The sequence below is a fragment of the Medicago sativa genome, chromosome 7 (assembly GCF_051527215.1).
Source record: "Medicago sativa cultivar Bolivia chromosome 7, Bolivia_mono, whole genome shotgun sequence".
NCBI classification, from domain to species: Eukaryota; Viridiplantae; Streptophyta; class Magnoliopsida; order Fabales; family Fabaceae; genus Medicago; species Medicago sativa.
The window spans coordinates 31,958,121-32,015,284 of NC_140755.1; the positions used below are offsets into that span (position 1 = coordinate 31,958,121).

General features: G+C 36.4%; 2 protein-coding genes and 3 long non-coding RNA genes across 5 annotated transcripts; all 5 read left to right on the forward strand.

Annotated features, from left to right (window-relative positions):
* The first annotated feature begins 11,828 nt into the window (after positions 1 to 11,828).
* On the forward strand, positions 11,829 to 13,922 carry LOC146905651 (uncharacterized). The gene is made up of 2 exons (XR_015018643.1): positions 11,829 to 12,338; positions 13,686 to 13,922. It is a non-coding gene; the product is annotated as an uncharacterized LOC146905651 (long non-coding RNA).
* A 3,266-nt stretch (positions 13,923 to 17,188) lies between these two features.
* LOC146905652 (uncharacterized) lies at positions 17,189 to 20,085 on the forward strand. Its single transcript, XR_015018779.1, has 2 exons — positions 17,189 to 17,992; positions 19,762 to 20,085. It is a non-coding gene; the product is annotated as an uncharacterized LOC146905652 (long non-coding RNA).
* Positions 20,086 to 23,687: 3,602 nt separating this feature from the next.
* On the forward strand, positions 23,688 to 25,346 carry LOC146905653 (uncharacterized). The gene is made up of 4 exons (XM_085728597.1): positions 23,688 to 24,216; positions 24,354 to 24,457; positions 24,559 to 24,842; positions 24,926 to 25,346. The coding sequence occupies exons 1-4, from the start codon at positions 23,688 to 23,690 to the stop codon at positions 25,344 to 25,346; spliced, it is 1,338 nt and encodes a 445-aa protein (XP_085584723.1).
* A 1,182-nt stretch (positions 25,347 to 26,528) lies between these two features.
* On the forward strand, positions 26,529 to 26,903 carry LOC146905654 (uncharacterized). Its single transcript, XM_085728598.1, has one exon. The coding sequence runs from the start codon at positions 26,529 to 26,531 to the stop codon at positions 26,901 to 26,903; it is 375 nt and encodes a 124-aa protein (XP_085584724.1).
* Positions 26,904 to 37,338: 10,435 nt separating this feature from the next.
* Positions 37,339 to 39,689, forward strand: LOC146905655 (uncharacterized). The gene is made up of 3 exons (XR_015018781.1): positions 37,339 to 37,672; positions 37,835 to 37,921; positions 39,381 to 39,689. It is a non-coding gene; the product is annotated as an uncharacterized LOC146905655 (long non-coding RNA).
* Positions 39,690 to 57,164: the final 17,475 nt, after the last annotated feature.

Genomic DNA, 57,164 nt, shown 5'->3' on the forward strand with positions numbered 1-57,164 from the left:
GATTTATGATTGAACTTCAAAATCTCTCTCCGTTAAAAAAGCATCCTTTCCAGGATGACATCCCCACTCTTCCACAAATTAAACTGTGAATTTGTGACCATCGAGGACAATTGCAGAAGTTGTATTCAGAAATTCCGAAGATGATGTTGAAACAAGAATACGGGCATTGTCAAGCCTACCTTTGTCTATCGTACATTCATCAGCCTTGATAAATCTGCCACATTACGATACACATAACTCAAAGAATTTATTATTCCAAGCATGAATCTGCATGCCATATAAATGTAGCCATGCACCCTATTCATATCTGATGTCCCGCGACGACCATTTATGTAAATTTGAAAATAACATGTGATGCAGTAAATCTGCAAGTGCACGGTTTATCGATGTAATAATAAAAAGATATCATTCCGACAGGGAGTTATGAATTCAATTAACTCTTAACAATGATTAGAAGAGAATTCAAAGTTAAAGTTGGGATTTTATTTTAAGAAAGTAACAATAATAATAAAAGCGCCTTGGGATTATTGGTTCGTCATGGTGACAAATCCTTCACAAACCAAACCCTAAACCTAGAACCTTATGTTGGACCTATTTTCTAAAGATAAGTTTCTCTTTAGCCTATCACATTTGCTTTCGGTCTCAATGAATGTGTTTCTTTAGCAACCACGCCTATTCTCATGGTTGATTACTATTGAAATCCTTGAAGCACGAAACTTTATTGTCTAAAGGTTTGCTAGACTATTCTCATGTTTCGCAATCCTTGTCTAATTTCACTTGTTCCAATATCAAAACATCATCTTTAGATCCTTCGCTTGATATTTGTGATTATGAATTAACAACTATTAAACTTCGCCTTTCAGTCCATCAATTAATACTTGTTAATTCATTATAAAAACGGTGAAATAGATTAGAAAATAAATTTACATAAAATTAGGGTTTGAGGCTTGGTTTGATAGGGATTAGGTCATTAGACTCATCCAACAATCCCAAGACAAAGAAGTCTACTCACTCATGTTCATTGTAGACATAGAAGAGAAGAAAAAAAAGAAAATAAAATAAAGGATGAACTTTTATTCAAAGAAACAATTGTCACTTATTAATTTTCGAGAACATGATTCAATATGTTTGCTAGCTACTCTATTTATAGTTTATGACTACTTAAGCCCCAAGAAATACATCAATAGAATGTTCCACAAGAAACTATGGGCTTTAGGTTAGAAATAAACTAAACAGACAGCTTGTCGAGAAACAAAAGCAGCAAAAGGAGTGATGTGGTGGTGGCACGGCCGTGCCACTGGAGGCACGGGCCGTGCCAAGCCTTCTGGTGGTTAGCTTCATATTTTTGCAGCAAATCTTTGTATTTTTGGCCCGAATCAGCTCCAAATCTCCTTTCTTTTGCTCCAAGACTCAATCTTTGAAATATTTGTTCCTGAAATTAAATAAATTGCAATTGAAGTAAAATAGTTCTAAAAAGGAAATAAAAACACAAAATCTAAATAAAAAATACTCAAATAATCTATTAAAAACATTAATTAATGACTCATCAAACTCCCCCATACTTGAATCTTTGCTTGTCCTCAAGCAAAAGACATAAACATTAGCAGCATAAACAAGATTTAACATATGACAACATTTTTAAAAATCATGTCTCCTCCAAGGCTTTGTTTTAAGCGTACACTAATCACAACTTCAAGCATTTCTCATGAACCTATTCAACCCAACAACAAGTCTCAAGTGAGTTTGTGTGTGTAGTCCAGCTTTTTCTTGCTCCTGTGTAAGAGATATTATGAGGTAACAGGTTCTAACCTTAACACTAAACCAACCGAGAAAGGTTCTTTCTTCATTTCATATAAAGAAGGTGGGAATTCTTTGGTCATTTGACATTTATTTATTCGAGGAGTGGGGCAGACGCTAGTATCGACCCAATACGCCATTGCCTCTGTTCACGGGTTGGTTATAAGGTGACCATCCAAGTTTTGAAGTTTGGAGCAATTACTTGCTTTATTCATTTACTTTATTTGTTTATATTAGATGTCTTATTTTGACCTTTTTATTCCCCACACTAACTTATATTAATTTTACTTTGAAAAATTTTAAGGGTCAATTTACCACTAAAGTTAGAACGTGTTCCTTAAAATACCTACCTACACACTTGCTCAAAGATTGCAACTTTGTGCTTTTCTCAAAGAGAATTTTCACAATAAAACATGATGTGGGCATAGCAAGAACACTCAAAACACAAGAGATCACTTTCATGTACAAGAAACAACCATTTCAGAATAGACTTAACAAAAAAAATTATATTATAATTCACAATAAAAACAAGCTGCTTTACATGCCTTTCGCAACAAAACAAAACAAAAAATTAAAATTCAAGGGAGTTTGGAAACACTACGACACTTGACATTTTATTGACTCCCCCATACTTGGGTAAATCATTGTCCTCAATTATTTAAAAAGAAAGAAAAATTTCATGAAATAAAAGGAAAAGGAAAAGGAAAAGGGAAAGCTCGCAATTTATTGGGGATCCTGTGGAGGATCCGGGAGGTTAAGGTGCTGCATCATTCTCAAGAGCATGCGGGTATTTTGCTCGTTCATGTGATTGCCTCTTTGGACATCACTGCGTAGCCCTGAAATTTCTGTACCTTGTCTTTGTTGTCTTTATGGGAGTTTGATAAACAATGATTTCACATAATTCATAACATGAATCTTTAAAACAAATATGAGCAAGTCGTCTTCATAGAGACATATGATCGTGCAAATATTATTTGTCACTTTCATTCACTTTATACTCATTCGATAGCATTAGAATGTCAAATTTTTCATGTCATTCCTTAAGAGTTTATTTTAGACCTCACAAAGAATTATCTAACTTACACACTTTGTTTTCTTGTCCATGATTCGCAAAACTTTCAAGTTGTTCCATATAGATTTCTTCTTTCAGTTCACCTTAAAAAATGCAACTTTCACATCCATTTGGAGTACTATCGAGTTATGAACGGCGGCTAAAGGGACTAGTACTCTTATGGATATGATTTTCGTGACTGGTGAATGAATGTCGAAGAAGTCTATATTTTTCTCTTTGTCTAAAACCTTTGACTACAGGGAGAGCCTTGTATTCATCAACCGTATCATCAGGTTTTAGTTCCTTTTTCCAAAATCCAAATACAACTGATTGGTTTTGCAACTATGAGACAGGTCAACCAAGTGTCATGTTTTGTTAGACTCTAGAAAATCCATTTCATCGTTTATTGCTTCTTGCCATAATTCAGCATCCATTGAGGATATAGCTTCTTTATGGCTTAATGGATCTTTTTCCAATGTATAAACCATAAGGTCCATACTCTTTAGAAATTCTTGCTTTCTTACCTCTTTGAGGTTCTATAACATCCCGTACGATTTCTCATAACTATTTCTGATTACTGACATATGATCAGATATAGTGCCCCCACTAGTTCTTAATATACAAGGGGAATTTAGTTTACCCCCACTAGTGCCCCCACTAATCTTTAATTTACAGGGGTACTTACTTCATAGAAATCAACATCTTTTAATTCTATGATCACTTTAACATTTAGGCCATAAAACCTATATGTTTCGTTATTTATAACATACCTAATGAATACACATTCATAGGCTCTACTAGTGAGTTTATCTCTCTTGGGCTCAAGATCCGAACTTATGTCAGACAATCCCAAGTTCAAAAATAAGACAAGTTGGATTGTCTTTTCTTCAAAAATTTCTTAATTAGAATTTTTGTTCTTAGACTTGGGTTCTCTATCAAACATAAATTTCAATTTTCGCTATAAAAATTGAACATATCAAGCATATCAATTTTATTTTCCCAAATTCACAGTCATCAATAAATATGATAAAAATATCATTTTATCATTTCTAATTTATGTGCCATCAAATCCACACACATCATAATTTATTATGTTTAAAGATTCATATTCTCTAAATTCTGATTTATATGAACTTTTGGTTCATAAATGTTGACTGCAATAAATAAAATTGTCTAATCATATAACGTTGGAATTAAGTTCAAGTTACTTGAGTTTAAAATTAAAATTTTGATATGTCGAATATTAAAATCACACAACTTATAAAATAGAAGAATTTAATTTAGAACATATCATCAAAGACGCAGTCTTTTTTCCACAAGAGTGCATAGTACACAAGTCTCTCTTTAAGTCTGTGTCAACTCAGTCTTATTCAATAGAAATCTGAAATACAAATTCTTTCTTAGATATAAAGTAGAATTTCACAATTCCATTTATTTTCTTTATTTCACATTTACAAGTTTGGATTATGTAAAGCGATCGATGCATATGTATATCAACTCTTGTTACAGATTTGAAAACCAGTACGTGATTTAAAAAAAAAAAACACTTTTAGAATTCACCATAACAAAATAACACCCTTTGCATTATTTTTTTTTCCGCTCCAAACAATTTTTATGTTTTGTGACAAACTAAACTTGTTTGTTTCATTATCAATGATAGTCTTTAATTAAATATTGTTTCACTATATGGCTCTGATTTCGAAACCATATTTCAAACAAATTCAAGGTATTTGAATTTTTTAGTGTTGTTATTTAAAACAACAATCACTTCATCGTTTCAGTCAAAAGATGTATTTCTATAGCTTGATTTATCCTTAATGTATTTAGGGACAACTTAACCTTAATAAGTAACTTCTTCGGTAGAAATAGTAGATCGAAACGTCTTAAAATTGTTGTTTTTGGATTTCAAACTGTTATATTTGAATTTCCAAATTCTATTATCTACCGAAGTTGTTACTAGGTTAAGTCACGACCAGGTCGCTCTCTTTAAGACGTTTCGTGGCACTGCCCAAGATTGTGCAAGGCAGACTATCAACCACGCTGTCTCTAGGATAAAACAAGTCCAGCTACAACTGTGCGGTTAACTACTGCACAGTAGAAAACCGTTCGAGAATTACACCCTCAATTATGGTACTAAGACCACTCTTTAATACCGAAACCACTTTAATATGGTATTGTTACCATTCTATTATGGTACTGAGACCACTCAAATATGGTGTTACTGTAACGCCCTATTTCTATTAAAGCTATAAAACACGCGAATATAACAAATATTCAAGAAATAGACGCTACGTCTCAACAAAACCAACTAACATCATGCATATATATGATATTTCAACAGTCACAGCGGAATACAATTCATAAACTTCAACATATACATGCCATTGTCAAAATATATCCTCATGTGAAAATACTCCAAGTCCGACAAGTGGACAATAGCAACAACATAGCAACAGAATCCAAAACAACAAATAGACGCTAAGCCTAATCAAAGCCTAGATACTATGACACTGACACGACAACGGAGAAAGCTCCCATCGTCCAAATATCCAACAAGCAAACTCACCAAGCGTCTAATCTTGCACAACGTCTACCCATCCATACAGACAGGTAGGCGGTCGAAACCACTGAGGGTAAGTATTACATTAATCATAATCAAATCATAATAAACAGATATATAATTATAAAAGAATTCATAGGTATTTGCATGCATGACCAACATCAACATTCAATCATACATGCAATACAAGTCCACACTTACCACCCATCATTAACAATCACAAAACACAACCATCTGACAATTCAATTTATGCAATGCGCCTAAACTCGACACATATATGCATGTGGTACCAAATCAACAACAATAGATGCCAACCGCACATCTAAGTAAGAGTACACCTCCTCTTACTATGTAAAAGTACACCTCCTTTTACATTTCAACAACTCAACATGGTATGATGCATGGACATATAGCAATGACTCGATAATGCACAACTCCAACATAACAACTACCAAAGACAATGTAAAAGTACACCTCCTTTTACATTTCAACAACTCAACAACATTGCATTATCAAGTGATCATGCCCACACATAAGATTCATCAACATACATCAACATCGATTTACAATTCATTTCCATTTACATCACATAAACCAAGTAAAATGGAATAACACAACAATTTATGATAAACATCATTCTCATCCTTCCGCAATCATTCAAATACAATCATTTAGTCATATGTGACCATTCACAAAAGATTCACAAGACTTTAGTTCAACTAGAGTCATTTCTACTAAGTTCGTCTTCAAAAGTCACCATTTAAAAATACGAGAGGTTATGAACCAAAACCAATTCTACAAGCTCAATTGCCTATGACATGTATTCTCACAAGTTACTTATAGGTGCAGTAGAGGTTACATAAGCATTTCATCGGCTAAATACGAGGAATTCACAAAAATCATGTAGTTCGTCTCATTTTCTCACTTTTCACAAAAATTCTCATTTTCAAAGCAAAACAAGTTCAAACTTGATGAAAAATCACAACCATTTTTAGAAATCATATAATCATTATACAACGCTAATCCTACTTCAAACTCCGAGAGGAAACGAATTTTTGGAGAAATCGACGTTTGGACCGTTTTTATAAAAGTTAGACGATTTTCAAAAATTCAAGTCCAAACCAAATCAAATCATGTTCCAGTAGGATTAAAGGTATAAACAGAGGTTACTTAAGTCCAAAGAAACATTTTAGAAGTATTGGATTGGTCCCCAAAAGCTCAAAACAAACAAAACAGAAAAACTGTTTCTGGGCAATTTCGCTATTAGCGAAATTTTTGCTATTAGCGAAATTCTCCAGACAACTTCTCTATTAGAGACATTTTCGCTATTAGCGAAATTCGTCCAGACAGTTTCGCTATTAGCGCAGTTCTTGCGAAATTATGCAGTAGTTACGGGTTTTCACACCTTTTTCACCCAAAATCCCATTTTTCAAGTCCCCAACTCCCAAAACACATTCCAGAAAATGTTTATGGGTCAAAATAGGTTCAATACACTTAAGCAAACATGAATCATGCATTAGAAACAACAATTTGGCTTATTTCATCAAAATCATGAAATTTTCTCAAAACACCAACATAACCACAATTCTCCTCATGAATCCATAAACAACGATTCCAGTTACACAAATTCGATTCCAACAGTTCAACAATCATCAACAACAACTAATGAACACAAATTCATGCACAATTCAACATCACAACCTCATTTTTCATCAAAATTGCTCAAGGACACAATATACCCACAAATGCACATTTCAACATGCTAATTCACATAATAACATGCAATTATCATACAAATCATGTTCTCAATCATAACAACAACAATCATGCACGAATTTAGAGCAATTAGATTCAATTTATCAATTTCATAAAAATGGGTATAAATGAAAAATGATGAAATTATGATTAAAATCTAACCCCCTTACCTCTAACACCAAGAATCTCTAATTCAAGCTTCAATTTAGCTCCTAGATAGTGACTCCCCTCTTCTAGCTCTAGCCCTTGTTCTTGTTCTTCTCTCTAGCTTCTATCTCTTCTCTTCTCAATGAATCAAATATGAAATGTTTGTAAAACCTAATTTCACCAACAACTAGAGTTTATATATGTGCTCTATTCAATTGGGCTTATCTCACAACCTTAATGGGCCTAACCCATTTCTATTCTAACCTCCAAAGTGTCACTACTCACTTAACGGTAAATTACAACACTAACGGTCAGTTACCGGTAAATAAAATAATTACTATACCCTCTCTAGTAACTTGGTAAAAGAACATTCTTACTAACACTCAAAATAATAATCTTCAACCAAAATTACAAAATTACCCTACTCTCAAAATGACCAAAATGCCCCTAAGTCCAAAATGAATAAAATACCCTTCTACACCGAATTCTACAATTCCCAACCAAAAATACACACAGATGCAAATAATCACATAAGAGCACATACAACACACATAAATAAATAATAAAATAAATCTAGCGAAAATCGGGCTGTTACAGTTACCACCATTCTAACTTTAATTTCTCCAACTATGATACTATGATCACTCAAATATGGTTTTACACCACTCTAACGTTTAACTTCTTCAAGAATCGAAGAAGAATATATTTAAGATCATTCATAATTTTGAAGGGACATTATACCGAAAAAGGGACTATGATCTTAAATTATTATTTATTCCGAAGGACATAAAAATATCGAAGGGACTATGAACTTAAGACCATTCTTAATTCCGAAGGGACATTAAACCGAAAAGGGACTATGGTCTTAAGAACACTCTTAATTCTGAAGGGACAGAAAGGAGTAGAAAAAGGAGAAGGACTTGTTAACACAAGTCGAAGGAGGGAGAAGAGAGGAAAGACACAGGAAGCATCAACTGTGAATTTCGGTGTGTTTTTTGAAGTAGGTGAACTCTCCTTTTATAGGGAGAGTTTATAAGTAATTTGGAGAAACTTAAGAATTAGGTAAACTTAAAAATTAAGCAACTCACAGATTAGCTCAAGTAACAAACTAATCAGATAAGTTCAAAAGGAACAAATCCACTAACGAAGGAAAGATAGGAAATTCAGTTGGATTCTCAATCTTGTCACAACCAACATAAGCTAAAATTATGGGAAGTGATATCCATGAATAAAAATAATAATAATAATTATTTTCATTCTTTTCAGGTATTTAAAATTAAATACCACTATTTAAACACTACTAATGTGTGTGTTCTATTTTATGTGGGACCCCCACATTCTATTTTTTTAATTCACACAACACTAGATCAAAGTTTAATAACTTGGTGTTTAATCTTCCAACCTTCCAATTTCTTTCCATATTCACACCAATGTTCCAACAATCCTCACTTGAATTTAAAAAATGGTTTCATTAATAACGTCAAAACGTTTCCATAAGGTTGCTAATAAACAAAGGTGTCGCCGACAACTTGAACCTTTGCATAGCGGATAATATTCTGATTTACAAGAGTTGCTTACAACATTGAACTCTATCTCAGACATAGAACCCACACACAAACCATTTCATAAGGTATTCTGCGCCGAATCCCATAGGAACCGGCCCTTAGTTCCACATTCGTATATGTGAGTCTATCAAGAGTACTCCTGTAGCTATGTACTCCACTCAAGATAGAGTATAGATCTCATTAAGAGTTTCTATTATCTCATCCTTCTGTCGCTGCAGGAATCATGCTTTATTACTTTTATCATAGCATGTTCTATCACTTGTGACTTGTTATTACCCAATGAACCTATTTCTTGGGATCTCTAGTCATGTAGGTCGGGTTACCATCACTTGTGACCTTTGGGAATTAGTCCCATCCTATTGGATGTGTTTAGGACTTTCTTTCTAGTAATTCCTTTCGTTAAAGGATTGACTATTTACGTACATCGGTCATGTATGAGATTGTTCTCGGGGTTACTCCACCCGGGACTATCCGTAAAATCAACCAAGATAATGATTGTTTGTTCAACGCTAACATAATAATGAATGAACTTACGTACGATCATGTAGCTTATGTTATGATTATGTTATAATACGATAGAATGATTCCATGCATGAATAAGTTCAAGAACAAGAGCACTTGATGCTACAAGATAAGTATAAGAAATGGAACAGAGCAAGTAAAGAACATGATACTGGTGACGATCTTAGGTTTCCCCTAATCGTCCAGTTTAGACTCATGTCTTGATATGTTATGTTTAGGCCTCGATACGAAGAGCGTATTCTTGGCAATGCGGTCCTAGATTCCCCTTGGCCGCCATGACACGTATAGGAAGTGAAGCCTATAACAAGTAAGATGAACCTATGACGGGTCTAGCATGCACTACCGTCTAGGAAGCATGACCACACACGTATAATCAACCGTCAGGTTGTATTGTAGACACATGGTGACCGTAGGTTTCCCCTGAGGTTACCTATAGCCTAGGATTTAGGGGAACTCACTGAGACATTATGTCTCATCCCAATCCTTATTTGTTTCAGATAAACAGGTTGGATTTGCAAGCTAGTAGCCGAATGGATATTGCAACAAGTGTTCGTTTGTACCGCTGCAGGATGTATGGATAATCAAGGTTGCTTATAGTATATTTATGAAAAGTTAGGTTGTAATTATGTCGTACAAACGCATTTGTTGTTTAAGATTATTCATTCGAAGTTTTAATGTTGTAAAATTTTAATGTATCCATTACTAAACTAATACACATGCTAGACTTTCTAGATACGTCTAGTATGTGTGTTACAGGATCCCACACTCTATTTTTTCAATTCACGCAACAGTAGATCAAAGTTTAATTACTCGGTATTTAATCTTTTAACCTTTCAATTTCTTTCCAATTTCACAATAACGCTCCAACAGTAATTAATTGTTTTTTTTTTTTTTGAGGAAAACAGTAATTAATTGTTATCATCTTCTTTCAAAGTATTTTCTTATTCTCGGTTTTGGCTTTGTTGTACGTGCTGACATTAATTGAAAACTACTATTCTTGGTGGTGGTGGTGTTTTTGTTCTATAGTTTGCATAAGGTGGAGCATTGAAACTACTTCAGTCTTCTGTGGCTACATTGTAGTTCTATCCCTTCACATATGGAGCTGTATGTTGTTTATCTTTACATTCGTTGGTTTGTTATGGTGGATTGTATTCTTCCCCATCTTTTGTAAAGCTGGCTGTAATGAAAACTACTGTCTAATATTTTGTAGGCGAAACGTGATAATTGAAAAACATCTTTTTAGGAAAGAAAAACATTATTGATTATATTCTTTTTTTAAACACAAAAAACAAAAAAGATGGTTATAATTGGCTGGCATGAGGAATTAACAACATAGTTTCCCATTTACATTATTTGTCCACAACACAGTACTTGGCCCTTCATGTCCGGTATCCTGGTGTCTGGTTTCATTCAATCATTTTATTTTATACTTTTTCATAACTAAATTATAAGCCACGTTTAAAAAAAAATGTCTTAAATTATAAAACGTTTTACAATGTCAATCAAACATTAATGTAATTTTTTTATTATATTTTTGACTATTTATTACTTTTATTTTTTAAATTCTTTAATTTTTCTTTCTTATATCATTTTCTCATTCAAAATTAGTTACATTTCTTAATATGTGTGAAATGACCTAAACAACTTATAATTTGGAATGGAATGAGTATCATATTTTTATATTAATTTAGTTTAAAATTTAAAATAAATTCAAAATTTTAAATAAATTTTGCCTATTAGATTATAATTTACCTCATTTTTCCCTTAAACAAAAAAAGAATTTACCTCATTTTTAAGTTTCTTTACAAAATTTATAGTCTTTCTTTTTATAAATAAAAAATTAAATGCGTTTGTTTCAAGTTATATTCCTAGGAATAAAACGATAGAAATATACATGTCTATGTTTGTTACAAGTTTACTAAATTGCATTCCCGGGTATAAGCAATAGAAATTTTTTCCCAATGAAAAGGGTGGGGATAAAGTTCTCATTAAGATGGGAATAAATTCATGTGTAATTCCTTATTATAATTCATATTTTTATGGTTCCCGGGAATATTATAATGTCAAGCAAACATCTTTTTTCTAAATACTTTGAATAAAATTCTCATCTTTATGTTTCAATGAATGTTATTCCTAAAAATAAATTTGGTAAACTTGAAACAAACACACCCTTAATAGTGTTTTTACTATTAGCATCTTTAATGGAGTGAAATAAATTATTTTTGTGGGGTCAAATTGTCAAGTAGGATTTAAACAATCTATAGTTGATTCAAGTAGTTTTTTTACTTAAATGGTGGTTGTTTATAAAGAACTCAAACTGTAACACCCCGCTCGTCTGCTAATGGAAATTTTACCTGTTAAATATATCAGAGGACTCAAATTCATGGAAAAGTTAGTTAATGGAAAATATTTTATAACATGTCAGCATAACACGGGAAAAGTATCAGAGTCGTTTGTTTTAGCACGTTGAGGCAAGGGTAAAAAGGTAATTGCACGCCAGAAGATATTTATTTGATTTTGGGGCAAGAATTATCTCATAATTCTTATTCTCTTCTCTCTCTTAGTTTGAGAAAATATCTTCTCCTCCTCCTCTCTTCCCTCTCACGCCTCCACCTCTCATCCCTCCACCAAACCTTTCCAAATTTTCTTCCTTCCTTGGCAAGCTTCTAAGTTATGGTTTCTCATGATCTTTTGAACTAAGAGAAGCTTGTATTATGTTTGATTTCTCTACTTCTCCTCTCAAGAATGGATTCAAAGAAATAAGGGTTTGTTGGTGTTGGGTGAAGATGAAGTTTGAAGCTTGATCTTGAACATGTTATGGTTCTTTTATGGCAAAGAATAGCAAGCTTGGATGGTTTAATCAAGAAAAGAAAGTTGATCATGAGCTAGGGTTTTGGTAGTTTGAGCTTGGGACTTGAGGATGCTACAAGAAATTTACTAGGTGAGTTCCATAGATAGATTACCTACCTTTGGGTTGTTTAATCTTGTGAAGAAATTATGTTTTATGTTAGTTTAGCTTTTATGAATCTTTAGTACCCCAAAGAAATTCATGTGGTTTATATGATGAAATTACCATGAGATATGTTTAAATAAGTCTATACAAGTTATTGGATGTATTTGGTGCATTACAGGGTCAAATTGGACGAGTTTTGGGTCGAAAATGGCGAAAACCCGTAGCCGAAAACACCGAAAACGCAAAATTCGCAGCGCTGGGCCTGTACAAGGGCGCTAGGCACCCACACACAGGGAGCTAGCGCTAGGCGCCCTACTCCTGGCGCCAGGCGCCCCAGACAGGACAACGTTCACGTTGTTCTGCGTTCGGGTGCTTGGGGGCAGTCGTGTGGGGGTCCGTAGTGATCGTTTCGAAGTGTTCTTTCACTGTTTTCACTTATCTTTCTACTGGAACAAGTTTGTCTTTATCAAATCATAGAATTTATAAATGGCTTGACTAATAAGTGTAGGTGACATGTCTCTTGATATCCACATCAGGGGGATACAAGGGGTTCTCATTATGAGAACGATTTAAGCCGTAAGGGACCCGCATGTCACTGAGTAACAAGACGTAGGTGCTCGTGTCTCCTGTTATCCACGCCAGGTGGATACTGGAGGTTCTCGACCTAAGGGGAACGGTTTAAGCTGCAAGGGACCCGCACGACACCGAGGGAGTCTGATGTACGTACATCGGTCATGTATGGGATTCATCTCGGGGTTACTCCACCCGGGACTATCCGTAAAATGAATCAAGATAATATTATTTGTTAAACACTAACCTAATGAATGAACTTATGTACGTTTATGTATGTTATGATTATGATTCTATGCACGACTATGATTATGATCATGTAAGAATCCATGCACGTTTATGTTTAAGAACAAGAGCACTAGATGCTATATGACAAGCTTAAGGCATGGAATAGAAAAAGTAAGAACATGATACCGAAGACGATCTTAGCTTTCCCCTAATCGTCCGGTTTAGAATCGTGCCATGATTATGTTATGTTTAGGCCTTGATACATAGAGTGTATTCTTGGCAATGCGGTTTTAGGTTCCCCCTCAACCGCCATGACACGTATAGGAAGTGAAGCCTATAAAAAGTTAAGATAAGACTATGACGGCTCTAGTATGCACGACCGTCTAGTATGCAAGTCCCCACACACGTATAATCAACCGTCAGGTTGTAATGTAGACACGTGGTGACCGTAGGTTTCCCCTTGAGGTTGCCTATAGCCTAGGATTTAGGGGAACTCACTGAGACATTATGTCTCATCCCAATCCTTATTTGTTTCAGATAAACAGGTTGGATTTGCAAGCTTGAAGTCGGATGGATATTTCAACAAGTGTGCGTTCGTGTCGCTGCAGGATGCTTTGGATTTTAAGGATGAATTATATATGTATGGTTGAGATGGTTATGTTATTTATGTTCGAACGCAATTTGTTGTATAAATATTCATTTGTATGTAGTTTATGTTGTAAATTATAATGTATCCAGTACTAATATTAACGCACGTGCTAGACTTTCTAGATACGTCTGGTATGGGTGTTACATTTGGTATCAGAGCAGGTCGATTCAGACCGTGCCTTGGGTTATTAAGTTACAACTAAGGTAGTGGGACCATTGGGTTCCGGGTAAAAGTTCTAATTGTTGTTGTTAGTTGAGCCTGATCAACTCAATTTAGCATTCGACGATTGGAATGGATGCCTGAGAGCTGAATAGGACCCAGGAGGAACGAAGTATGTGATGAAGAAGTTTGATCGTGCCAAAAGGTGGCCGGTGAACTAATCAAGTAGAAGTGAGAATCCTCCGCGAATGTAAGGTATGTTAAGAATGAACGTTCCGGCAATGTCAGGTAGAATGCTAGTGATACTCCATGTGCCCATAAGTGAAGAAGTTGGATATATATTCAGGCATGGCTAAAAGTTTCAGTAAGAGATATTGGAACGGATTTATGATATTCTGGAATGTCGGAAGAAGGTTATAAAATAGTAAGAAGTCGACATTTGTTGACGGAGTCAGCAGGCTCTCAGGAATAGCATTATATGAATGAAGTTAACTATATGTATGTTTGGAAGTTGCATAAGTAGCAACGTAATGAAGTAAGCCATTCTTAGCAGATGAAGTTAAGGTTTATGTGGAAATTTTATGTTAAGAGACGTGATGATAAGATATCAGTTTCTAATGTGCCTTGAATGGAACCGAATGATGTTAATGCTTGCCATGCAAAGGTTATAGAATTGTTTTAAGATGTTTGGAAGGAATGATATGCATTGGGATACTTGAGGAAATAATATTTTTATGTAAAATACGATTTTTCTTTTTGGAAAACTAAGTTGAAGAAAATACGCCAATAGCGAAAATTTCGCTAATAGCGAAATTACTCCAGAGGATTTCGCTAATAGCGAACCTGGAGCAAATTTTTCAGTTTTTTTCGAAAACTGTTGTTTCGTCTCTAGGGTCAGTAGTAGCTATTGGGGGTTGTTTTCACAATCTTTTATATAACCAACACTCTCTATAACATCAAGTATCGAATGCACATCACATCCTATGATTTCTGAGGAAGAAAATGCATGGACAAGTATTAACGAAATCAATCCGGTTTAAGGTAGCTTTGGAAGTTAATGTGTCAAGAGCCAAGATCAATAGTACAAAGTTTCGGCATTTAGAAGGAATGTCACGGATGTTTATCCACGAGGTATGAAGCAAGAAATTTAATTGGTGCAAAGTTATAAGAAATCACAAAGTTCTCAGATTATGTGGAATTATGGCGTATCTCTCGAACTTATGTTTTTCTTAACGGACATGCTAGGGCTCGATATGATGTTAGATCATAAAGTTTAAATAATTTTAGAAAGATTTACGCGTATGGGTGATTGAAGTTGACATTTTGAAAATTCACGAGATTTTTTTTTAGGAACCGGTTTGCTACGACACTCATAGAGCGAGCTGGACTCATTAGAATCTAGAATTGATGACACTTATGTGTTATCAACTCGTTCTATGATTTTATAGTAACGGCCGGGGCCTAAACTCAATATATTTATAAAGTAGAAAATTATCAACGTCAATGACCTGTGCGCTAGTTTACATAGTTACTTTAAAAGAAAAATCAACAAGCAAGCATTGGTATGATTAAGCAAAATGTAGTATGCGAAGATACGAAGGTACCAGGCTAGAGGTTTAAGGAAGATATGTTCAAGTGTTAGAGGAGTTGCTAAAGGAATTCGAGTTCCTCGGAAACAAGTTCAAGTGTGATGTGTATGGTAAATGCAACCAGCAAGAACGTAAGGTTTACCCCCCAAGTCAAGTATTATGAGCATAAGATAAAATATCATGAGCTTTGAATTTACAAGACAAGTGTAAGGTTGTGATTTTGTTTGCAACATGGAAGATCTTGAGAATAATTTAAGAAGTAAGTATTCAAGTGGTAAGCATGAATTGAAGTCTCAATTGCTCGAACGGGTTAGCGTATTAGTTTAAGCCAACCGGTGGGAATCAGAGTAGCGCCATGGAACACATGGGAGTTTTAGTATGTATGAAGCTTCGTGAAGAATGTTCGGTTGGTAAGGCAAGTTTAGCAGAAGCATCATAAGACAAGTTAATGTCAAGAGGTTCAAGAATTTCCTACGAATATGTAAGCGGTATTGTGAGTATGTATATCAGTTAAGAATGTAAGAATCTACCTTCGGAGTTAAGTATGTTATTATGAAAGGAGATGCAACTCTCGAGTTGTGCAATGAGAATCATACTTTCGCATGCGATACTTGTTGAGTGAAAACGATACTTGTTAAAATATGTTAAGTCATGATTTTAAAGCTTTTAAAAGTTAAGATTGGTATTATGGAACTTGGGAAAGATATTTTATTTAAACTCATGGAATTATACATTTTCGAAACTGATGGAGTACGTCGTAAGTGAACTCACTTTAGACGTACAAAATTTCAGGACCAACTTGTCGTGGAAAAGTTTTGGGCGAGTTGTTAAATCTTTTTCCAAAAATATCGAAACTCGTCCGGTGGTTCCTTTATACAATCAGTTTTGGAAATGATAAAATCTTATAGTCATGTATAAATTCGTTCCAAGAACCCAAATACCAAAGTTTAAGAAAAATTTCTTTAAGGACGATTTTAGAACACGTATCGTTATCATTTAACAAGAGGCGGCACATGAAAGTATGTACCTGTTATGGAGATGACAATGTTCGTATGAAGCCAATACCATGTAGGATACACGGAATTGAATTAAGAGTCTATGATGTGTGTGCAAGTGGATGTGCTAGTAAGTTTCAAGAGTATGTGAACCATAATGTTGATTAATAGATTATCAGATGAAGTTGTGAGTTGATTACACTTTTCATGTCAAATTATATGAGTTACCCATTGGTTCGGGTGCGATAAGATGCAATGAGATTGCAATGAGATCGAAGATTTCCTAAGGCTCTGAAAAGAGATAAGAGATTCGTGGAATCGTCTAAGTGAGTAATGAAAGTAAGGGAAATGTGTCTCAAGGTATAGAAGATTTATGTATGAAATATATATACTTACCCGATAAGATTATGTATGCATGCAAAGATGTCTTAATGTTGCAAGTAAGCACTGCAGGGCAAACCTGATATCCGATAGGATTCCAGTTAAAAAGGCAAATCCTGAGTGTTCATGTTTATGATAAGATACCTCTATGAACGGTTTATGTTAAGCGGATAAGATCCAAGACCGAGACAATAAGTTTATGTGTAGCAAGGTAAGTTCTGAATCATGATATATTAAGAAAACTCTAAGTTTGAGTGATATTAAGACCAAGAAGGCTATGCTTAGTTGCAAGTGGGTTAAGAAACAAGATGAGGACATGATATGACGAACCCTTTGAGTGTGTATGAATCGAAATGTATGGCTCGGACCAAAGATAGTAAGTTTTTGTCAAGATGATTGGTAGTCGATCTCTAAATTTCGAGGACGAAATTTCTTTAAGGGGGCTAGAGTGTAACATCCCGCTCGTCTGCTAATGGAAATTTTACCTGTTAAATATATCAGAGGACTCAAATTCATGAAACGTTAGTTAATGGAAAATATTTCATAACATGTCAGCATAACACGGGAAAAGTATTAGAGTCGTTTGTTTTAGCACGTTGAGGCAAGGGTAAAAAGGTAATTGCACGCCAGAAGATATTTATTTGATTTTGGGGCAAGAATTATCTCATAATTCTTATTCTCTTCTCTCTCTTAGTTTGAGAAAATATCTTCTCCTCCTCCTCTCTTCCCTCTCACGCCTCCATCTCTCATCCCTCCACCAAACCTTTCCAAATTTTCTTCCTTCCTTGGCAAGCTTCTAAGTTATGGTTTCTCATGATCTTTTGAACTAAGAGAAGCTTGTATTATGTTTGATTTCTCTACTTCTCCTCTCAAGAATGGATTCAAAGAAATAAGGGTTTGTTGGTGTTGGGTGAAGATGAAGTTTGAAGCTTGATCTTGAACATGTTATGGTTCTTTTATGGCAAAGAATAGCAAGTATGGATGGTTTAATCAAGAAAAGAAAGTTGATCATGAGCTAGGGTTTTGGTAGTTTGAGCTTGGGACTTGAGGATGCTACAAGAAATTTACTAGGTGAGTTCCATAGATAGATTACCTACCTTTGGGTTGTTTAATCTTGTGAAGAAATTATGTTTTATGTTAGTTTAGCTTTTATGAATCTTTAGTACCCCAAAGAAATTCATGTGGTTTATATGATAAAATTGCCATGAGATATGTTTAAATAAGTCTATACAAGTTGTTGGATGTATTTGGTGCATTACAGGGTCAAATTGGACGAGTTTTGGGTCGAAAATGGCGAAAACCAGTAGCCGAAAACACCGAAAATGCAAAATTCGCAGCGCTGCGCATGTACAAGGGCGCTAGGCGCCCACACAAAAGGAGCTAGTGCTAGGCGCCCTACTCCTGGCGCCAGGCGCCCCAGACAGGACAACGTTCGCGTTGTTCTGCGTTCGGGTGCTTGGGGGCAGTCGTGTGGGGGTCCGTAGCGATCGTTTCGAAGTGTTCTTTCACTGTTTTATACTTATCTTTCTACTGGAACAAGTTTGTCTTTATCAAATCATAGAATTTATAAACGGCTTGAAACTTGGGTTTATGACATTTTCCGTCTTTAGAAATTATTGGAAATTTGCACACACCGTCAATTGATCCTTTGCATCAGAAATCATGGCAATCTTAGCATGTATCACAAGGATGGCTCAAGAAAGTTTAAGCATGATGGGGTAGTGATGAACTAAGAAAGGGAATGAATGTAGAGCCTCGGCTTAGCTAGTCGAGAACTAGAAAGATAACAAGAATCCCTAGAATGATAAGACGCGAAGTGTAATCTCTTCGCACATGAGCTAGAATGACTTAGTAAATATGTAAGTTGTGGATTGATAGGTTAGACCCCTCCACCATGTTAAGTATGAATAAGTATAAGTTACCGCCAATCGGATCAATTAAGGTTCCGAGGTAAATAAGCAAGTATGTATATGTTTAACTTATGTATGACAAGACTATGACTAATAAGTGTAGGTGACATGTCTCTTGATATCCACATCAGGGGGGATACAAGGGGTTCTCATTATGAGAACGATTTAAGCCGTAAGGTACCCGCATGTCACTGAGTAACAAGACGTAGGTGCTCGTGTCTCTTGTTATCCACGCCAGGGGATACGGGAGGTTCTCGACCTAAGGGGAACGGTTTAAGCCGCAAGGGACCCGCACGACACCGAGGGAGTCCGATGTACGTACATCGGCCATGTATGGGATTGATCTCGGGATTACTCCACCCGGGACTATCCGTAAAATGAATCAAGATAATATTGTTTGTTCAACGCTAACCTAATGAATGAACTTATGTACGTTTATGTATGTTATGATTATGATTCTATGCACGACTATGATTATGATCATGTAAGAATCCATGCACGTTTATGTTTAAGAACAAGAGCACTAGATGCTATATGACAAGCTTAAGGCATGGAATAGAACAAGTAAGAACATGATACCGAAGACGATCTTAGGTTTCCCCTAATCGTCCGGTTTAGAATCGTGCCATGATTATGTTATGTTTAGGCCTCAATACATAGAGTGTATTCTTGGCAATGCGGTTTTAGGTTCCCCCTCAACCGCCATGACACGTATAGGAAGTGAAGCCTATAACAAGTTAAGATAAGACTATGACGGCTCTAGTATGCACGACCGTCTAGTATGTAAGTCCCCACACACGTATAGTCAACCGTCAGGTTGTAATGTAGACACGTGGTGACCGTAGGTTTCCCCTTGAGGCTGCCTATAGCCTAGGATTTAGGGGAACTCACTGAGACATTATGTCTCATCCCAATCCTTATTTGTTTCAGATAAACATGTTGGATTTGCAAGCTTGAAGTCGGATGGATATTTCAACAAGTGTGCGTTCGTGTCGCTGCAGGATGCTTTGGATTTTAAGGATGAATTATATATGTATGGTTGAGATGGTTATGTTATTTATGTTCGAACGTAATTTGTTGTATAAATATTCATTTGTATGTAGTTTATGCTGTAAATTTTAATGTATCCAGTACTAATATTAACGCACGTGCTAGACTTTCTAGATACGTCTGGTATGGGTGTTACACAAACTTAAACTCCACATGTTGGTATTCTTTTATTTGTATTTAGTTTTGATTTAAATTTAATATTAATTTTGACTATTTTAATTTAAATTAGTAAAAATATTAATTATTAAAGTTGTAGAAAATTTATTAAAATAAATTTTACTTTAACAAATTGTAAAAAAATAATAACTCCTAAAAAAGTTGTAAAAAATAATAAATATATGATAATCCCCTAAACAAATTAAATATATAATATAAAAGTATAACAGTTAGTTCAAAATGAATAAAAAAATAGGGTTAAATATGTTTTTGGTCCCTATGTATATACTAACTTTTCGTTTTAGTCCCTCTAAAATTTTCCTTCAACTTTTAGTTCCTATAAAATTTTCCATCTTCACTTTTGGTCCATTTTTTAAAGTAAACTCATATGTAGAATACATATTTTTGAATAAAAGTTTGCAGAAAAATTCATAATATCATAAGAATCTCTCCCAAAAAAAATTAGAATTTTTTAACAAAACATGAATTTAATATGAATTTTTATATGTTTGACGGTTAAAAATTCATAATTAATTTATGTTTTGTTAAAAAATTCTAATTTTTTGGGGGTTTTTTTTTTTACAATATTCTACACATTTCAGCATAATTTCATGAAAAAAAATACAAAATTTAACTTAAAAATAGGGACCAAAAGTAGTGATTGAAAATTTTATAGGGACTAAAAGTTGAAGAAATTTTTTAGAGGGTCTAAAACGAAAAGTTGGTATATTTATAGGGACCAAACACATATTTAACCCAAAAAAATATAATCTTTGGCTCAAAATGAAAAATGATACAACATTCCACTATTTGAATGATAGCAAATGAGAAACGTAGTTTGTACTCCCTCCGGTTTTGAATATAAGAATAAAACAAAATATCTATTAAAAAAGTGGATTGACTACATTTAAATCATAGTTAAAAAAAGGACACTTGTTAAGGATTCAAAAGAAAGAGAGGTGATTCTTCGCGGCCAACAATGAGAGAGAGCGTGAGAGAGACCAAGAGAGGTGATTCTTCGCGGCTTTGCCATGAACAATCACGCCGGCATTATTCTTCACCGGCGGTGAGGACAAAAGCGGGGGAAAGGGGGCCAAGCAGGGTGCCAGATATTGGGGGGATGGGGATGATTGGACTGTGGTGCGAGAGCGGAAGAGGAAAGTGCAAGGACAGGTGGTTCGAGGACAGGACGGACAGCGGGACATCGAGCGGCATGGAGGTTCAGAGGCATCGCAGCAGCATAGGGTCAGGTCATCTTCTCGTCGGCTTTTGGAGACTGAATTCGATACAGTTCAAAACCCTAGGCAGGGCGCGGTTGCAAAAGAACATTACAGATCTCGTTCTTCTGTTTGGGATCGGCTTGGACAGTCTTCTAGGGTTACTGAACCGGTCTTGCAACCAATCACATGTGCAATTCGATCAGGTACAACAGCCGGTGGTGCAACACAGAACCATTTAGTGAATCAGTCAGGTGTTCATGGTGCAATTTCAGCGAACACCAAAACTGATGCAAACGCCATCATTCAAAAACGGTATGTCACATTTTATTTCACTAATGTGCCAGATTTGATGCCTTATTTTTACGTTAAAAAGGCATTTGAGGTGTGTGGTATATTGGACAATTTATTTCTGTCGAGGAAAAGAAACAAGCAGGGACATGTTTATGGCTTTGTTAGATATGTTAATGTTAGGGACACAGATAAACTTCTCAAGGCTCTTAACAATGTAACTTTAGGCCATTTTCGTGTATGGGCGAAGGTTGCTCGTTTTCAACGTAAGCCTGTCGGAGAGATGGTGTCAAGGGAGTTGGAGGATGTTAGGGGAGAGGGTGTCACGGGAAAGAAGATGGTTAGGGTGGAAGGTGTAGACGGTGAGGGAGAAAAAAGAGAGCCGGTTAGAAAAAATTCAGAAGTAGGAGGACGAGGGATTGAGGTGAGGGAGCACGTGAGTCTGGGTAAAGAAAGGGCGAAGGTTGTTGATGGGGAGGGTGATGCTAGGAAGGATGTGGTAGTGAAGGAAATCAATGCATTCAAATGCATTACGGTTCATGATAAGATGGCTGATGTTCACATGTCAAAGTCACAAGTTGTTGGTAATGCAGGGACACAGTCTGTTTCTAAATTACTCCGCACTTATAGATCTAATTCTGAGGATTTATCTTGGGCACGAAAGGGTGTGGTTGCAACAGTATTGTATGGGGAAGCTATTCCGGTAATTCAAACTCGAATTATGGATGCTGGTTTTGATGACTTGGATATCATTCCGATGGGTGCAGACAAATTTTTTATCAGGTGTGTTTCAGATGCGGATGTCATGCAGGTGATAGATAATGCACGTGATTTTTTCAATTTATTTTTTTCTCACATTGTCCGATGGAACAAAGATATTGTCAAGTTTGAAAGGGGAGCTTGGGTGCGTGTTTACGGCATTCCCATTCATGCTTGGAATGCATCTTTTTTCAAGTTGGCTATTATGGACTGTGGTAGATTTTTAAGGCTGGATAATATTACAGTTGCCAAGGACAGATTTGATTATGCACGAGTTTTATTAGCAACATCTTCATTGGATGTTATTAATTGTTCAGAAAAAATGGTGGTAGATGGGGTGATGGCAGATTTAAAAATAATTGAGGAGTGGGGTTTCGCTCTTGGAGAGGATGCTTGTTTATTAGAGGAGGAAGATGTAGATTCGAAGGCATCAATACCAGATAACAACTACGATGAGGAACCACATGAACACAGAGATAGTGTGGTTGATCTTGTAAACAATCTAGCCGAGGATTGGATTGAGAAAGAAAAAGAGATCGTTGTTACATATCCTACCAAGATTCCATCTGCGCAAAAGGTTGGGATTTTGTCATCAGACATGGATCTTGCAATTCACATTGAGTCCGATTCACATGAGTCTGAAGTTCCTCCGAAGTTGTTATTGTCAAAGGCTGATCATGTGATGCTTAATTGTGATAAAGATGTTGAGGAAATCAGCAAGATATCTTCAGTTAAAGTGACCCCGAAAGTGGTCAAATAGGTTGTCGGCGATGTTTTAGACAATGATAAACGTACAACCAGACAACATTCTTGCCCTCCGATGGCGACTCGATCCGTTACATCAGGGCCGTGGAGCCTTGAATGGCTCAAAGATCATGTTCATGGTGAAGCTGGGGTGGTATCCTCATCCAAATATGTTTCAAAGCCAAGTACATCCAAAACTTTGGTGGACAGCAGCGCTAATATTAAGATGAAAGCAAGGGGCAGTTTGAAACATCCACTTCATAATGTAAAGAAAATTGCTCGTTTACCAGATCATGACCGTAAGCTAGTCCTTAAAATTTTAATGAAGAAACGAAGACGCAAAGTGGCTAATTTAGTAGAAGCTTTGCCTTTTTCTATTCCTATAGGACCACAAACATCCGATTCTTCTTCTTCAGCGTCTGTTAATAATGACTGGAAGAATTGGGTTGTGTTAAAGGGTAAGGAGGAGGAGTTATTGAACGATGTTAAAGATTTTGGTAAGACATTGGGTGTTAAATTTTACAATGATAAATGTAACCAATTTCGATTATTATCGAGAGGTCGGAAACAAAACAAGGAAGTGCAGGGTGGTCCAAAGACAGGGGCGCATTCTGAGTAAGGTAGGGTCGGTTGTTAGTCATGGGAGAAGGGGTTGTAATGAAGATTCTCTCTTGGAATGTTAGAGGTTTATGTGGGTATGCTAAAAAGCCAGAAGTCCGCAAACTTATAGCTGAAAAAATTCCTTCCATTGTTTGTCTGCAAGAAACGAAGTTGTCTGTCATTGATGCTGCTTTGTCTTTATCCTTATGGGGCTCTTCTACTCATTCATATTCTTTCCGACCAGCTGTGGGGGCGTCTGGGGGCTTGTTAATTATGTGGGACACTGCAGTGGTCGAGTTTTGGTCATCAGTTAGTTTTAAGCATGTGCTAATTATTCATGGGCGGTTTCTTGATTCAAATGATGAATTTCATCTCTTCAACATTTATGCTCCTTGTGATAATGGTGCGAAACAATTATTATGGAATTCTTTGTCCGGTTATCTTCAACAATTGGTGGGAATTTTTTTTTGTTTGTGTGGGGATTTTAACGCGGTGCGTAGTATGGAAGAAAGAAGGTCTAGGGGAACTGCGATTCAGTCCTTTGATTACATGGCAGAGGCTTCACGTGGTATAAAGGGGATGGCAATTCCATGAGTCGCATAGATAGATTTTTGCTTTCTGAGGAGTGGTGTGTAAAATGGCCCAACTGCTTGCAAGTTGCTTCTTTGCGTGGTTTATCTGACCATTGTCCATTGGTTTTATCAGTGGATGATCACAATTGGGGACCGAAGCCGGTGAGAATGTTGAAATGTTGGTCTGATGTTCCGGGGTACCATCAATATGTTCGATCAAAATTACAATCATACCAGGTAGAAGGTTGGGGGGTTTTATTTTGAAGGAAAAATTGAAAAGAATCAAAGGTGATCTCAAAGAATGGCATCTAACGCATTCTCACAATTTACCCGGCAAGATTAATTCCCTAAAGAATCAGATTGATGTGTTGGAGTCTAAGGGAGAGGTGGATATTTTATCTGAGGAAGAAGTGAATGCTTTACATGATTTATCTTCTGAACTTCATTCTTTATCAAGGGCTAACACTAGTATATCTTGGCAACAATCTCGTTTATTATGGCTTCGCGAAGGGGATGCAAATTCAAAGTATTTTCATGCTATCATGTCTGGTAGACGCCGACGCAATGCCATTTCTTCGGTTACAATGAACAATAATGTTATAGAGGGAGTTGATAATGTCCGGCAAGCAGTGTTTGGTCACTTTCAGTCTCATTTTCAAGCGCTCCAAATTAACATGCCTAGGGTGGAGACTTACATTTTCGTAGGTTGAATGCATCTGATGGTAATTTTCTGACTTGTCCATTCCGTGAAGAAGAGGTAAAGGCGGCTGTGTGGGATTGTGATAGTTTCAAAAGTCCTGGTCCGGATGGTGTTCATCTTGGTTTTATAAAAGATTTCTGGTTGGATTTGAAGCATGACATTATGAGGTTCATATCAGATTTTCACCGTAACGGTCGCCTTTCGAAAGGTATTAACAGTACTTTCATTGCCCTTATTCCAAAGATTGATAATCCGCAACGCCTTAATGATTTTCGCCCCATTGCTTTAATTGGTTGTTTATATAAAATTTTGGCGAAATTGTTGGCCAATCGTTTGAGGCATGTGGTGGGTAAGGTTGTATCAGAAACCCAAACAGCTTTTGTTAAGGACAGACAAATTCTTGATGGCATCCTTATTGCTAACTAAGCCGTTGATGAAGCTCGTAAGATGAATAAAGAAATGTTATTGTTCAAGGTTGATTTTGAAAAGGCTTATGACTCAGTTGATTGGGGTTACTTGGATGATGTTATGGGAAGAATGTCTTTTCCTACCTTGTGGCGAAAGTGGATGAAGGAATGTGTTTCTACAGCAACTGCGTCAATATTGGTTAATGGTAGTCCAACAGATGAATTCCAATTGAAAAGGGGTTTACGTCAGGGTGACCCGCTTTCTCCTTTTCTTTTTCTTCTCGCAGCAGAAGGCTTAAATATTTTGATGTCTGAGGCGGTGAATGTGACACTCTTTACAGGGTACTCAATTGGGGCGCAAAATCCCACCGTGCTTTCTCACTTGCAATTTGCTGATGATACTCTTCTGATAGGTGTTAAGAGTTGGGCGAATGTTCGAGCTTTAAGGGCTGTTCTGGTTCTTTTTGAAAATATGTCAGGGTTGAAGGTAAACTATCACAAGAGTAGTTTGTTTGGTATTAATATTGAAGACTCGTGGTTACGTGAAGCTGCTTCTATTTTATCTTGCAAAGTGGGTCGCATTCCTTTCATTTATCTTGGCCTCCCCATTGGGGGTGATCCTAGACGTCTGGCTTTTTGGGATCCGGTTATTTATCGAATAAAATCTAGGCTGTCTGAGTGGAATAGCAGAAGTCTGTCTTATGGGGGTCGCTTGATTCTCCTCAAATCTGTCCTGTCTTCACTGCCTGTCTACGCCCTTTCTTTTTTCAGAGCTCCCGCAGGTATAATCTCTTCCATCGAATCTATTCTTATTAATTTCTTTTGGGGTGGGGGTGAGGATAATAGGAAAATTGCTTGGGTCGATTGGAACTCTATTTGTTTGAGTAAGGAGGTTGGTGGTTTGGGGGTAAGGAGGCTGAAAGAGTTCAATATTGCTCTTTTGGCTAAATGGTGTTGGAGGTGTTTAGTGGATAGGGAAGAGCTGTGGTTTAAGGTGTTATTGTCTCGTTATGTTGAGGAGAGAGGGCGGCCCAGAGAGGGAGGTAGGTTGGGGTCGGCGTGGTGGAGGGACATTGTTAAAATTCGAGAGGGGATAGGTGTTTAAGGTGGAGGTTGGTTTGAAGAGAATATTTCTGTACGTCTTGGTAACGGCCTTAACACTTATTTTTGGTCGGATTGTTGGGTGGGGTCGGTGTCGTTAATGGAGAGATTTAGAAGGTTATTTGATTTATCGGTTCATCAGACTTTGACGGTAGGTGCGATGCAGGCTTTAGGTTGGGGTGAGGATGGGGAGGCTTGGAGGTGGAGACGTCGTCTGTTTGCCTGGGAGGAGGATTTAGTAGTGGAGATTAGGAATTTGTTGTCTAACATTTCTTTGCAGGACTCTGAGACTGATGTTTGGCTTTGGCGACCGGATCCTACAGTAGGTTATACGGTTCGCGGAGTGTATCAAATGCTTACGAGGCAGGAGATACAGGGTCACGATTTGGCTTCGGATGCACCTTGGCATAAAAATGTTCCTTTGAAAGTGTCTATTTGTGCTTGGCGTCTCTTTCACAATAGATGGCCAACATAGGATAACTTGGTGCGGCGAGGTGTTATCTCTTCTGACAATCAACTATGTGTTTCAGGATGTGGTCAACAAGAAACATTAGACCACTTAATAATTCATTGTAACGTGTTTGGTGATCTTTGGAAGCTTATTAAGTCTTGGATAGGTGTGTATTCTGTGGACCCCTTACAGGTTATGGATCACTTTAATCAATTTGTTCACTCTTCAGGTGGTTATGCCCCCCGTCGGTCATTCTTACATTTGATTTGGCTTTGTTGCATATGGGTAATTTGGAATGAAAGAAACCAAAGACTCTTTTCCAACAAAGCCAACACGATGGAACAGCTATTGGAAAAAGTTAAGATGTTTTCTCTTCGTTGGTTGAAAGCTAAAAATGTATGCTTTCCTTTTGGTTTTCATTTATGGTGGCAGCAACCCCTTGCTTGTTAGGGGATTTACTGATTTGTTTTATTCTTTTCAAAACCTTTTGAACGGTGTGTGACATCGGTTGTAATCTTGTTTTGTCTCTTTTTGCACTTCTTGTGCTAGGGAGCAAAACTATTGTTTGTTAATATATATCTCATTTTGGCTTGTTCAAAAAAAAAAGGATTCAAAAGATAAAATGATTTATAAATTTTATGTTGAAATAGTTCTTTTTTTAGTTTTAATATGTTGAATACACAATTTCTTAGAAAAAGTTTATTCATTTGACTTCTAAACAAGTGCCCTTGTGACACTTGTTAAAATTTCTCTTAAATAATTACTAGGTATATAACCCGTGCGTTGCACGGGTTTGATTAAAATAGTGACCAAATGATTTATAACATATTTTTTGCGACCAAATTATTTTGTAACATTTTTTAAAATATAGTGATATGATTATGTTTAATATTAATCTATATTAAAATATTAGTGTTGTTTAAAAATATGAGAATTTCTAGATTTATATCGTAGGTTTATGTAAATATCTTAAGGACAATGAATATAATTTTTTATGGATCTTATAACATTTTATAAATTGAAAGACATATGCCATAATTTATCCTATTAGTGTGATCATATATGAGTATTTCTTATTGTCAAAAAAAAATATATGAGTATTTCTTTTTTGGGATTTCAATGGTGTAGTCATGCTTGTTATCAATGTTTGCTCATAAGAAAAATTGAAATAAGCTTCGGTTAGCATATAATTAATTTTTGGTGGTTTTGTCTTTTTCATCTTTTGTTCATGTTCTTGAAAATTATGCAAAGTGGCGCAACGACTTACTTTTATTTTCCTATATCTTAGTTAAGGTCTCTCATATTTATTAAAAACACAATTCTTGGGTCGATAAATTAGGTTCTTTTTAAGATGTAACATCCACTTTTGAAATTCTACAGACTTATAATTGGTCAAAAAACATTTAGTCAACGATTTAGTTAACCTTCTTATCACTTTGCATGATCCTTTTTTTTTTTTTTTTTTCTTTTCCCTTTCATGGATCATGTTTATGTTCTCCAATAGGTGGCATTTAGGGTGGGTAGGAGGAATTCTTTCCCACCATGGGAAAGTCTCCTTTTGGTGGACATGTGGCGGTTTCAACAAGTCAAACTTAAAAATGTAATAAAATTAATTAGCTTATTTTAATACCTTGCTACTACACCTCCCAGCTGCTTTATGCTTCTGTTCTGCACTCCCAGTTACTTGGACATTCATTTTACCATTATACCCCTTTTTTCTCCTTATTTTACTTTCATTTCTGTAAAACATAGAACAACCATTGTTCTTCCACAATAAATTGTTTATTCACTATGATTGTTGTTGTAATAATTCAATCTCATCTACTAACGTTGCATTTTTCAATACCAATTTGAAATTGTAAATTTAGTTCTCTAATGATGAAGGGTATGCGATGGTTTTTCAACTTGATACCTACAACAAGGATTTTTTTTTTTTTTTTTTTTAAGGATACAACAAGTAAATTTTTAATCACTCTTCAATTGAAGGCTTAGTAGAAACATCTGAATAAATAACATTGGTAATACAAAATTATTACTCGCAACTATTTGATGAAGCCAATAACATTGCTTAAAAACAAAATTACAGCTAAAAAAAATTGTTTAAGAGCTTAACCACTTTTTTACGAGCCTTGTAATTAACGAATTTTTTTTCATTAAGCCCTGAGAACATTATATGGATATATGACATTTCCTTGCATCCATGTACCATTTATATTATTTTTTTAAGAAGCTTAATCATTTTTTAAACGAGCCTTGGAATTAATGAAAAAAAATTGATTAAGCCTAAGAACATTATATCCTTGCATCCATATGTATCATTTATATAGACAAAATTTCTTGCTGCGACAAGTGGTTGAAAGAAATTTTGTAAATTAATTAAGGGTGGTTGGAAATTAAATGGGGAGTAATTTTTAAAAACATTGGGTGCCAGCAATTTTTTTAAAAGCAATATTTGATTTAATTTATTATTTTCGTTTCCCATTCTTAGCAAAACAAAAAAATTTAAGCCCAAAATCAAACACATAAAGCTCAGATTGAATTATAATAACAATAAAATATTATTTGTTTGGTCATCATTTTTGTCACAAGTGATGTTACAAAAAGTTGCCAAGAGGTTGCAGGGAAACAAAGTGAGTGAATCTGAACCATTCAATTAGAATAATAATATATCAATGCTTTAAAATGGTATTTTCTCATGGTGGGAAAGTATTCCCCCTACCCACCCTAAATGCCACGTCTCCAATATTTTTCTTTTTCTTTTTTCTTTTATTATTGTGTTTTCCTATATAACACTATTATTTTGAGATGGGGTTTCTTTTAGTACTACTCAATCATATATAAATAATAATATAATAAAAAATGTGAGATTTTTATTTCTAGAATAAAAAAGGGTAAGATTTTTATGAAAGTGAATCTTAATGTCTTTAACATTAGAGATTGTTAGGTAGGAGTAAGTGAAAAGTTTTTCAGAGAGTTTCACATAATCACAATTTTAATTTAATATTTGAAAGGATAAGAAAATCCAAAAGAAGTCCTTATATCAAGCACGTAGTATATATGAGAGAAAAAGAGACAAATTTACCAAATAGTTGAGTTCCATCATTATCCTTCTTTTGTTACAATAACCATATCACAACATGGTTGACAAAGTCAAAATCTTTTACTTCCAACTTAAACATCCAAGTAGATCACAAACACTTTGAATACAACATATATATTTAGAAATAAGACAGATAATTTATATTTCTAAATTTATGGGTTTGTTATTCTTTGATTGAATGTCTGCAACATCAACTTGTTGTCAATTCACTATATTATTACTTCAAAAATAAAATAATTAGTTTAAATTTAATCTTTTAAAAAAAATCTATAACATCTACTACATAAAACAATTGCAATACGAATTACATAATTTAATTCAGTATAGGCAATTAATGTTAAAGACATATACTTACACTATGAGATGTCATTTTTCAAAGGCTTTATGAGCAGCAAGGATGCAACAAAAGCAAAAATAGAAGTGTTATCCTTTACTCCTCATTCACATGAAAACATAGTCACATATATATTAAGCAATAAAAGAAAATAAAAAAGAAAGGTAGAAAAGTAGTCAATGAATAATCCAGATATATGTGAAGAGTAAGAAAGATAAACAAAAACTACAAAACTAAATTATAGAGTATCACCAAGAGTTTGAAGAATATCACGCAAGAGTTGTATGTTAGAGAAAAATGGCAAGAAGTTAAATTAGGAGATTCTTTTTCTTCATGAATCAACAATGGAGGGTGATATTTTATATGTGGGAATGATTGGTTCATTAAGGGAATTTTTATCATATTTTCAATGATTGGGTCTTTTGAATGACTATGTAACGATATGGGTTAAAATAATTGGTAGGTCTTAAACATATTTAAGCTTATGAGTTAAAATACTTACAGATCACATAAAAGATTTACTTTCACGTAATCTTTTGGCATGTAACGATATTTTGTTTAAAATTACACAAAATAGTATTTTATTATTTCAAAAATAATAAAATAATTATTACTTCAATTTGATGTCTGCAACATTAACTTGTTGCCAATTCAATATAACTATTAATTACTTCAAAAATAAAATCATTAGTTTAAATTTAATCTTTTAAAAAAAACCTATTACATCTGCTACATAAAACAATTACAATACGAATTACATAATTTAATTCAGTATAGGCAAATATTAATGTTAAAGACATATACTTATACTATGAGATGTCATTTTTCTAGGGCTTTATGAGCAGCAAGGATGCAACAAAAGCAAAAATAGAAGTGTTATCCTTTACTCCTCATTCACATGAAAAAATAGTCACATATATATTAAGCAATAAAAGAAAATAAAAAAGAAAGGTAGAAAAGTAGTCAATGAATAATCCATATATATGTGAAAAGTAAGAAAGATAAACAACAAAACTAAATTATAGAGTATCGCCAAGAGTTTGAAGAATATCACTCAAGAGTTGTATGTTAGAGAAAAATGGCAAGAAGTTAAATTAGAAGATTTTTTTTTCATGGATCGACAATGGAGGGTGATATTTTATATGTGGGAATGATCGGTTCATTAAAAGAATTTTTATCATATTTTCAATGATCGAGTCTTTTGAATGACTATGTAACGATATGGGTTAAAATAATTTGTAGGTCTTAAACATATTTAAGCTTATGGGTTAAAATACTTACATATCACATAAAATATTTACTTTCATATAGTCTTTTGGCGATATTTTGTTTAAAATTACACATAATTATATTTTATCCTAGCAATTAAATAACAGTTAAATTCTGAAAGGCTTAAAATTCCTTCTTTAAAAGAAACTCTTAAAATCCACTTGTAAATACCTCCAAGAGTTACATCGGTTATGATTTCATGACCATTTTTGTTAGATTATAAATGATAAATAAGATGATAATTAAGTTTTATATTCCTTAAAAAAAATTATATGAACCGTAGGATTTCAATGGCAACATAAATGTGTGGAGATAAATAAAACCTTTTAAATATTAAATTATAAAAAGCAATGTCTTTTTTTTTCAATTCAAAGAAGACAATGGGTCTATCAAACCTTTTTGTAGAGTGATAATTAGATAAATAGATAGATATATGAAGAAATGACGGTTAGTTATTTGGAGTCTTCCAATGGCCAATTTACTTTTTTTCTTCCTCAAGTTTTTTTACTTAAATATTAGTGAACATTTTAATTTTGTATCATTAATATTACAAATTAAATTGATATAGTAGAGATAAATGATGAATTTTAGAATAAGAGAATAAGCTCTTTTAGAAGTGTCACATAGACATAATGCTTACATATGAGTATCTCAAGTTTCCTTTATAAAGATAGATAGATAGATAGATACCTTTCCAAAAATAGTGGAGTGTTTTTAGGGAACAAACGTAGCCAAAAATAGTGAATAAATTGTCGTACTCTACCAATATTCCAGGAGTATATTTGTTGCATGAGAAATGCTAGCAACACTCACATTTCAACACTCTCTCTAGCACTCACTTGTTATTAGATGAAATCAATGTATGTCCCACCACTTTGTGTGAGTTCAATTTTCAAAGTGTAGACCCGCAATGATTTAAACCAATAAGAGAGTGAGTATTAGAGAGAGTGTTGGAAAGAGTACTGTTGCTAGCATTACTCTTTGTTGCATTTATAGAATCGATCACGTCTGGGACAATTCAATTTGTCGTTCCACTTGTTCTTGTTCTTGCAATAAATAGAATTGATCACGTTTGACCCAAAAAACATAGAATCGACCGCATCTTTTTACTCCTTCAATATTGTCCCAAGAATATTATTGACTCTTTCACTTTTCAATACATCATATATGACTTTTTTTCAATTATAACTCTAACTAATACTACTTTCACCACTCTCAATTTAATATATTCAACTTTACATTTATGATAAAGAAGACTTTTGTAATACATACTTTTCTAAATTTTCTAAAGTTATCCAAAATAAACTTTCCTTGAAAATTATATCTCATAAAAGTGATCATGGTTGTGAGTTTGTTAACCATCACTTTGAAGACTTTTTTGATGAGTTTGACATTTCACATAATTTATCATGTCATAGAAATCCCCAACAAAATGGATTTGTTGAAAGAAATAATTGAGTTTTGGAGGAGTTGGCTAGGACTACGATAAATGAAATGAACCTTTCTAAGTACTTTTGGGCGGATGCGATTAATACTGCATGTCATGTCTTAAATAGGATTGTCATTAGACCTATCCTAGATAAGACACCTTATGAACTACTTAAGGGAAGGAAGCTAACCCTGTCATATCTAAGAGATGTTGGTTGCAAATATTTTATCTTAAACAATGGTAAAGATAAGTTAGGCAAAATTGATGCAAAGGCGGATGATGGTATTTTCCTAGGTTATTCATCTAATAGCAAGGCATATAGGGTTTATAATAAACGCACTTTCGTTGTTGAGGAGTGCATTCATGTTGATTTTGATAAGACGCCTCCCCAAGTGGTTAGGAAAGGTTTTTTTGATTTTGATGTTGCAGGGATAGACAATAAGGTGATTGTCAAAGATGGTGACCAACAAGAAGCTCCTTCGAAAAATGAGGACAACAAGGATAAGGAATTTGAGAGAGATGTCTAAGAGGAAGAAAAACAAGAAACCTCACCATTGTCTCCTCATGGTTGGATCACCATGAGAGACCATCCCTTGGAGAGCATTCTTTGTGACATCAAAAGTGGAGTAAGTAGAAGGTCTCAAGTAAGTAATTTTTATGGTTTTACCTCTTTCGTTTCACAAATTGAGCCTAAGACCATAAAGGAAGCAATAATTGATGAATATTATGAACAAAGCAGAACACTCTACAACAGAGACCTATCAATAGGATCAAGGATAACCGTTAATAAGATCAAGGATCCACCTCCACCTATCAATGGTATGTTCCTGCAAAACAATATTATGCAACAAAGCAGAACACTCTGTTACAGACTCCTCCTCCCAAGCAAAAAGATGTCTCCTCCACTCCTAGGCACCACCTCCAACTGCCCACCCTCCACTCTCCATAGACCGGACCACATCCTTCAACTTAGATGACTGAGAGTGATGACGAACCTTTCTTTTCGTGGCTTGAGATTTTAGAATTTTCAGAATTTCCCCTTTATCCTTGACAGGCATCTGTGCTACCCTCTTCAAGTTTCGTTTGGAAAGCTTAATAATTCCACCGTCATTCTTCTTGTTCACAACAATAGGCTGTTGTTGCTTGCTATTATTGTTTAAAGTTGCTACTATTTCTACTGAATTATGTCGTAACCATTTGAGACTCCAATGTTCGAAATTGTTGGATTTTCTTCTCTTTGCAGGGCCAGCTGAAGCTGCTGCCTGTGTACTCTCGCACGGAACATGCTGCTGTTCAACCGGCATGGGATCAGACACGTGCCTTGACAGATCGGTGTGATCTGCTGTAAGGTGTTGATCGAGTATGAAATGGCTTGTTGATTGCATACTGAATTTGTGTGTGCTGCAGCATCCATACCCTCTTCGCTGCCTACCAAATTCTTAGCAAAGGTATCTGTCACTCCCCAATCATTTTGAATATCTTTGAGAAGAATCTCCACATCGCCTTGAACCCTTCCACCCCAAGATCAGACATATGTTCAAAAACGTCATCCTTGATTTATGATTGAATTTCAAAATCTCTCTCCGTTAAAAAAGCATCCTTTCCACGATGACATCCCCACTCTTCCACTAATTAATCTGTGAATTTGTGACCATCGAGGACAATTGCAGAAGTTGTATTCAGAATTTCCAAAGATGATGTTGAAACAAGAATACGGGCATTGTCAAGCCTACCTTTGTCTATTGTACATTCATCAGCCTTGATAAATCTGCAACATTCCGATACACATAACTCAAAGAATTTATTATTCCAAGCATGAATCTGCATGCCATATAAACGTAGCCATGCACCCTGTTCATATCTGACGTCCCGCGATGACCATTTATGTAAATTTGAAAATAACATATGATGCAGTAAATTCGCAAGTGCACGGTTTACCGATGTAGTAATAAAAAGATATCGTTCCGACAGGGAGTTATGAATTCAATTAACTCTTAACAATGATTATAAGAGAATTCAAAGTTATAGTTGGGATTTTATTTTAAGAAAGTAACAATAATAATAAAAGCGCCTTGGGATTATTGGTTCGTCATGGTGACAAATCCTTCACAAACCAAACCCTAAACCTAGAACCTTATGTTGGACCTATTTTCTAAAGACAAGTTTCTCTTTAGCCTATCACATCTCCTTTCGGTCTCAATGAATGTGTTTCTTTAGCAACCACGCCTATTCTCATGGTTGATTACTATTGAAATCCTTGAAGCACGAAACTTTATTGTCTAAAGGTTTGCTAGAGTATTCTCATATTTCGCAATCCTTGTCTAATTTCACTTGTTCCAATATCAAAACATCATCTTTAGATCCTTTGCTTGATATTTGTGATTATGAATTAACAACTATTAAACTTCGCCTTTCAGTCCATCAATTAATACTTGTTAATTCATTATAAAAACGGTGAAATAGATTAGAAAATAAATTTACATAAAATTAGGGTTTGAGGTTTGGTTTGATAGGGATTAGGTCATTAGACTCATCCAACAATCCCAAGAAAAATAAGTCTACTCACTCATGTTCATTGTAGACATAGAAGAGAAGAAAAAGAAGAAAATAAAATAAAGGATGAACTTTTATTCAAAGAAACAATTATCACTTATTAATTTTCAAGAACATGATTCAATATGTTTGCTAGCTACTCTATTTATAGTTTACAACTACTTAAGCCCCAATAAATACATCAATAGAATGTTCCACAAGAAACTATGGGCTTTAGGTTAGAAATAAACTAAACAGACAGCTTGTCGAGAAACAAAAGCAGCAAAAGGAGTGATGTGGTGGTGGCACGACCGTGCCACTGGGGGCACGGGCCGTGCCAAGCCTTCTGGTGGTTAGCTTCATATTTTTGCAGCAAATCTTTGTATTTTTGGCCCGAATCAGCTCCAAATCTCCTTTCTTTTGCTTCAAGACTCAATCTTTGAAATATTTATTCCTGAAATTAAATAACTTGCAATTGAAGTAAAATAGTTCTAAAAAGGAAATAAAAACACATAAAATCTAAATAAAAAATACTCAAATAATCTATTAAAAACATTAATTAATGACTCATCAAACTCCCCCATACTTGAATCTTTGCTTGTCCTCAAGCAAAAGACATAAACATTAGCAGCATAAACAAGATTTAACATATGACAACATTATTAAAACTCATGTCTCCTCCAAGGCTTTGTTTCAAGCGTACACTAATCACAACTTCAAGCATTTCTCATGAACCTATTCAACCCAACAACAAGTCTCAAGTGAGTGTGTGTGTAGTCCAGCGTTTTCTTGCTCCTGTGTAAGAGATATTATGAGGTAACAGGTTCTAACCTTAACACTAAACCAACCGAGAAAGGTTCTTTCTTCATTTCATATAAATAAGGTGGGAATTCTTTGGTCATTTGACATTTATTTATTCGAGGAGTGGGGCAGACGCTAGTATCGACCCAATACGCCATTGCCTCTGTTCATGGGTTGGTTATAAGGTGACCATCCAAGTTTTGAAGTTTGGAGCAATTTTTTGCCCTATTCATTTACTTTATTTGTTTATATTAGATGTCTTATTTTGACCTTTTTATTCCCCACACTAACTTATATTAATTTTACTTTGAAAACTTTTAAGGGTCAATTTACCACTAAAGTTAGAACGTGCTCCTTAAAATACCTACCTACACACTTGCTCAAAGACTGCAACTTTGTGCTTTTCTCAAAGAGAATTTTCACAGTAAAACATGATGTGGGCATAGAAAGAACACTCAAAACACAAGAGATCACTTTCATGTACAAGAAACAACCATTTCAAAATAGACTTAACAAAGAAAATTATATTATAATTCACAATAAAAACAAGCTGCTTTACATGCCTTTCGCAACAAAACAAAACAAAAAAATAAAATTCAAGGGAGTTTGGAAACACTACAACACTTGACATTTTATTGACTCCCCCATATACTTGGGTAAAGTATTGTCCTCAATTATTTAAAAAGAAAGAAAAATTGCATGAAATGAAAGGAAATGGGAAAGCTCGCAATTTATTAGGGATCCTGTGGAGGATCCTGGAGGTTAAGGTGCTGCATCATTCTCAAGAGCATGCGGGTATTTTGCTCGTTCATGTGATTGCCTCTTTGGACATCACCGCGTAGCCTTGAAATTTCAGCACTGTAATATCCCGCCTAACAACACTGTTAAATGTCATTTATCTGTGTCAGCTATTTTTCCAAATTGTCTGAGATTTTATTGAGCCAAGGGCAAAATGGGTATTTGCCAACCAAAATTTGTTTTAAGAAAATTATTCCACAAAATTCTACACAATTCCAATTTGCTTTCTCTCTCTAAAATATCACAACATCATTCCTCTTCCCTCTCTAAAGCCATTGGCCTCCCTCTCTCCATACCACAATCTTCTTCAAATTTTCCATTTCTTCATGAAATCATCATGATAAGCTTCCAATTAGGTTCCTAGTAGTGTTAATAGCAAGAATCACAAGCAAAGTTCATCCCTCTCTCTCATTGGAAGCAAACCGCCCCTCATCTTTATTCTTCTCAAATCCTCATTTTTTTCACTCCAATCCATTGGAAATTGTTTGAAAGCTTGATTTTAGGTGTACCCATGAAGTATTAAGCCATTGGTAAGTTACAAAGAAGTCTCTTCCTCCTCCTTGGAAGTGTAGGCCGCCCCTTTCTCTTCAATTTGGGGAAAATTGCTCTTTGTGAAAATGTTCCAATTTCATGCTTTTAATGTGTTTAGAATGTTATGGGGATGATGTTTTTAACTTGTTTGATGATTATAGGACCTATTGGAGGAAGGAGGAATTTAGCTAGTGGCTTGGAGTTGGAAGTTTTGCCACAAAGTGTTCAAGAGGAACCTCCACAAGATTGTGAGTTCCTTTAGTTAGTAAACCTTCCCTTTTGGGTAGTTCAATTATGCTATTAGATTGATAAATTATGATTTTGAGCATTAGGACATAGTTAGTGCTATTATGTTTAGGCTAAATACCCCTTGCTAATATATTCTAGAATTTGCTTTTATGTTAATTGTCATGCTTATGTTAGTATAGAAGTTGGAGGAAAATTATTAGGCAAGGATTCAATACATTTTTGAAATATGTGTATGATTTCGGCTAGATTCCGGACATTAAAAATCTGTTAAATATTTGGTATTTTCCTATCTTTGGCTAATGGGAATGAAAAACTTTTAAATGAATACACGACTAATGGCGGTTACGGATTGAACTTTCATTTTCCCGGATATGTAGCCGAAAAGTATTATAAGAACCTCCAACCAAATACTACCATATTGCTATGTGTATTAATATAAAAGAATGTTTAGAATAAATTATGCCTTTAGAAATTATAGATTATGATCTAGTATGTTAGGACATAACATAGAGACATTATGACTTAAGATATTTATCCTTGCTAGTGTACTCTAAAATGGTTTTATATTGATAATTATGCTTATGGTAGTGTATGAGTTAGAGGAAAAATTGTTATGACAAGTTTTGCACAAGTATGAATAAATATGCACATTTCGGCTATAATTTTGGAAAGTGAGAATTGTTGGTTTTATTACTTTGTTTCAAATCTTAGCTAATGTAATTTACACTTTTAAGGTAATATAATGGTTTGGTTTGGCTAAGAATATAAATTCTCATTATTACCGAACGTGTAGCCGAAATGTATTATTATGACCTCTAATTACGTACTACCAGATAGCATTATTATTTATGTAAAAGAATGTTTAGAGTAAATTGGCCATGAATAAGAGTTATGGGTAAGTCACTAATTCGGGTAAAATACCATTTTTGAGAAGAGAGTAGTTATTGAGACATTTTCAGTTAGAGACGAGAATTTAATTCTCACTAACAGATATGACATTAATTGATTTATTACATTGTGGCTTTCGCTATCCCGCCAGTTGGATACGAAAGGTTCCCGCCAGTTGGAACGGGCACTATCTGTGAGGATGACCCCACAATAATCAGAGGAGTCCGGTATCCCCGTCAGTTGGGTTTCCCGCCAGTTGGAAAATATTTATATATACCGGTTATCAGAGGAATAAATTCCGAGGTTACTCCACCTGGGTTTATTCGTAAAATCAACTCAGATAATATTGTTTGTTCAACGCTAACTTTACTAACACATTTGTTAGATATTGATATTAAATATTCAGTTATGTTAAGATATCAGAGTTACAGGTTAAAGATGTATAATCTCAGAGAGGTCGAATTTAGACAGAGGACAATCATAGGTATTCCCAAGGATTGTCTGCAGCCTAGGATAGGTGGAGCTCACTGAGACATTATGTCTCATCCCATTCCATTTATTATTTTTCAGGTACACAGTCATCCCAGAAGAAAGATTAAGAAAGACTACAGGTTGATTATGGTGCTTCATTGATGATGTGTATATGCGGAAGTATGTCTCAGGACTTGTTGTGATGTATTTTAATCCATATTGGTTTATGGGAATTATGTATCAGATTATGTATTATAATATGTGCTCGTCAGTTAGTACAGATATCATCTAGATAATATGTAAAGTTATCAGATAATCAGACAGGAGTCCTAGAGACATATGCACATTATCAGTCATCACAGTCAAATTTTTATATTGAAATTTAATGTACCCGGTATTTAATTTTAACGCTTTCTAAAATTCTAGACACTTTTATGAGGGCGTTACAAGCACCTTGTCTTTGGTTCTCGGTGCTTATCCTTTGCATTTAATTTTGCATCCATGTCCACCTATCATTGTCATATTGTCCACCAGCTTCATGTTCAAGGTGCACCGGATCATCATGCAACTGTGCACCTTCCTCATCCTCATCATCTCCATCATCACCATCATCTTTTACCTGTGGGTTAGTACCAACATAAAACAAATTTTCCACCACCCCTGACATTGAGACATTGAGGCATTGAGACTTAGGGAGTCTCAGCTCATATTGGTACATATTGGTCGGGCCATAAGACTTCACAATCATCATATAGGTGAGGGTATCTAAATTTAGCCTATTGTTTCCCTCAATCTTATTGATCCCGCTCTCCTCACCCACTCCCATCTTCCTAGCAATACAGGTGATGATTCCACCTACCACTATTTCACTTTTCTCATCCGATTTCTTTTTAGCAACAGAAACAAGATAATCAAGCAAATAATATCAAGCGTTCACAGGGCGGTTGTAAAGCATTGCCCACACCATAAACAACTCATCGGTCCTAGTCGTCCCCACTTCTTTCCTACCCTAAATGGTGCAAGCCATAACCCTTTGAAGGTACCTAAGCACATGGTTGTGTATGTTACTAGCCTTATTGGAACGTGAATTGTATTGCTCTAAACCGGTGAGATACTCTTCCAAAAGGCAACATGGTTGTAGTTGGTCGGCTTTAATGTGTGATCCCACGAGTCATGAATATACTCCCCATTCGCGAGGCCTAAGTCTAAACAAAAAGCTTCCAAAGACATCTCATAATCAACATTTAAAAGCTGGAATTTGACACTATGGTTGGGGTTATCCGTCTTTGACTTATCCTTAGTAATGGAAAGAGAACTCAAGAACTCATAAGTGAAGTTTTCAAACCCCCGCATAGGCCTCGGCATCTCGAACAAACCTAGGTTATTCAATAGCCTAATCACATAGTCTCTAATACCTAGTGTGTTCATGGCACCAATATCAGGGTACCTATAAGCAGAGATAGGTCTAGAGATAAGAGTTTTATACCTATTCCTTTGCTCGGGATCCTTGAATTCATTCCCATGATTTTGGACTGTTGCTTGCCTTTTACCTGCACCACTTCCTGAGGTTTCAACCTCCTTTACTTTTCTCTTCGAAGCCATTGACCTAGTTTGATTTTGGATGGTTTGGGTGAAGGTTAGGTTTTGGTAAGATTTTGTGTGGAAAGGTGGTTTTAGTGATGGCTTTGGGTTTTAAGTAAGAAACTTGAGTGTTGTGGTTAGGATTGATGGAGAAATTGGGGTTTTTGGGTTAGGTTTTTAGGGTACACGAAATTTTGGATTTGTGGGTTGTGGTGGATGATTGTTGTTTAGAGTTGATTTGGTGAAGAAACAACAATCATCCAGCACAACCCACAAATCCAAAATTTCGTGTACCCTAAAAACCTAACCCGTGGGTTGCCTCCCACGAAGCACTAGTTTAAATTCATTAGCTTGACGGTTAGAAGTACCTTTAATGAGGATCAAAGAGATCATATTGTGCAGATGACGCTAGGAAACGTTCTTTCACACTATGATTATTAATCATGCAACAAGAATAAACAGAAGGGTCTTCAACAAGACTGGCCATTTCAAATCCTACTCTCTCATCACTTACTTGAAAAACAATTCTACCACCCTTAACATCTATGATAGCTCCGGCAGTTGTAATATCCCGCTCGTCGGTATTGGGATATTACCAGTCAAACATGTCAGAGGACCAATGTTCATGGAAAGCGAGTATGACGGAGAATGTTTATGAAACGATATCAGTCAAGCATGAGTTTAAGTATCAGTGTCAGGCTAAACATGATTAAGGCGAAGGATGTAACATCCCAGACTGCTTACAGGATTGCCGACTAACCCCACAAACCAACACGAGTCTTTTCAGCATGCTTTGTCCTCACTCACATGCTTACCGGGAAACTTCCCGGTAGGTCACCCATCCTAGTACTACTCCAAGCCAAGCACGCTTAACTGTGGAGTTCCTATGGATTGAGCTCCCGAAAAGAAGATGCATCTTGTTGATATGGGTAGTACCTAACAATTCTTATAAGCCTTCCTTCAACCATGTAGTCCCATACCTACACGACCTCCGGATCCCTCTCATTCCGATGTGATTCGGTTCCTCATATCAACGTGGGGTCATCCTGTAACAGCCCGACTTCCCTGGGCTACCCGGCCTTGGCCGACTTCCATTATGGGCTACCCGGCACTGTTACTGGGCCACGTTGTGGGTGTTACATGCCCACCAGCTTCTGCCTGGTTCGTCCCCGAACCACACCGTACTGGGAGAGGTCTGCTCTGATACCAAGTGTAACATCCCAGACTGCTTACAGGATTGCCGACTAACCCCACAAACCAACACGAGTCTTTTCAGCATGCTTTGTCCTCACTCACATGCTTACCGGGAAACCTCCCGGTAGGTCACCCATCCTAGTACTACTCCAAGCCAAGCACGCTTAACTGTGGAGTTCCTATGGATTGAGCTCCCGAAAAGAAGATGCATCTTGTTGATATGGGTAGTACCTAACAATTCTTATAAGCCTTCCTTCAACCATGTAGTCCCATACCTACACGGCCTCCGGATCCCTCTCATTCCGATGTGATTCGGTTCCTCATATCAACGTGGGGTCATCCTGTAACAGCCCGACTTCCCTGGGCTACCCGGCCTTGGCCGACTTCCATTATGGGCTACCCGACACTGTTACTGGGCCACGTTGTGGGTGTTACATGCCCACCAGCTTCTGCCTGGTTCGTCCCCGAACCACACCGTACTGGGAGAGGTCTGCTCTGATACCAAGTGTAACATCCCAGACTGCTTACAGGATTGCCGACTAACCCCACAAACCAACACGAGTCTTTTCAGCATGCTTTGTCCTCACTCACATGCTTACCGGGAAACTTCCCGGTTGGTCACCCATCCTAGTACTACTCCAAGCCAAGCACGCTTAACTGTGGAGTTCCTATGGATTGAGCTCCCGAAAAGAAGATGCATCTTGTTGATATGGGTAGTACCTAACAATTCTTACAAGCCTTCCTTCAACCATGTAGTCCCATACCTACACGGCCTCCGGATCCCTCTCATTCCAATGTGATTCGGTTCCTCATATCAACGTGGGGTCATCCTGTAACAGCCCGACTTCCCTGGGCTACCCGGCCTTGGCCGACTTCCACTATGGGCTACCCGGCACTGTTACTGGGCCACGTTGTGGGTGTTACAAAGGACATTTTGGTAATAGCACATGAGGAATATATAAGTGTTGGAAGCTACAAACATTTCATTTGTACAAGTTCTTTCTCTCTAGGTTTGGAAGTTTTATATCCTCTCCTCCTTCTCTCTACTTGGCGCCACCTTTCCCCCTCCAATCCATCCAAAGCTTTCCAAGATTATGCGATTAGTAATCAAGCATGGATCATAGTGTTTTAAATTTCAAGAAAGCAACAAGAATTGGAATGGTAACTCATTGGAACATCATAAGAAAGAACATCAAGGGCTAGGGTTTGGTGTAAAGTGAAACTTGAAGATGAAAGATTGTTATGGGCAAGATTATGAAAAGATGAGTTCTATAGATAGAATTCCACACCCTTGGGTTTATGTATGCTAGTGTGAGAATGTTTTGTGTTAAGTTTTACATGATTTAATCTTAGCACCCCAAAGTAATTCTTGTTGATTATATGCTAAAATTGCCATGAAATATGTTTATTACTGTCTCTATATGTTGTTGGATGTATATGGTGCATTGCAGGATCGAATTGGACGAGTTTCGGGACAAAATTGCAAAATCTACACCACAGACCCGAAGAAAATCGCTATTAGCGAAATAATTTCGCTAATAGCAAAATTACCCAGATGCATTTTGCTAATAGCAAAACCCTCTGACCTTTCCAACTTCCTTTTGCCTTGTTGGCTCATCTTGGGGCCGGTGGTGCAATCTGAAGCCTTTCTTACGCTGTTTTCTAACTTTATAGCTCCTAAACAACATCTAAGTAATGCACATAACATCAAAAGATTCATGAAATGAAAATCATGGCAATCTTAGCTTATATGGAAAGAACGACAAAAGTGAGTTTAAGCACAATTACTCAGGTAGTGATAAACTAAGAAAGGGAATGAATGTAGAGCCTCGACATAGCTTGTCGAGAACTAGAATGTTAAGCATGAATCATATGTATGTTAAGATGCGAAGTGATTGGTGTATTCTCTTCGCACATGAACAAGAATGGCTATGCAAGCATGTTAATCCGTGAATTGATAAGTTAATCTCTTCACATATGAATAAGTATGAACAAGTATGTAGTTTACTGCTAATCGGATCGATCATAGATCCGTGGTAAATGAGTAAGCAAGATGTAGGTGTCGTGTCTCTTGTGATCCACGCAAGGTTGGGATCTCAAGGGGTTCTCGCCAGGGGAACGGGATAAGCTCCGCAAGGGGGGTCCTCACGTCACTAAGGGAGTCTGATGTACCTTAGCTTGGTTTTCATCGGTCATGTATGAGATTGTACTCGGGGTTACTCCACCCGGGGCTCTCCGTAAAATGAATCAAGATAATGATTGTTTGTTCAATGCTAACATCTAACCTAATAAATGAATGAATATGACTATGTATTGAAGGTGAGAAAAACACAAGAAGGGGGGTTGAATTGTGTTTTGAAAAATTCTTCGCTTCTCCTAAAAACTGAACACACTGATCAGAAGCTAGGTGAGACAGCTTCTGAAGTGATAATCAGAATCTAAATGCAGCGGAATAAAACAGAGAGAGAGAAGAAGAACGACACAAAGCAATTATACTGGTTCCTTCCACAATCCGGAAGTAGTCCAGTCCCCCTTGCACTTCCAAGGAGATTTCACTATGAGTAATATCTGATTACAAATGCTCAAGCACACAAGCAAGAGACTTCCAATGCTCAAGCACACAAGCAAGAGACTTCCTTTGCTCAAGAACACAATCAAGAGACTTCCTGCTCAAGCACAACTGCAAGAGACTTCCTAACTAAACAAAATTACACAGAAAATTGTTTAAGGTTGAACACTTGATATACAATCAGAGGTGCTCACAATACAAATCAGATACAGACTCAATGTACTTAAGAATTTCTAAGATATGACTTTGAGACACAGAAATTCTAAGTGAATGCAGAACAATTTCAGCAGAGGTTTGGTACTTGTGAAAATCTTGTGAGTCTTTTGTTCAGCGTTCTTGCATTACCAATTGTCTAGGTCTTCACTCCTTTATATAGAGGTGTGAAAGAGACGTTGTGAAATTGCCAGCACACCAAAGAGTCGTTGTTGAAGCTTGATCTTTCACCAATGATCTTTTGCCTGATTTGGTTGTTGTCCTATGAAGAACCAATTTGAAATCCATTCCTTATCCAAAGGAACATCTATGCAGGCGAAGCCGTATTCTGGAGCTGTTTTCTTGTCCTGTAGCGTGGACACAAAACAGAGTAGTGGAGAACGTGGTTGTACAATTCGTACAAAGTACAATGTCAACGCTTTCGTCCAAATTGCAAGCACACGCCTTCAAACACCTTTGAAATGACCGTTGCAAACTCCACTAATCCTTTGTTTGTGTTTTCGAATCCAATAGACAGCTTTTGTAATGATAATTCTTCAATTCTTGATTCTTTGCAAATCCAGTTGATATTCAGCTTCTGGTGAAATAGCTTCTGATGAGGCAGCTTCTGATGATGCAGCTTCTGATGATATGACTTCTGCAGCTTCTGATGATGTAGCTTCTGATGATACAACTTCTGATGATACAGCTTCTGAACTTCTTGTCTTCAGGAGCACTATTCTTACTTCAGAAGCGTCTTAACGTCAGGAGCACTATTCTTACTTCAGAAGCGATTTAACTTCAGGAGCGCTTTTTCTTCTTCAGTAACAAGTTGCCTTCAGGAGCGTCCAAGCTTCAAATCTTTGTTGTTTCCTTTGCTCTTTATTTGCTCATTCAGAACCAATGATGATGTAACTTTGTAATTATGGTCCTGTACACTTGAACAAATATTAGCTAGTCCAATTTACAATTTTTAATACCTTGTTATCATCAAAACTCTTTAAGGTTCATTGTTAAACACATTTTGTTCCAACAATCTCCCCCTTTTTGATGATGACAAACAAAAGTATTTAAAATTGATCAATTGTTGTTAATCTAATTAACAAGTTGACTTTGGGGTTCTGAGGTTTGTAAGCTCAGAATCTGAGGTTTGTAAGCTCAAACTCCCCCTGAGTCTGATAGTCTTTAAGGTGAGGTTTGTAAGCTCCCCCTAAGTTCTATCCAGGTTAATTAAATTCATTTTTCGCGCAATAAAATTATCAGAGCTTAAAAACAAAATTGAATCATTGAAAGAATTAACTTATAGATAAGAAGAATGGTTCAATTAATTTTACTTGAATTTTGATACTTCTTCGTTCGTTCATAGCTTATACCAATAAGGTAAAAAAAATGATAGAAGTTTTTCAAAAATTTCAAATGCCATTAATGGGGCTCAGAGCCTTTAAATACTTGTCACATATACTCCCCCTTTTGTCATTATCAAAAAAAATTGAAATAAATTTAAGCATAAAAGACAAAAAGATATGTGAAAAACTCAAACATGAGAGAGTATAATAGGAAATTAACTAAATAAATCAGAGCAGAGTATATTAACATGAATATCAATTATCAAAAGCAGCTAATCAGACAGAATCAGTAAGCATTCAGAAGCAAAGAGAATTAAAACAGAATGGTTTCAGAAGCAAGGACTAGGAATTTAAAACAAACAACAAACAAAAAGAAAAACACAAGGGTGTGCAACTAAGGGTTGGTTTGTTGTTGTTTCTTCATCTCCTCCATTTCTTCAATCTTCTTCTGCAATAGTTCTTCAAGCTGTTGTTGCCTCTGGAGAAGAGCCTGTTCCCTTTCTCTAGCTTCTTGCTGCAGCTGTGCCATCTGTTTCTTCAGAAGCTTACACAACCTGGCTTCTCTGGTCAAGTAATCCGTTTCAAAGAAGAAAGGCTGGTTTGCCAGGAGCAGTGTAGAACTTCTTACTCTAAGACTCTGATTAAGATTTTCCATTAGCCTTCTGACTGATGCTTGCTTGACTCTAATGCATTTAACCTTGATCTCTTCAATAAGCTCAGCTGCCCGGTTCTGAAGAGATGCCCAGGAGTCTTCATATGCACTTGTGAGATCAATTGTCCTTCGTTGATCCACAAGATTATGCATCTGACTCAGGATTGAGAGAAGCTCAGAATTAATATATCCAGATTCCAGGATGTTTGAGGGTGGTTGTTCAAGGATTTCAAGATCAGAATCACTGATTTCCAAATCTTGAACAGGGTTAGGAACTGGAATGGTAAAGTGTGTTTGAGTGTTTGAAGATGAAGGCTGGTCAGAGGCAATGTGTGTGGTAGAGGTTGAGGCTTGAACATTGACTAGAGAGTTGTCAGCATCCATGGGAGTTGGTTCTGGGGAGTGTTCAATTTCAGTTGGTGGTTGTTGTGGTGAAGTTGATGTTTGAGTGTTGAGTTGGGGGTCAATGGTAGTTGTTGGTGATTGTGGGGGTGTTGTGGGTTTATGTGGTTCAGGTGTTTGTTGATGGGGGTTTTCTGAAACAACATTTTCAGAAGTAGCTGCTTCTGGAGTTGCTTCAGAGGCCTTTTCTGAAGTAGATTTGTCTATGGGTAACTCACCTGAGTAGTGGAGAGCAAGATTGTCTAAGACAGAAGTGTCTTCTATTGGTTCAGGTGCTGATGGTGAAGAGGGTGAAATGGGGATAGAGGTGACTGGAATCTGGATTACCTGAACTGCAGGGCCAGCTTCAGAAGTGATCTTCTGTGGACCAGCAGCTTGAGGAACTACTTCTGAAGTTCCCTCTTCTGGAGCATTTTCAAAAATGAGCATCATATCGTCTTCCTCATTGTCTTCAGTAGGCTTACCAGCAATGGCTCTTACTTCAGCCAATTTATCTTTGTAGAACCTATCACAGTCTTCCAATCCCAAAGCCTTGAGCTTTTCATCTCTTTGATGAATGTATTGTGCTTTTTGTTCCTTTCTGTCTGATATAAGATCAGAAGCACGTTCATCTGCCATCCTTTTCATTCTTGGAGTCATTTCAACCATAGGACTCACAAGTTGAAGGGGAGCCTTCTTCTTCTTTAGCTTGGGATCAGCCTCTTCTTTCTCTATTTCATCCAAAACTTCATCCAGTTTTTCTTTGAGATAAACTGTTTCAGCTTTCCCCCTCTTTCTTTTGACATCCTTTCTTTTGCTTGCCCTTATCAGTAATTGCTTCTGATGCAGTGGCACTCTTTACCTTCTTCATTTTAGCAGGAACAACTTCCTCCTGAGTGCTTGCATCTTCTTCCAGGACATACTCAGCTACTGATTGAACTAGGAAATCAGAGTCACTTTCCTTAAAGATGGGAGGAAAGTCCCTGATTATCTCAGTTTCTTCTGTGATCATCTCCAACCACTTTTCATCTTCAGGAGCCTTCTTGATAAACTTCATAGAGCATAAGCTCCTGCTACTGATAGTCCTTTCAGCAGTAGAGACTTCGAAACATCTATCAGAAGCACTCCTTGTCCTCTTTAAGAACTCCAGCACCCTTCCTTGATGAAAGATTTCAGACAGCAATCTTCCATAGGGTACTTGTTTTCTTCCTCTAATAGTGCTTTCATTTATTGCCCAGCAGAGGTGATCCATTACATATCTTGGGAAGTTTATCTTTTCCAGATTGGTCATGAAATAAATTGCTAGCTTCTGTTGGTTGTTGGGTTGATCAGACCCACCTGCTCTTTGAAAGAAGCAATCATTACTGAATTTCACCAACATCCTGTTGTGAATCTCCATTTCAGAAGGCTTTGCATCTTTCTTCCCACCCAGAAGAGTGTTGTAGTAACCTTTTAGCAGGACATCTTCTTTCCTGACTATTTCTTGGAATCTTCCCTCTGCATCCATCCTACAAGCTTTAGCTATAACGTCCTCAGTGATGGTTATAGGAATGCCCATCACTTCAGACCTTATTTCTAAGCTATCAAAAGATGTAGGATTCATATCCATGGCCATTTTCCCTTTCTTTGACCCAGCTTGTTTGCTTACAACTTTTGCAGGCTTTTCATTGTACACTTCAGCTTTTAACCAAAAGTCCTTGACCAGGTTCACATAAGTTGGCCCATTTAGCATCTTGAAATACTCAGACAGCTTCTGAGTTTCTATCAAACCTTCCATGTTTACTTCATACTTCTTGAGTGAAGCAAAATCCACCGGTGACTCTACTTGAACTATTAAGGATTCCCATGGAATATCCATAGTCTTCTCTTTGTAGATTGACCCAGATTCTGGTGCGCTTTGCATGTTTGATGTAGATTCTGAAACTTTTGAGCTTGATGATGCCATTTGATGATTGACGAAGATTTGAAGAAGATGAAGATTTTAGGGTTCTAAGGTTGAGAGAATGCGCTTACTTCGCAAGAGGTTTGAGAGCAAATGTGTTTGTTGTGAGTGAGTAGTGTGTGAATTGACAAAGTGTTAAAAGTAAAACGATTGCAATTCAAAAGAGACAAACAAACATAACATTAATGACAAAAATTGGGGGCGCGTGAAAAGTACTTTCAAAGCTATTAAATCATCATTGCCCTTTTTGTTATACACCAACACATACAGGCCACGTAAGAAGTTCACAGAGTAACTACCAAGTTAGTGGGCCAGAAGTTACTTTTTAAAAGGTAACTTCCAACGTTTCCACTAATTCAACTATTCAGAAGCAACAAATCCAGCTTCTGGACTTCAGATGCTGACGTCATCATCAGAAGCGAGTTTTCCTTAGAACCTCAATAAAGAGCTTCTGATGGACTACCGCTTCTGAACTAACTTCAGAACCTGAAATCCTATTCAGGAGCAAGCAAGCATTTAATCAGATACAAAGTGCATGTTCAAATTTTTCTTTATAAAATCAAATCTTTCAACAGTTAAAGGCTTAGTAAATATATCAGCCCATTGATTTTCAGTATCAATGAATTGTATATCTAAAATTCCTTTTTGAACATAATCTCTGATAAAATGGTGTTTGATTTCAATGTGTTTCGCTCTTGAATGCAAAATTGGATTTTTAGACAAAGAAATAGCAGCAGTATTATCACAATAAATGGGAATACTGTTAGCAGTTATCTGATAATCTTCCAACTGATGTTTCATCCAGAGTAGTTGTGTACAACAACTTGCAGCTGAAATGTATTCTGCTTCTACTGTAGACATAGCAATAGCTGTTTGTCTTTTGCTAGCCCAGGATATAAGATTATCACCCAGAAATTGACAATTGCCACTGGTTGACTTTCTTTCAATCCTATCACCAGCATAATCAGCATCACAGAATCCAATTAGCTTATAATCTAAGGATTTCCTATACATGAGTCCAAGATTAGTTGTTCCTTTCAAATACCTGAAGATTCTCTTGACAGCAGTCATATGAGATTCTCTAGGATCTGATTGGAATCTTGCACACAAGCATACACTGAATAAAATATCTGGCCTAGATGCAGTGAGGTATAACAAAGAACCAATCATAGCTCTATACAGCTTCTGATCTACTTTAGCTCCTTCATCTTCTTTGCTTAAGTTGCACGTGGGGTGCATTGGAGTGTTCATCACTTTACAATCTTCAAGTTTGAACTTCTTCAGAAGCTCCTTTGTGTACTTTGATTGATGAACATAGACTCCATCTTTGCATTGATTGATTTGAATGCCCAGGAAGAACTTCAGCTCTCCCATCATGCTCATTTCAAATTCATCTTGCATTAACTCAGAAAATTCCTTGCAAAGAGATGCATTAGTAGAACCAAATATTATATCATCAACATATATTTGCACAACAAGAATATCTTTCTCAAGGGTCCTTCTGAAGAGTGTAGTATCAACCTGTCCTCTTTTAAAATCATTTTTGATTAAGAAATTACTTAGCCTATCATACCAAGCTCTGGGAGCTTGTTTCAAACCATATAGTGATTTCTTCAGTTTAAAAACATGGTCAGGATATTTAATATCCTCAAATCCAGGAGGTTGCTTGACATACACTTCTTCTTCTATGACACCATTGAGAAATGCACTCTTGACATCCATCTGATATAATATTATGCCATGATTAACTGCATAGGAAAGAAGTAACCTGATTGCTTCCAATCTTGCAACTGGAGCAAACGTTTCAGTGTAATCAATGCCTTCTTGTTGACTATACCCTTGTGCAACAAGCCTGGCTTTGTTTCTTGTTACTTCACCTTGCTCATTCAGCTTGTTTCTGAATACCCATTTTGTTCCAATAATGTTCTTGTGCTGAGGTTTGGGTACCAGATCCCACACATCATTTCTTTGAAATTGATTCAACTCTTCTTGCATAGCTAGGATCCATCCATCATCTGAAAGTGCTTCATCAACTGTTGTAGGTTCAATCATTGAGATTAGTCCAATCATTGACTCTTCTTGTCTGAAATGTGATCTTGTTCTTCTTGGACTATCTTTGTTTCCAATGATTAGCTCCTCAGGATGTGAAGACTTGTGTTTGAATGTGTTTCTGGGAGGATCTTCTTGATGTGAGCCATCTTGTGCTTCATCAGAAGCAGTTTCATCTTGCGCTTCTGATGTGGGTTCAGCTTCTGGACTATCTTCAGATTCAGCTATCTGATCAGGTTCTGGAGTAGCTTCAGGAACCTGTATCTCTGCAGAACTTTCACCTTGCTTTGAAGTTTTATCTTCAAGCTCCTTGTCATCAAATTTAACGTGCATAGATTCTTCAACACAAAGTGTTTCTGAATTATACACTCTGTATGCCTTTGACCTTTCAGAGTAACCTAAAAAGATTCCTCTTTGGGCCTTGGCATCAAATTTCTTTAGGTAGAGCTTGTTGTTCAGAATGTAACATGTACATCCAAATTGATGAAAGTAAGAGATATTGGGTTTTCTTCCTTTAAAGAGTTCATATGCTGTTTTCTCCAAAATAGGTCTAATATAGATCCTGTTTTGAACATAGCATGCTGTATTCACTGCTTCTGCCCAAAAGTGTTTTGGTAAATTGTTTTCATGAATCATGGTTCTGGCCATTTCTTGTAAAGTTCTATTCTTTCTCTCTACAACCCCATTTTGTTGTGGTGTTCTAGGAGAAGAGAACTCATGGAAAATTCCATGTTTTTCACAAAAAGCTTCAAATGGCTCATTTTCAAATTCTCCACCATGATCACTTCTGACTTTCAAAATTTTTGATTCTTTTTCAGATTGAATTTGAGTGCAGAAGCTACTGAATACATCACACGCAACATCTTTACTCTTTATGAATTTCACCCAAGTCCATCTGCTGTAATCATCAACAATGACTAATCCATATCTACTTCCATATAGGGATGCAGTACTCACTGGTCCAAATAAATCAATATGGAGTAATTCTAAAGGTCTTGAGGTTGAAACAATGTCTTTGGTTTTAAAAGATGATTTCACAATTTTCCCTCTCTGACATGCACCACAGAGTGCATCTGAATGATAGTCAATGTCTGGTAGCCCTTTCACAAGTTGTAACTTACTAAGCTTAGAGATTAACCTCCAGTTAGCATGTCCCAACCTTCTGTGCCACATCCATTTCTTATCATTCACTGATAGTAGGCAAACCACCTTCTGATCAGCCAGTTCAGAAAAATTGATTTTATAGACATTGTCAACTCTCTTTCCCTTGAACACAATGAATTTGTCTTCCTTGTTGATTACTGTACAGTTGGGTTTTTCAAAAAGCACATCATAACCATTATCACAAAATTGACTAATGCTCAAAAGGTTATGTTCAAGACCATCTACCAACCATACATTATTAATTGAGGTAGAGGAATTACCAATAGTTCCTGTACCTATGATCTTGCCTGACTGGTTGCCTCCAAATTTCACATTTCCTCCCTCTTTCATTGTTAGGCTGAGGAACATGGACTTGTCTCCTGTCATGTGTCTTGAGCAACCGCTGTCTAGGTACCATGATCTTTGCTTTGGCACTGCTCTTAGACATACCTGCATCATTGACATTTTTAGTTTTAGGTCCCCATTGTTCTATGGGTCCTGGAAGGTTAGTACTTAAGGCTTTACTCTTCACTTCTTGTACCTTGTGATGTGAGTTGGGTTGCTTCTGATTAACCATCACCTTAGGTTTTGGTACTTCAGAAGCAGCAACTGTCTTCTTCTGAAACTTAGACTTCAGAACCCCAGATTTTGGTTTCACCAGACTCTGAGGAATAGGTTCTGATCTTTTCAGGATCCTGACCTTTGAAGTCTTGGAATCAGAGTTGATCATAGCCTTTGACTTAGAGTTCTTTGGCTTTGAAGTAATTTTAGCCTTAGAACTAGAAGCTTCAGGTTCTGATTGAACAACAGTTTCCAACTCAGCCCCTTCTGGTACAAAAAATGTTTTCAGACCTTCCTTGATGCATTCACAACAAGATTTTAGATTGGTTTTCTCAAGTTTCACTTCTGGAAAACCAATTCCTCTGCCGTTGTTCTTGTAAATGCTATAAATCATAGAAGCCACTCTGCTTCTGTCAATGCCAGATATAATAAAATCTTCAAGAGCAATTTCATGGTTACTTAAAGGTTTTTCATTACACTTTTCTTGTAGCTTCTGACATAAGAACCTGAGCTGATCTTCATATGTTTTACACATGAAGTCAAAGCCCCTAAGTCCTTGTTCAGAAGCTTTCAGATCCAATAGAGTTGATTTTTGCTGTTGTACCAAATCAGCATATTTTTCTTTTAAATCCTTCAACTCATTGGTTCTTACTTCAAAATGTGTAAGAATTTCTTTAAGTGACTCAACAAGTTCATCTCTGGGAATTTTGGAATATACCTCGTTTTCATCTTCTGAGTCTGAATCTGATCCAGCTTCTGAAGTTGCTGTTGCTACCAACCCAACAGCTACCTTTGCATCTTCATCAGCTTCCTCTTTATCAGATCCAGATTCACTACCCAAATCATCCCAGGTTGCCATTAAACTCTGCTTAATCTGCTTCTTGAATTTGCTTGGTTTGAAGGTAGACCTCTTTGATTTGTCCTTTGACTTTTCTCTTTGAAGATCAGGGCATTCAGCAATGAAGTGACCAGGCTTCTTACAGTTGAAGCATCCCTTCTGATCTTCTTTCTTTGAGCTTCTGGAGTTACCCCTTCTGGAGAGAAACTTTCTGTTCTTCTTGGCCAGATATTGAAGTCTGTTTGAGAGCATGGCCATTTCAGCAGCATCTGGTTCAGAATCTGAACTTGACTGTTCTTCCTCTTCAGATTCAACCACTTTGAGAGCTTTTGATGACTTGCCTTTGGATGGAAGAGCTATTGATTTACTCTTCTTAGTAGACTCATGTTCATTAAGACTTAACTCATGAACTTTGAGAGAACTAACAAGATCTTCGACACTTAAAGTGTTTAAATCTTTAGCTTCCTCAATGGCAGTCACTTTTGGTCTCCATCTGGCAGGTAAGCTTCTGAGTATCTTGCTTACATGATCAGAAGCAACATAGCTCTTCTTTAGAATCTGTAGCCCAGAAACTAAGGTTTGAAACCTTGAGTACATCTCCTCAATAGTTTCATCATCCTTCATCTTGAATAACTCATACTGATGTACAAGCAGGAGAGCCTTTGCTTCTTTGACCTTCTTGCTCCCTTCATAATTTGAACAGAGAGAAGCAAACATAGCTTTAGCAGTGGATTTGTCACTCATCTTCATGTATTCTGCTTTGGGTATGGCAGTGACAAGAGCTCCTCTGATAATATGATGCTTCTTGTAAAGTTTCCTCAGTTCTGGAGTATGTTTCTTTCTATCCACAGCAGCTCCTTCTTCATCAAGGACTAAATCACCAACACCATCTTCCAGAATATCCCATAATTCTTCATCTAGGCTCATGATGTAACTGTAAAAGTTGGTCTTCCACCAAGAGAACTCTTCAGCATCTCCATTGAACTTTGGAACTTTTCCAACACTGGTTTTCTTACTATCACTATAATCATGTGAGACATGTTTATAGCTAGTATCACTAGGACCAGTAGGAGGATGAGTAGACATGTTTTTCTCAGATCTTTGACTGTTGCACGGTTAACTGATACACAACAGACCAAGGCTCAAGATACCAATTGAAGGTGAGAAAAAACACAAGAAGGGGGGTTGAATTGTGTTTTGAAAAATTCTTCGTTTCTCCTAAAAACTGAACACACTGATCAGAAGCTAGGTGAGACAGCTTTTGAAGTGATAATCAGAATCTAAATGCAGCGGAATAAAACAGAGAGAGAAGAAGAACGACACAAAGCAATTATACTGGTTCCTTCCACAATCCGGAAGTAGTCCAGTCCCCCTTGCACTTTCAAGGAGATTTCACTATGAGTAATATCTGATTACAAATGCTCAAGCACACAAGCAAGAGACTTCCAATGCTCAAGCACACAAGCAAGAGACTTCCTTTGCTCAAGAACACAATCAAGAGACTTCCTGCTCAAGCACAACTGCAAGAGACTTCCTAACTAAACAAAATTACACAGAAAATTGTTTAAGGTTGAACACTTGATATACAATCAGAGGTGCTCACAATACAAATCAGATACAGACTCAATGGACTTAAGAATTTCTAAGATATGACTTTGAGACACAGAAATTCTAAGTGAATGCAGAACAATTTCAGCAGAGGTTTGGTACTTGTGAAAATCTTGTGAGTCTTTTGTTCAGCGTTCTTGCATTACCAATTCTCTAGGTCTTCACTCCTTTATATAGAGGTGTGAAAGAGACGTTGTGAAATTGCCAGCACACCAAAGAGTCGTTGTTGAAGCTTGATCTTTCACCAATGATCTTTTGCCTGATTTGGTTGTTGTCCTATGAAGAACCAATTTGAAATCCATTCCTTATCCAAAGGAACATCTATGCAGGCGAAGCCGTATTCTGGAGCTGTTTTCTTGTCCTGTAGCATGGACACAAAACAGAGTAGTGGAGAACGTGGTTGTACAATTCGTACAAAGTACAATGTCAACGCTTTCGTCCAAATTGCAAGCACACGCCTTCAAACACCTTTGAAATGACCGTTGCAAACTCCACTAATCCTTTGTTTGTGTTTTCGAATCCAATAGACAGCTTTTGTAATGATAATTCTTCAATTCTTGATTCTTTGCAAATCCAGTTGATATTCAGCTTCTGGTGAAATAGCTTCTGATGAGGCAGCTTCTGATGATGCAGCTTCTGATGATATGACTTCTGCAGCTTTTGATGATGTAGCTTCTGATGATATAGCTTCTGATGATACAGCTTCTGAACTTCTTGTCTTCAGGAGCACTATTCTTACTTCAGAAGCGTCTTAACGTCAGGAGCACTATTCTTACTTCAGAAGCGATTTAACTTCAGGAGCGCTTTTTCTTCTTCAGTAACAAGTTGCCTTCAGGAGCGTCCAAGCTTCAAATCTTTGTTGTTTCCTTTGCTCTTTATTTGCTCATTCAGAACCAATGATGATGTAACTTTGTAATTATGGTCCTGTACACTTGAACAAATATTAGCTAGTCCAATTTACAATTTTTAATACCTTGTTATCATCAAAACTCTTTAAGGTTCATTGTTAAACACATTTTGTTCCAACAAGTATGATACTATATGATCATGATTATGATATGATGTTTGACATGTGCAAGTTATGCATTAGAGCAAGTTATGAAGTTATACCGATGACGATCTTAGGTTTCCCTAATCGTTCGGTTTAGGATCGTGTCATGAATATGTTATGTTTAGGCCTCAATGCATTTAGCGTATCTTGGCATAGCGGACTTAGGTTCCCTTTTACCGCCATGACACGTATGATGTAAGCAAGACCTATATGACAAGTTAAGAAGAACCTATCACGGATCTAGTATGCACAACCGTCTAGACAAGCATGATCCACACATGTATAACCAACCGTCAGGTTGTATTGTAGACACGTGGTGACCATAGGTTTCCCCCAAGGTTACCTATAGCCTATGATTAGGTAGAACTCACTGAGACATTATGTCTCATCCCAATCCTTATTTGTTTCAGATCAGCAGATTGATATGGCAGGATTTAGCAGGCTTGCAGCCGAATGGATAATCAGCAAGTGCTCGTTCGTACCCGCTGCAGGATGTCATAGACTTTTAAGGATGTTTTTACCATGTATATACGAGTAATGTTGTATTATTGATGTACGAACGCGTATTGTTGTATAATATATTCATTCGAATGTATTCAAGTTGTATCTTTTTAATGTATCCAGTACTAAAGATAATGCACATACTAAACTTTCTAGATACGTTTAATGTGGGCGTTACAGTAGTAGCGAGGAAAGGTCTTCCTAGGAGGATAGGGACTTCAGGGTCCTCCTCAATGTCTACTACCACAAAATCATCCGGGATGTATATCCCTCCT

Bases quoted from the DNA above. Each gene is read 5' to 3' on its own strand.
- LOC146905653 (XM_085728597.1), top strand. From the start codon at position 23,688: ATGGGAGAAGGGGTTGTAATGAAGATTCTCTCTTGGAATGTTAGAGGT. The intron at 24,458-24,558 runs GTAGAAGGTTGG...TTACCCGGCAAG, and splicing joins CAAAATTACAATCATACCAG to ATTAATTCCCTAAAGAATCA. The intron at 24,843-24,925 runs GCAAGCAGTGTT...ACATTTTCGTAG, and splicing joins GAGGGAGTTGATAATGTCCG to GTTGAATGCATCTGATGGTA.
- LOC146905654 (XM_085728598.1), top strand. From the start codon at position 26,529: ATGGAGAGATTTAGAAGGTTATTTGATTTATCGGTTCATCAGACTTTG.